The following is a 71,713-nucleotide window of genomic DNA, read 5'->3' as shown; positions in this document are numbered from 1 at the left end:
GGGGGGGGGGGGGGTCAGCCCCCTGTAAAGTCAGAGGTATAGGTGAGAGCATAAGACAGTAAAGTAGGCACTCTGGATTTGGGGTAGATGCTCGGGAACAGGGAGTCTCCTGAGCCTCGATCTCACCTTTGCGTAATGCTGAGCCTCCTTCCTCATGACCTTTGCCAAGGGTAGAGTTCCTCACGCTGGTTCCCAGCACATAGGGTTGCAAAGAGTCAGACACGACTGACTTCATTTTCTTTCATTTTATTTTAAAATTTATTTATTTCATTGGTTCTATTTTTAATCTCATCATATACATATTCTATTAAAGTGTAGTTGACTTACAACGTTTCAGGTGTACAGCACGTGATCTCAATTATACAAATATGCATACATTATTTTTGAGATTATTTTCCATTTTAGGTTATTACAAGATATTGACTATAGTTTCCTGTGCTATGCACTAAATCTTTGCTGCTTGTTGCATATCATTTTTTAAATTAGAAATCTAGCATTGTATTCATACTTCTATTTTTAAATTTATGGTGTATTCCACGTCAGTGCTATGCTACACTGAGAGTGAAAGCATGATGCCCAAATCCCACCATGTCCACGGTAAAAGTAAATGGAAAGCAACGGCAATGTTAATTGAGGGAGGAGATATTGAATCGCATTATGTTACTGGTGGGCATTCCTGGTGACTCAGAGGATAAAGAAACTGTCTGAAACACAGGAGACCTGAGATGAACCCTTGGTTGGGAAGATCTCCTGGAGAAGGAAATGGCAACCCACCCCAGCATCCTTGCCTGGAGAAGCCCCATGGACAGAGGAGCCTGGCGGGTCACAGCCCATGGGATCACAAAGAGTCAGACACGACTTAGGGCCTAAACTATTCTCAAGGCTCTGAACTTGAAGTGTATAACACTTTCCCATTCGTATAGAGATAAAAAGTGGCAGCACAGACAGAACCTTCTGTCTTGTCAGGGGCTTAAAGGGACATTATGACCAGGCCTGCATGGACAGCTTCAGGAACAAAGGATTCCAGGATTAAAGATTCCACAGTGGAGGGGACGTAAGTACAGCGATGGCTGGTCCATGCTGATGTGTGGCAGAAGCCATCACAGTACTGCAATTGTCCTAAAATTAAAAATAAATAAATTAAGGGGAAAAAAGCTTGCAACAGGACTTCCCTGGTGGTCCACTGGTTGGGAATCTGCCTTCCTATGTGGAGGACACAGGCCCAATCCCGGGAATGGGAAAATTCCACATGTCTTGGGGCAGTAAGCCCGTGGGCCACAAGCCCATGTGCCTAGAGCAGGTGCTCCACAACAAGAGAAGCCACGGCTATAAGACACCCTGCACCACAGCAAAGAGCAGCCCCCTTCCCACAATTAGAGAAAGCCTGTGCCCAGTGACAAAGACCCAGCACAGACATTAATTAGTTAATTAAAACACTGCAACAACCAGCCACACCTCCTCCTCTTTTAGTGTGTGTGTGTGTGTGTGTGTGTAAGTGTGAAAGTGTGAAAGTGTGAGTTCACACATGGGTATTTAATCAGTATTGTTCCCTCTTCTCCTTGGAATTTTCTTCCCCATCGGTTAGGGTTATTTTACATTCAATAAACGCTGTTTGACTATCCCTCTCACTCCCCAAAAAGCCCATCTAACTCAAGTAAGATGATTCTTTGGAGCACAAGCTCACCATCTCGTTGGTCTGCTGGCTTTCCAAATAAAGTCACTATTCCTTTCCTGAAGACCTCATCACTCTGTCCCTTGACAGACAATGTGAGGTTGGACTCAGAGAGCATTCATGAGACTTTGGCAGAGGTGTCATTCATTTTAGACAGAATCCATAGACGTCACTCTCACAGCTGATATCTGTGGCTTCAAAGAAGATATGCAGATGGCCAACAGGCATATGAAAAGATGCTCCGCATTGCTATTTAATAGAGAAAGGCAAATCGACACTGCAAGGAGGTACCACTGCATACTGATCAGAATGGCCATCATTAGACAGTTGATGAATAACATGCTGGAGAGGGTGTGGAGAAGAGGGAAACCCTCTTACACTGTTGGGGGAGTGTAAACTGGTGCAGCCACTGTGGAAAACAGCAGGGCAGTTCCTTAAAAAAGTAAAAACAGAGTTTCCATATGATCCAACAATTCCAGTCCTGAGCACATATCTGGAAAAAAACTATACCTTGAAAAGATTGATGCACCCCTATGTTCATAGCAGCAAAACTTACAATAGCCAAGACATGGGAACAGCCTAATTGTCCATCGAGAGATGAATGGATAAAGAAGATGTACATGCTTATACACACAGAGAATGGACACCACTCAGACATTTAAAGAATGAAATCATGCCATTTGCAGCAGCATGGATGGACCTAGAGATTAACATTAATGGAAGGAGACAGAAAGAGAAAGACAATTTTCCTGTGATATCATCCGTATGTGGAATCTAAAATGAGCATATCAATGAAACAGGAACAGACTCACAGACATAGAGAACAGGCTTGTGGTTGCCAAGGAGGGAAGGACTGGAGGCTTGGGATGAGCAGATGAAATCTCTTTATACATAGAATGGATAAAGAATGAGGCCCTACAGTATGGCACAGGGAATTCTAATCAGTATCTTGCCATAAATCATAATGGAAAAGAAGATATATGTCAAGCTGAATCAATTTGCTCTACAGCAGAAATAAACTATACTTCAATAATTTTTTAAATTTTTTAAAATTTGTGGTTTAAATATCTGCAATGAAACATTACATGGCAGTAAAAATGCACAAACTGAAATGACAAAGAATACAGATCAATTCTGAAAATGATATTAAGTAAACAAAAGGAAAATTTAAGAAGGGGGACTGTACTGTTACTCCATTACATACATAATGATCAAGAGGAGACCTGATTTATTACTTAGGGAGCATCACTAATTTTAACGACCCCCACCCCCAGCACAATGGTGTGGAATTACAGCCCTTACTGAGGTTCTTTCCTGTCTATGAACGACAGCTGAACTGGGTGTATGTCTTCCCTTGGCCTCCTGAAACAGCTGGGCCATTTTGTCCCAGTTTAGAGTTCATTCTTGTGGATACGCCCCTCACTCAAGCATTCTGGAGCTGGGAAGTCTCTACTTGACATATTTTGTGTTCATCTGAGAATCCCAGGGACGGGGGAACCTGGTGGGCTGTGGTCTATGAGGTCGCACAGAGACGGACACAACTGAAACGACTTAGCAGCAGCAGCAGCAGAGTATCTAGGAAGCAGTGTGGTCCACTTTTTCAGGCAGAACAAATCCCCCTCCCAGAAAAACACCACAGTCACCTTTGCACACGTTATCTTTGTGTACATGTGTGGTCCTTGGATTGGAAAGGGAGGAAGAGAGAGAGACAGAGAGAGTGTTGTGTGTGCAAAGTCTCCACTCACAGTCACGAAATAATTTCAGATGAAGAAGAGTCAGACAAAGACAAAAATCACATGATATAGCTTACTTGTGACATCTGCAAAAATGAACTTCTTTACAAAACAGACTTACACAGAATGAACTTACAGTTACCAGTTGGGATAGTGTCAGGGGGAGGTTATCTTGTAAGTTTGTTACTGACATATACACACGGCTATATTAAAAATGCATGACCACAAGGACCTACTGGATAAAACAGAGAATTCTACCTAATATTCTGTAACTACCTAGGAGGGAAAAGAATTTGAAAAGCAGCAGATGCATGTATATGTGTAACTGAGTCACTTTGCTGTACACCTGAAACTAACACAGTTAGCTCCTTAATCACATATATTACAATACAAATTTCTTCATATTTTCAAAGAGCCATAATACGCATGTCTGGTCCTCTCATAAGAATGCAGAATAAAAGTCTCTATTAATGAGTCTTTAATTGACAACCTGCACTGAGCCTGATACACAAGGTGGGGACATGTGGTTTGTCTTCTGTGAAGAGTTAAGGTTAATGAGATTTATCAGGAGCTTGGGAAAACCATCCTGCATGGTATATACTGAATCCCAGTTACTACTTCCTAGAGGCAGCAAAATCTGTTCAAATCCTCTTAGGTTTATAGTGTTTAGGGAAAACAAAATGTGACGATCAGGTCATGAGGCGTGCTCCGTGATGCGGCTAAAGTCAGACTTCCATCAAGGTGTGAGAAGAGGCTGGCCATCTTCCCATGTGACCTGAGCCAGGCTGACTGTACCAACAACACTGACCGCTTCCGCATCCTGTGACTCTGTCAGCTTTGCTCAGTTCTGCCTCCGGTCTCACAGAAGCAGAGCCATGTGCCCCACACTCCTCAGCCTCCTGAGTCTCGGTGAGTCCAGAAAGACACGGTTGGAGAGGGTTATGGTGGAAATTAGGAGGTCTTCACACCACTGACCAGGTTCCCTGGATGAGGGTGCAAAGAGCGTGGGGTCCATCGGGACAAGCCATCTCTGACGTGCTTTTCCTTCTAGGATTGTGTGTGAGTCTGAGGATCTGGGCAGCTGTGGGTGAGTCCTCCCTATCCCTTATTTCTCTGTTGAGCAGAGCAGTTGGGGCTGATGCAGATGACACTGGGGGCTGGGTGTCAGTACAGTGAGACCCGCATTCCCTGTGGATCCCAGGTCCTCCTATTGGCCTTGGTACTCATCTTCACCTTCCCCAGAAGTTAACCCAGCTCTGGACTCTGGACCTGAAGGCACAGTGTGAAGTCTGGGAGCTGGGAGCTAGGCCCAGTGAGCGCCATTTCTATCATGAGAGGGGAGCAAGAGGCTTGCAGCCCACAGACCCTCCCCTACAAGCCGGCTCATGGCATCTCCAGCTGGCCCTTAACAACAGGATCTGCAGGAAGCCCGCTGGACCTGAGCCCAGGGAATGGTCTGGTCATCAGGCAGGGCCACCTGGATCTTGTCACACATTTGGTGTAGGTTAGCTAACAAAGGAGCCAGGTTCCAGCTTTATTTCCTTCTTTTCAGTCAAGTGGCTTTTTCATTTGTTAGTTGTGTTACTGTGAGTCACTCAGTTGTTTCCGATCTTTGCGACCGCACGGACTGTAGCTCACCAGGCTCCTCTGTCCATGGGATTCTCCAGGCAAGAATACTGGACAGGATTGCCATTTCCTTCTCCAGGGGATCTTCCCTACCTGGGGACTGAACCCTGCTCTCCTGCGTTGCAGGAAGTTTCTTTACCGCTTGAGCTACAACAAATCCAACAGGGAAGCCCTCCCACTTCTTTTCCAGGCATCAGTTTTTTGGTGGTGTTTCTTTTGCCTGCATTGTACAGCATGCAGGATCTCAGTTTCATGATGAGGGATTCAACCCGGGCCCTTGGCAGAGAAAGTGCTGAGTCCTAATGATCGGACCACACAGGAATGCCCAGTGTTTTGTGTTTTGAGAGAGCTTTCAACATTTTGTCAATGCAAGGAGTTATTCTCCTGATAAAAATCACTGCTGAGAATCATATTCTTAGAATCTCCGTGATGTCTGTCCTGGGTTGACTGTGTCTCTGTCTGTCCCCCAGCCCCAGGTGTCCTTGAGTATCAGGGTGATGCACTTTAGGATTGGTGCCTTGGAAGAATTGAAAGGGAAGCACTCCAACAAGTCCAGTGGGGAGAGGGGACCTTTCCTATTTTCCTCTCAAAACCTGTGACTCCTTCTCTCCTAGGTGAATATGACAAGCCCTCTTTGTCAGCCTGGCCAAGCCCCATGGTTCCCTTAGGACAGACTGTGACTCTTCAGTGTCACTTCCGTTCTCCACGTAAGAGATTCAAACTGTTCAAAACAGATGGGACCAGTTTGACTGAGCTCCATGGAAATCATTTCAACACCTTCACCCTTGGCCCAGTGACCAGAGAACATGCCGGGTCCTACACATGTTCCAGATTCTCCAGTTCTCTTCCTGTGTTGTCCAGACACAGTGACCCCCTGCAGATTGTGGTCACAGGTAGGAGGGGTCCAGCCCAGCCCAGGACAGCTGTCTATGCAGGCAATCCCATCCTAGGTCCAAGTTCCTTACATGGTCAAAGATTTACTCAGGATTTCCAGCCAGGAATGAATCAGGAAAGAGAACCCACTGTGAGAGTTTAAACTCAGGGTGTTGAATAGATGGGGTGCTCTGGCAAAGGAAGGAGGAGCCTCCCTAGGCATTAGTTAGACAGGATGCTGCCGCTGCCTGTCAGCAGGGAGGATGGGGAGTGACCCTGATCCAGCACCTGCCACCCAGGAGTGAGCTGTAATCCCATATGAAGGAGCTGGAGCCCCAGGGAGGAGTCAAGGAATGTCTCCAGAGGCGTTAGTTGGGGGTCACAGATGGGGAAATGTTCCCTTTTTTCTCCACCTCCTTTCCAATCTCCTGCCAGTCATCACCCACATTCTAGATGAGTGTGAACGGAGGCAGGGAATTCATCGTCAGAACCACCCAGCTCCCCACCAACATATCAGGGATAGCATGAAGCTGAGAGCATGACAACCCACTCCAGTATTCTTGCCTGGAGAATCCTATGGACAGAGGAGCCTGGCAGGCTATGGTTCATGTGGTTGCAGAGTTGGACAGGACTGAAGTGTCTGAAGTGTCATGCATGCCTGAAGCTGAGAGCAGATCCAACAGCTAAAGAGCTTAGAATAAACACAGAGGAGGCTGGAGGTCTTGAGCAAAGAGAAACAGAAAAGCATGAGCCAGACCCCAAGAACAAGGCTAAAGAAAATGCAACAGAACAGACAGGAAGGGTAATTGGTGTTGCTGCTTCATGGGAGATTTTTTACACCTTCAGATGTCAGGGGAAGCGCCAAGGTGGGGTGACTCACTGAAGCTCACAAGCTCTTTGCTCCTAGGTGTCTTCACAAAACCCTCCATCTCAGCCCACCCCAGCCCCCTCATGCGTGCAGGAGAGAATATGACCCTCCGCTGTCAGTCACTGCTGGGGTTTGACAAGTTTATCTTGCACCAAGAAAATAGCACAGGGCATTTCCAGAGACGTGGACAGATGCTCACTAGTGGGCATGTCCCAGCTGACTTCTCCATTGGCCCCATGACTTTGGCGAGTGCGGGCACCTACAGATGCTATGGCTCTTTCAGCCACTCCCCCTATGTGTGGTCAGCTCCCAGCGACCCCGTGGACATCATCATCTCAGGTGAGTGTGGCCAGACCATTGCCTTCTGCTCTCTGTGTCACAGAAGGTGTTGTGTCCAGTCCAGCGTCAGTACCGGGAGAGAATGACAGGCGTGCAGAGACACTCACAAACTCGGGAGAGGGAACAAAGCAGAGAGAGGAGGTGTGGACGCAGAAGGGAAAAGAGAACAGAGTCCCTGCCATGTGTCTACAGGAAGACACAGCTGGTGACAGAGGGAAGGAGCAAGAACGTGAAAGAACGACCAACAGAGAAAAGTGTACCAGAGCAGGGACGCGGGCCTTCCCGCTCAGACAGCCACTGATGGGTGGTTAAGGGGTTGGTTTCCTGCTTTCATGTCAGAGCTCCTTCCTCTGTCAGCAGCACACTGTGGTACCGGCCCCCTGCAGTCCTGCTCCTGGGTGATCGAGATGGAGGTTGACACCCTGAAGTTGCTCAGCCTTGTGGTTTAATGCATCCTTCTGCACAAAGAGGGGGGAGTGGTCCCTCCTATCCTCCCACTAAGGAGTCACGTCCAGCCCCTGGGGTCGGACAGGGCAGCACTGAACACTCCCTCAAGAATGAGGTGGTCAAAGATCCTGTGAGATTCTGGCAATTTCCACTCCATAATGTCTGCTTCTGGATCAATACCATGTTTTCTGATGGTCCCAAAAGTAGTTAGTAGGTTACGGTTTTCTAGAGCAGCCCAATAAGGTTGATTTTTTAAATCTATTTTTTCTTATTGATTTTTGTTGAAGTTTGGTTGATTTAAGATGTTGTTGATTCCTGTTGTACAACAGAATGGTTCAGCTATTCATATACATATATTCCTTTTTTAAATTTGAATTTATGTATTTTGGCTAATTACTTTACAATATTGTATTGGGTTTTTTAAAAAAGGATATTACTAGTTTGCATTCCCACCAACAGTGTAACAGGGTTCCCTTTTCTCCACACCCTCTCCAGCATTTATTGCCTGTAGACTTTTGGATAGCAGCCATTCTGACTGCATGGAATGGTTCCTCATTGTGGTTTTGATTTCCATTTCTCTGATAATGAGTGATGTTGAGCATCTTTTCATGTGTTTGCCAGCCATCTGTATGTCTTCTTTGAGAAATGTCTGTTTAGTTCTTTGTCCATTTTTTTGATCGAGTCATTTATTTTTCTGGAATTGAGCTGCAGGATTTGCTTGTACATTTTTGAGATTAATTCTTTGTCAGTTGCTTCATTTGCTATTATTTTCTCCCATTCTGAAGGCTGTCTTTTCACCTTGCTTATAGTTTCCTTTGTTGTGCAGAAACTTTTAATTTTAATTAGGTCCCATTTGTTTATTTTTGCTTTTATTTCCAATATTCTGGGAGGTGGATCATAGAGAATCCTGCTGTGATTTATGTCAGAGAGTGTTTTGCCTATGTTCTCCTCTAAGAGTTTTATAGTTTCTGGTCTTAGGTTTAGATCTTTAATCCATTTTGAGTTTATTTTTGTGTATGGTGTTAGAAAGTGTTCTAGTTTCATTCTTTTACAAGTGGTTGACCAGTTTTCCCAGCACCACTTGTTAAAGAGATTGTCTTTACTCCATTGTATATTCTTGCCTCCTTTGTCAAAGATAAGGTGTGCATAAATGTGTGGATTTATCTCTGGGCTTTTTATTTTGTTCCATTGATCTATATGTCTGTCTTTGTGCCAGTACCTTACTGTCTTGATGACTGTGGCTTTGTAGTAGAGCCTGAAGTCAGGCAGGTTGATTCCTCCAGTTCCATTCTTCTTTCTCAAGATTGCTTTGGCTATTCGATGTTTTTTGTATTTCAATGCAAATTGTGAAAGTATTTCTTCTAGCTCTGTGAAAAATACCCTTGATAGCTTGATAGGAATTGCATTGAATCTATAGATTGCTTTGGGTAGTATACTCATTTTCACTATATTGATGCTTTCGATTCATGACCACGGTATATTTCTCCATCTATTTGTGTCCTCTTTGATTTTTTTCACCAGTCTTTTATAGTTTTCTATACATAGGTCTTTTGTTTCTTTAGGTAGATATATTCCTAAGTATTTTATTCTTTTCATTGCAATTGTGAATGGAATTGTTTCCTTAATTTCTCTTTCTATTCTCTCATTATTAGTCTATAGGAATGCAAGGGATTTCTGTGTTTTGATTTTATATCCTGCAACTTTACTATATTCCTTGATTGGCTCTAGTAATTTTCTAGTGGAGTTTTTAGGGTTTTCTATGTAGAGGATCGTGTCATCTGCAAACAGTGAGAGTTTTACTTCTTCTTTTCCAATTTGGATTCTTTTATTTCTCTTTCTTTTCTGATTGCTGTGGCCAAAAATTCCAAAACTATGTTGAATAGTAGTACTAAAGGTGGGAACCTTTTAAAAAGTCTTGTTCCTGACTTTAGGGAGAACAGTGTGGAGATTCCTTTAAAAACTGGAAATAGAACTGCCTTATGACCCAGCAATCCCACTGCTGGGCATACACACTGAGGAAACCAAAATTGAAAGAGACACGTGTACCCCAATGTTCATCGCAGCACTGTTTATAATAGCCAGAATATGGAAGCAACCTAGATGTACATCAGCAGATGAATGGATAAGAAAGCTGTGGTACATATACACAATGGAGTATTACTCAGACATTAAAAAGAATGTATTTGAATCAGTTCTAACGAGGTGGATGAAACTGGAGCCTATTATACAGAGTGAAGTAAGCCAGAAAGAAACACACAAATAGAGTATACCTATGCATATATAAGGAATTTAGAAAGATGGTAATGATAACCCTGTATGTGAGACAGCAAAAGAGACACAGATGTATAGAACAGTCTTTTGAACTCTGTGGGAGAGTGTGAGGGTGGGATGATTTGAGAGAATGGCATTGAAAGATGTATAATATCATATGTGAAACAAATCGTCGGTCCAGGTTCAACCCATGATACAGGATGCTCAGGGCTGGTGCACTAGGATGTCCAGAGGGATGGTATGGGGAGGGAGGTGGGAGAGGGGTTCAGGATGGGGAACACGTGTACACCCATGGCGGATTCATGTTGATGTATGGCAAAACAAATACAATATTGTAAAGTAATTAGCCTCCAATTAAAATAAATGAATTTATATTTTAAAATTTTTTTTCAAATCTGTTGTGGAGGCAGATTTTAAAAAATGATTTTAAATGACATTCCATTTAAAAAATTATTTTTAATTGGATTTTAAATGATACCCCATATTTAAAGTTATTTCTGAATTTTTCCCTGTGCTGGGTATCCCTTGCTGTGGGGCTTTCTCTCCTGGCGGTGGGCGGCCTTCTCACTGCAGTGCCTCTCTTGTTGCACACTTCCGGCTTTAGTCCTGTACTTAGGACTAGAGTTACTTTGTGCTCTAAGATGAAGGTCTCCTCCTTCCAGGTCTGTCCAAGAAACCCTCTCTCTCAGCCCAGGGGGGCCCCGTGGTGAGGTCAGGAGAGAACGTGACGTTGGTCTGCAGCTCCGAAAGTGCCTTTGACCAGTTCCATCTGCTCAGGGACGGGGAGAACCTTGAGTGCCCACTTGCTGGAGGGCAGAGCTCCCATGGAACACTCCAGGCAGAGTTCCCTCTGGGTCCTGGGACCCCTGACCACAGCGGGGTCTACAGGTGCTACGGATCCTTCACTCGCTCTCCCTACTCGTGGTCAGACTCCAGCGACCCACTGTTCCTGTCTGTCACAGGTAAGGCACCTCTTCCTGGCCCATGCTTTCTTGTTGCTGTTCCAGCTTGCTGTCGCTAAGCTGTGTCCAATTCCTAGCGACCCCCTGGACTGCACCACAAGCGACTCCTCTGTCATTCACTATCTCTGCTTCATGTATCACAGCCTTGTCCTGGTGAAGGGGCTTGCATAACTCAATGAAGCTATTAGCCATGTCGTGCAGGGCCACCAAGACTGACAGGTCATAGTGAGGAGTTGGACAACACATAGTCCCCTAGGGGAGGAAATGCCAACCCACTCCAATATTCTTGTCTCCAGAACCCCAAGAAGATTCCCATGCTTCACAATGCACTAAATCACATTGCGTTGGCCAAGAAGTCCATTTGGGTTTTTCCATAACATCTTACTGCATCACTGAGCTCTATCTCAAGGGATCCATGCTGGTGTCAGGGGAACCTTAGGGCTTCTGGGGAAATGGAGGCGATGAGAACCAGAGAGGAAGAGAGATGGTAGATGACATCTCAACCCTCTTCCATCTCCAGTATAGATGCTTCACCTCAGAATCCTGTCTATCCAGGCAATAAAGAGGGAAATCCAGGGGAGGGAAAGGCTGGGCTGATTTGGGAAGATCAGAGATTGCCTTGGCTCCTTGCTTTTAGTCTTTTCCCAGAAGCACCTCTGACATACAGGAGATTTCCCAATTAAGGAGCATGGACACTCATTCCCGAAGCAGAGAGAATGTCTCTAGCTAACAACTGTCTTTCACCACCAGGCGTATCCTTCCCACATCCTTCACCATCACATCTCCAGGATGGAGGGTCTACTCAACGCACTCACAGGGAGGAACCAGAAGTTCTCCCCTCCCCCATCAGTGCCCTGAGGGATGACAGAGTCAAGGACAGGCAGAGGTCAACCTTCCAGAAAGAATAGTCCTCATTCAGTCAGTATGAGGAAGGTTACTTATTAACCCTGTCTTTTTCTCCTAGAATCCACTACAAGTACTTGCTCATCACCCATGGATCCACACACCACAGAAGGTAAGCAAGACAGTCTCCTATCTCAGCAAATTTCTGAGAAGACAGAGGGTTGCTGTGTGAGTGTGGGCTCAACCACCTCCCAACTCTGTGACTTTGGGCTCCTCAACATCGCTGTTAAGTTAGCATTTGAGACCATGGTCTGCAGGAGACCCACAGGGGACATTGAGCTTCTCATGCTCGGGGACTGGGAATTCCTAAACTGGACAAAGTGGGTCAGACTGACCTGACCCCACGCTTAAAGGAGATGCTTCCTTTCCCTCCCCCAGGATCTTTGAGGATGGATGTGGGGGGGCAAGCGGAGGATTTTAGGGAGCACCTTCAGTATGTGTCATTCCTCTGCTAGTGTTTATGAACTAAACATTCCACAGTTCAGATATATAAGTGTCGTGTCTTCCTGAGGATTCCATTCCAGGTCTGTGTGGATGGAGGGGAAATGTATTGTGGATTAACGCAGTCTCCATTCATGCAAAAATGCCATGGCTTGTAATATGGGGCACCAGACAATGATTGATTCAATGCCCAAGAGACCTTGATTCAGACTTCAGCTGGTCTTGCACAGCCTCTCTACTTTATCCACTGCTATCATCTCTCCGGGATGCTTTGGTACCTCCTGGGAAGCGGAGACCATCACTGATCAGGTTGCCAGATGCTGACAGTTTGACACAAGGATACAATAAATCCAAGGTGTAGGGGCACAGCCTACTCAACAAATAACCAGATTTTCTTCCATTTGCTTGTTGGTAGAAGCACCGCTTCCTCGAGAACACTCCAGCACGTGGTACATTGTCTTTGGGCTTGTCATAGCCTTCACCTCTACCAGCATCATCCTCGCTGCTCTTGTCTGTCACTGCTTTTCTACCCAAAATCGTAAGTCTGAAAGTGGCAAGCTCAGTATCATCTGACCCAGGGGGAGTTGGGTTCACAGCAGAGAATGGCATTTTGACTTCCTGTAGGTTAAAAACTGATCTCCAGTGTTGAGATCCCTGATGGAACGTCTTCCAGAGACCCATGAAGCCCTGTTCTTTTTATGAAAATATGTGTTGATTTATTCTTGGCTGCATCAGGTCTTGGCTGCAGCCGGGGGATCCTCATTGTGGAGCTGGGGTGCAGTTCAAGGCTGCAGAGCTTGTGGCCTCAGCAGGTGCAGCACGTGGGGCTTAGTTGCTTCAAGGCAGGTGGGATCATAGTTCTCCCACCCGGGATACAGCCTGCGCCCCTGCACTGGATGGTAGGATCTTAATCCCCGGGCCACCAGGGACATTCCAAGCCCTGTTCTTCCTTTCAACCACAGCCATCTGTTCTATTCCCTACATGATCTTGGGAATCTGCTATTACACAGAAAAGGATGGTCCATAACAGAAGACGTGGGATGGGTCCATGGGTTTGCACAGGATCATAAGACAGTCCATGAATGGCTGGGCTTGTATATGGGTGTGTGTGTGTGTGTGTGTGTGTGTGTGTGTGTGTGTGTGTAGCAGACAGTCTCAACACCTGGGGCATACCCCTGCCTTTTTCTGGCTTTGATGTCCCCATCAAAGATACGGAGGTCTGGAATAACTGCCTCCACCCCAAAAAGCCTTGACTCTCTTCCATTCTCAGATGTTTCCTTCACAGAAGGAGAGCCCAAGGAAGACAGAATAGTGAACAGCGAGGTGAGTCCTCCCAGGACAAACCCTTGCCATAGCCTGAGCCTCTCCAATACCCAGTGGCCCAGCCTTCGAAGGTCATGCCCCAGTCCATCATTCACACCTCCTTCCTCTCAGGATCCTGCAGCAGAAGACTTGATATACGCCCACTTGAACCACGGGACCCTGTCTGAGAGACTTCACTCCCGCTCCCTCGAGCCCCATGCACCTCTTCACCGAGTCCAGTATCTATGAAGAATTCAATGTAAACCACGACCATGCTGAGCCCTGACCTGTCCCCAGGCTGTGAGCACATAGAGTGTTACAAATCGAGGACTTATGTCTCTTTTTTAAGGGGTTCCTCCGTGGACACTCCTCCTCCTCCAAAGCAGCCCAGCAACTCTGAGGTAACAGTGCAGTCCAAGAATTATAGGATCGTCTTCAAAACTCCCACAACCTCTTAGTAATCTCCTGGCTATTCTAGGACTACATTTTATCTATCTCACCATTTGGGGAGAAGGTACAATCAATCACACATCCTGGACAGGTTACTATGATCATCCTACTTTTTCTAAAATTCCAATAAAGCATAAAAAATTTGCCATTTGACTCTTCAAATTATTCAGTTAAAAAAAATAAATATAATGTCTATGTGGTAATGTTTTACAAGGATGAACATATTTACAAGACAGAAACAGACTTGTAGACTTAGAGAACAATCTTAGAGTTACAGAGGGGAAGGGTGGGGGGAGAGATAGATTGGAAGTTTAAGATTGGCATGTGCACACTGTTACAATTAACATAAAATGCTTTCCATGAAGATAATAAAATCATGTTTGGGAACGCATGTAAGAATTAAAGATTTTAAAATTTAAAAATAAAAAACTAAAATAAAATTTAAAAATAAAAATAAATAAATAAAATCAATGCTAGATGGGCTTTAAAAAGATGAAGTATATTCTGTTTGAGAGATCCATTGTGGTGGCACTAGCGATCTGAGGCCGCGTGTGTGCATGCTAAGTCGATTCAGTCATATCCGACTCTTTGCAAACCCATGGATGGTGAGTAGCTCACTAGGCTCCTCTGTCCACGGGATTCTCCAGGCAAGGATACTGCAGTGGGCTGCCATTGCCTTCTCGAGGGGATCTTCTTGACCCAGGGATTGAACCCACGTCTCTCATGTCTCTTGCATTGGAAGGTGGACTTGTTATCACTGAGCCACCGGGGAAGCCCCCTCAGCCTTTCCCAGCCATGTGCCCTGAGGGTGCTGGGGTTCCAGGGGTAGAAACAGGACGACAAATCTCCTTCAGGCTGGGTCTGCAGCGGCCGATAAAGTAGTTACCCAGCCACGCGGTACAATGACTCTACACGTATATGAAGTAGAGCATTCAGTTCTTCAGTCACACCCACCACATTTCATGTTCTTGGTAGCGTCATGTGGCCAGGTGCCATGGTGCTGGACAGAGCAGATGTTTAAAAAGTCCCGTCACCACAGAGAATTCTACTGGACATTCCACGCCAGATCACTGAAGGGCTACAGAGGGAACACTTGCCCCAGGGAGGCTTTGCATGTGTTGTGTTAATCCATCGATATTTGCATGTTTTGTCTTTTTTGCTTCTTTTCACCAAAGCAAAGGATTTGAGAATCTTGTGCCTTTTAAGTTATCAACTGTTGGCGCAATGTGGCTTGGCTTAGCCAAGAGGAGGGCTGAAGAGCATAACACCATGAGGACCCCGGTGTGAACTGAGCTGGCAAATGGGGTGAAAATCAAGCTCCACAGAGCCTTAGTTGCTCCCTGAGGTGGTGTGTGTGATCTCTCCCTGGCTTAGAACTAAATCATCCAAGAACTGTTTTACCAAGAGAAATGTCAGGATCACTAAAAGTGAAGACATGCTGGGGCTTCTGTGTTGTTACTATGAGGGAGCATATACCACACTGCTGTGCAATATATCTGAATGTGCAATCATTTCATAATATATGTAAGTCAGGTCATTACCTTGGATACCACAGGGCTGTATGTCAATTATAACTCTGTGAAACTGGATAGATAGATGATACATGTGCTTAGTCACTCAGCCATGTCCGACTCTTTGTGACTCTTTGGACTGAAACCTTGTAGGGTCCTCTGTCCATGGGATTCTCCAAGCAAGAATACTGGAGTGGTTTGCATTCCATTCTCCATGATGTTACGTAGATAGATACATAGATAGATCAATAGACTTCAGTGGTTGCAATACCACTTCCTGAGGCAGTTGATGATTTTAGCAGGCTATTTCCTGTCTTTTTTTTACTTTGCTTCATGGAAGTATATCATATGTATTAATATATGCGTCTGCCCTCGATCAGGAGCTCTGACGAGGACCATTCTTGTCTAACCCTGAGTCTCCGTTGGTTGAAGAGGAGAGCAACATGCAGCATCAAAGGATGCTTTGAAGAGACAGAAATGACTCACATGCTTCCCCTCAAGGGGACAGAGACACAATCTGCTTTTTACAGACACTGGCCTGTCACTGGGAGAAGTAAAGCCTGCCCTCTGGGCCCAAGAGGAAGAGTTGTGCTTTCTTGTGGGAGCAAAGAGTACTTTGCAAAACTCCCCAGCCCTCCTCACTCCCCCACCCCTTGGTTCAGCAGTTCTCTGAGGGCATCGCTGAAGGTCACACTCAACTCCTCGACTCACATCTCGTATTCAATCACACAGTAAAAGAGTTCAGTCCCCAGGGCCCCTCTGACCCCTGATGTCCTCTCCATCCACAGAGCCCACCCACAGCCACACCTGGATCCCACCCATAACCTCCCTGAGTTCTGAGCTCCAGACCCACACTCCCATCTCCAGTTCACCCTCCACTTTTCATCGTTCTAACTCACATTTCAGAGTCTGCTTTCTGTCCCCAATCCTTCCGTGGTGCCTACATCTTCAGGGCAAACTCCAAACTCTTCTATCTGAATTCAGTCCTGTTCATGGTCCTCCAGAGTTGACCCCTCCCCCCCAACCTCAGCTCTCACCTTTTCTTCCCTCCAAATGATACTCGTGCAATTACACCACACACACACACACACACACACACACACACACACACACACACACACAGAAAGTGGGCCATTTAACACTTGTGTGCTCTCTCATATCAGCTCTTCTGAGAACACTCAGACTCAACAAGTTCCTTTTGTACTCCCAATCAAAAGTGGACACAAAGGCAGACACCACCATTTCCATCACTTGTTAGTGGGTTTTGCCTTATTAAGGGGCAATTTTCATAAGAAAAATCGACATAAATCATTTAGAATGCTGGTTGACAGGCCCATATCAGAATAATTGAAGGTCAAAATTATTTATTTTTAATTAAAAAAATTAAATGTATACTCTCATTTCCCTTTTCTCTACAGCATCTAATACAATATGACCTTCATGAAGTTTTCTTATCATACAGTCTCTTGCTTCTATATTCCATTTTTTCTTAAAAATAAAATCATCACCCTTGAACAGTGGACAGCACTGTACATGACCACCATCCACTCCCCCTGCCCCCTCAGTAAGACCCTGTGTCCAGGGTTCTGTGGAATGTTCTTTTCTCTCTAGAATGTACCCGCTCCCACCCATGGCTCTCCACCTCCTCAAGCAGCTGTTCCCTCAAGTAGAGTGTAGACGTTGTTGTTGTTGTTCAGTCACTAAGTCATGTGTGACTTTTGCAACCCCATGGACTGCAGCATGCCAGGCTTCTCTGTCCTTCACTATCTCCCAGAGTTTGCCCAAAGTCAAGTCCATTGAGTCTTGATGTCACCCAACCGTCTCATCCTCTGTCACCCTCTTCTCTTGCCCTCAATCTTTCCCAGCATCAGGGTCTTTCCCAATAGTCAGTTCTTTGCATCATGTGGTCAAACTATTGCGGCTTCAGCTTCAGCATCAGTCCTACCAATGAATATTCTCAGGGTTGATTTCCTTTAGGATTGATCTGGTTGATCTCCTTGCTGTCCATGACGTTCTCAAAAGTCTTCCCCAGCATTACAGTCTAAAAATGTGTTCTTCAGTACTCAGCCTTCTTTATGCCCAACTCTCACGTCCATATATCCCCACTAGAAAAACCATAGCTTTGACTATAAGGACCTTTGTTGACACAGCACTTTCTAATACAGAGTCTAGGTTTGTCACAGTTTTTCCTTCAAGGAGAAGGGCCTTTTAATTTCATGGCTGCTGTCCCTGTCCTCGGTAATTTTGGAGCCCAAGAAAAGAAAATCTGTCACTGTTTACATGTTGTCCCTAATATTTTTTTTTCTTTTTTTGCCATGAAATGCTTGGACCAGAGTTCAGGAGCTTCAATTTTTAAAATGTTTACAGTGTAGACATGAAACCTAGTTATTTTCTTGTTTCTTCTTTTAAAAAAATAATTTATTATTAGCATTTGATGCCCACATTCTGCAGAATCTTAGTTCTTCAAGCACCTACAGAGGATGGGTTTACCTGGGTCATGGTGTATTTCTGCTGTGTGGCATCAATGCCTGGTACAGAGTAGGTGCTCTGCAATAACTTATGAACTGACCGAAGACGAGAAGTAAATTCCATTTATGGGGGGGGGGGGGACTGGGAAAATAAAGTTCTGAGTTCTATTGGAGCCAAACTGTCCCGGACTGACTCAGGATGAGAACCTGGGCCCCACCCTCTAGAGCAGGCAGTCAGACTGGGCAGAAAGAGAAAGAGCTGACACCTCAGGTCTGGGCTGAGATGCCTCCTGAGCCCTGCCTGGAGACACCCAGGCTGGGTCCACAGAGGGGCCGCTCCCTGCTGTGAGTCCACGGCCGTGGGAACCCGGAGGGGTGGCGGCAGCCCCCCAGGGACCACATCCTGTTTGTCCTCTAGGGCCCCGTGGTCTCCTCATCTGTACAGGGCGGGGGCGGGGGCGGCTGGGCGCTCAGAGCTGCACACATGCCTTCCATCCTCTCTGAGCTTCTCCTCCTCAGCCAGATGTGCAGGGGAGGGAGGGGACCACAGGAGGGCACAGGATGCCCACCCCACCACCAGTTCATGGGAACCTCAGTGCTCGGGCACCTGGAGGGGCCAGGAATTCTGATGGGGTGAGAATCAGCCCAAGCTTTCAGTGGCATATATCTCGCTTTCAGGTCAGAGTCTGGGCCAGAGAACCCCAAACCCTGCTGGTGAGTCATCCCAGGGCTCCTGGGTCCCCATGTCTCACTTCAGTCCCAGGAAATGGGTGAGGGAGGAGCTGGGGGCACTGGGATTCTAGAGTGATGCTGGTGAAACCTGGAAGGGCTCCTGAGATGAGCTGGGGAATGAGGGGTGGGGAAGTCCTAGGACTCAGCCTCTGACTTCCTTCCAGGGACCTTCCACAAACCCACCATCTGGGCTGAGACTCTTTTGGGCAGCTCAGGGTGCCATGTGAGTACACCGCATGCAGAGATGGAATGTGAGAGTGAGCACACAGACCATCAGGGAGGATGCTGCAGCTGGCCTCCACTATTTGAAGAAAGGAATGACAATGCATTCCAGTATTCTTGCCTGGAAAATCCCATGAACATTGGAGCCTGCCAGCCTACAATCCATAGGGTTGCAAAGAGTCGGACATGACTGAGTGACTTCATTTTCTTTCACTTTCTTTTAAAATTTATTTCTTTTACTGGTTCCATTTTTTAATCTCATAATATTTATATTTTATTGAAGTGTAGTTGATTTACAATGTCTCAAGTGCACAGCAAGGTGATTTTCAGTTATACAAATATGCATACATTATTTTTCAGATTATTTTCCATTTTAGGTTATTACAAGATATTGACTATCACTCCCCATGGTATACAGTAAATCTTTGTTGCTTGTTGCGTATGTATTTTAAAAATATTGGCAATCTAGCATTGTATTCGCACTTCTATTTTTAAATTTATGGTATATTCCACCTCAGTGTCATGCTACACTGAGAGTGAAAGCATGATGTCGAACTCCCACCACGTGTGTTAAAAGTAAATGGAAAACAGTGGCAATGTTAATCCTGGGAAGAAATATTGAATTGCATTATGTTACTGGTGGGCATTCCTGGTGACTCAGAGGATAAAGAATCTGCCTGCAACGAAGGAATATCTCCTGGAGAAGGAAATGGCAACCCACCCCAGCATGCTTGCCTGGAGAACCCCCATGGTCAGAGGAGCCTGGCGGGTCGCAGCCCGTGGGATCACAAAGAGTCAGACACGACTGAGGGCCTAAACTATTCTCAAGGCTCTGAACTTGAAAGGTATAACACTTTCCCATTCCTACAGAGATAAAAAGTGGCAGAACAGACAGAACCTTTTGTCTTGTCAGGTACTTAAAGGGACTTTATGATCAGACTTGCATGAACAGCTTCGAGAACAAAGGATTCCAGGATTTAAAGATTTCCCAGTGGAGGGGATGTAAGTATAGCTATGGCTGATCCACGCTGATGTATAGCAGAAACTAACAATATTATTCAGTTCAGTTCAGTCACACAGTCATGTCCAACACTTTTTGACCCCATGAATTGCAGCAGGCCAGGCCCCCATGTCCATCACCAAGGAATATTACTCAGCCATTAAAAAGAATACAGTTGAATCAGTTCTAATGAGATGGATGAAACTGGAGCCTATTATACAGAGTGAAGTAAGTCAGAAAGAAAAACACCAATACACTGTACTAACACACAAATATGGAATTTAGAATGATGGTAATGATGACCCTATATGTGAGACAGCAAAAGAGACACAGATGTAAAGAACAGTCTTTTGGACTCTGTGGGAGAGGGCGAGGGTGGGATGATCTGAGAGGGTATTGAAACGTGTGTATTATCATACATGCAGCAGATCACCAGTCCTGGTTCGATGCATGAGACAGGGTGCTCAGGGCTGGTGCCCTGGGATGACTCTGGGGGATGGGATCGGGAGGGAGGTGAGAGGAGGGTTCTGGATGGGGAATACATGTGGGCCCATGGCTGATTCATGTCGATTTTTGGCAAAAACCACCACAATATTGTAAAGTAATTAGCCTCCAATGCAGAGTTCCTAAGAATAGCAAAGAGAGATAAGAAAGCCTTCCTCAGCAATCAGTGCAAAGAAATAGAGGAAAACAACAGAATGGGGAAGACTAGAGATCTCTCCAAGAAAATTAGAGATACCAAGGGAATATTTCATGCAAAGAGGGGCTCGATAAAGGACAGAAATGGTATGGACCTAACAGAAGCAGAAGATATTAAGAAGAGGTGGCAAGAATACACAGAAGAACTGTACAAATAAAGACCTTCACGACCCAGAAAATCATGCTGGTGTGATCACTCATACTCACCTAGAGCCAGACATGCTGGAATGTGAAGTCAAGTCGGCCTTAGAAAGCATCACTATGAACAAAGCTAGTGGAGGTGATGGAATTCCAGTTGAGCTCTTTCAAATCCTAAAAGATGACACTGTGAAAGTGGTGCACTCAATATGCCAGCAAATCTGGAAAACTCAGCAGTGGCCACAGGACTGAAAAAGGTCAGTTTTCATTACACTCCCAAAGAAAGACAATGCCAAAGAATCCTCAAACTACCACACAATTGCACTCATCTCACACGCTAGTAAATTAGTGCTCAAAATTCTCCAAGCCAGGCTTCAGCAATGCGTGAACTGTGAACTTCCTGATGTTCAAGCTGGTTTTAGAAAAGGCAGAGGAACCAGAGATCAAATTGCCAACATCTGCTAGATCATAGAAAAAGCAAGAGACTTCCAGAAAAACATATATTTCTGCTTTATTGACTATGTCAATGCCTTTGACTGTGTGGATCACAATAAACTGTGGAAAATTCTGAAAGAGATGGGAATGTCAGACCTACCTCTTGAGAAACCTGTGTGCAGGTCAGGAAGCAATAGTTAGAACAGGACATGGAACAACAGACTGGTTCCAAATGGGAAAAGGAGTACGTCAAGGCTGTATATTGTCACCCTGCTTATTTAACTTATATGCAGAGTACATCATGAGAAACACTGGGCTGGAGGAAGCACAAGCTGGAATCAAGATTGCTGGGAGAAATATCAATAACCTGAGATATGCAGATGACACCACCCTTATGGTAGAAAGTGAAGAGGAACTAAAAGCCTCTTGATGAAAGTGAAAGAGGAGAGTGAAAAAGTTGGCTTAAAGTTCAACATTCAGAAAACGAAGATCATGGCATCCGGTCCCATCACTTCATGGGAAATAGATGGGGAAACAGTGGAAACAGTGTCAGACTTCATTTTGGGGGACTCCAAAATCACTGCAGATGGTGACAGCAGCCATGTAATTAAAAGACGCGTACTCCTTGGAAGAAAAGTTATGACCAACATAGATAGTATATTCAAAAGCAGAGACATTATTTGCCGACTATGGTCGTCTAGTCAAGGCTGTGGTTTTTCCTGTGGTCATGTATGGATGTGAGAGTTGGACTGTGAAGAAAGCTGAGCGCTGAAGAATTGATGCTTTTGAACTGTGGTGTTGGAGAAGACTCTTGAGAGACCCTTGGACTGCAAGGAGATTCAACCAGTCCATTCTAAAGGAGATCAGTCCTGGGTGTTCACTGGAAGGACTGATGCTGAAGCTGAAACTCCAATACTTTGGCCACATCATGCGAAGAGCTGACTCACTGGAAAAGACCGTGATGCTGGGAGGGATTGGGGGCAGGAGGAGAAGGGGATGACAGAGGATGAGATGGTTGGATGGCATCGCTGACTCGATGGAAGTGACTTTGAGTGAACTCCAGGAGTTGGTGATGGACAGGGAGGCCTGGTGTGCTGTGATTCATGGGTTCACAAAGAGTCGGAAACTACTAAGCCACTAAACTGGACTGAACTGAACCAAAATGCACAAACTGAAACGAGAAAGAATACAGATCTATTCTGAAACATGATATTAGGAAAATAAAAGGAAATTTTAAGAAGGGTGACTGTGCTGTTACTCCATTACATACAAAATAATCAAGAGGAGACCAGATTTATTACTTACGGAGCATCACTAATGTTAATAACACACCCCCAGCAAAATGGTGTGGAATCACTACCGTTACTGAGGTTCTTTCCTGTCTATGAACAACAGTTGAACTGGATGTATGTCTGCCCTTGGAGTCCTGAAACAGCTGGGCTATTTTGTCCCATTTTGGAGTTGATTGTTCTGGACACCCCTCTCACTCAAGCATTCTGGACTTTGGAAGTCTCTACCTTACACAGTTTTATGTAGTAAGCAAGGTTGTCCACCTTTTCTAGCAAAATAATTTCCTTTCCTCACAAAACCCCCTACAATTATCTTACACACATTATCTTGGTGTACGTCTGTGATCCTTGGATTGGAAAAGGAGAAAGAGAGAGAGACAGAGAGAGTGTGTGTGTGCAAAGTTTCCACTCATAGTCAGGAAATAGTTTCAGATAAAGAAGAGTCAGGGGAAGACAAACATCACATGATATTGCTTATCCGTGACATCTTAAAAAATGAACTTAGTTACAAAACAGACACACAGAGAATGACCTTACAGTTACCGGGGGGGGGGCGGGGGATGGTGGCTGGGGGGAGGGATAGATTGGCAGCTTGGGTTCGACGTATACACACGGCTATATTTAAAATGGATGACCAACAAGGACCTACTGTACAGCATAGGGAACTCTGCTTAATATTCTGTAACTACGTAAGTGCGAAAAGACTTTGAAAAGCAATAGATGCATATATAACTGAATCACCTTGTGGTATACCTGAAACCAACACAGTTAGTTTCTTAATCACATATACACCACTATAGAATTTTTTTTAATTTTCTAAAAGCTTTAATATGCATGTCTCCTCTTATAAAAATGAAGAATCAATGTCTCTATTAATGAGTCTTTAATTGGCAACCTGCACTGAGCCTGACATACAAGGTGGGAACATGTAGTTTGTCTTCTGTGAAGAGTTAAGGTTAATGAGATTTATCATGAGCCTGGGAAAAGCATCCTGCATGCTATAACTGAATCACCTGTTCTACTTCCTAAAGGCAGCAAGACCTGCTCAAATCCTCCTATGTTTATAGTGTTTAGGGAAACAAAAAGTGATGCTCGGGTCATGAGGCATGTTCCATGATGCAGCTCAGGTCAGACTTCCATCGCTGGCCTGAGAAGAGGCTGGCCATCTTCCCATGTGACATGAACCAGGCTGACTGTACCAACAGCACCACCCGCCTTCCACATCCTGTGACTCAGTCAGCTTTGCTCAGCTCTGCCTCCTGTCTCACAGAAGCAGAGCCACGTGTCCCACACTCCTCAGCCACCTGAGTCTAGGTGAGTCTGGAAAGACACGATTGGAGAGGGTTATGGTGGAAATCGGGGGGTCCTCACACCACTGCCCAGGCTCCCTGGATGAGGGTGCAAGGAGCATGGGGTCCATCTGAACAAGCCATCTCTGACGGGGTTTTCCTCCTAGGATTCTGTGTGAGTCTGAGGATCTGGGCAGCTGTGGGTGAGTCCTCCCCATCCCTTATTTCTCTGTTGAGCAGAGCAGTTGGGGCTGAGGCAGAGGATGCTGGGGAACTGGGGTGAGACCCCTGTCAGTACGGTGAGAGCCGCATGCCCTGTGGATCCCAGGTCCTCCTATTTGCCTTGATACTCATCTTCACTCTCCCCAGAGGTTAGCCCAGCTCTGGACTCTGGATCTGAAGGGACATTCCAAATCCTCGAGAAGGGTGCCAGGACCATCGAGTGCCATTTCTATCATGAGAGGGGAGCAGGAGGCTGCACCCCACAGACCCCTCTCCAACAAGGTGGCTTGTGGCATCTCCAACTGTGCCTTAACAACAGGATCTGCAGGAGTGCCCGCTAGACCTGACCCCAGGGAAGGGGCTGGCCATCAGGCAGGGCCTCCTGGGCCTTGTCACAGATTAGATGCAGTTTAGCTCACAAAGGAGCCAGGGTCAAGGTTTACTTCCTTCTTTGCAGGCAAGTGGCTTTTTCACTGCTTAATTGTGTTAGTGTTAGTCACTCGGTCATCTCCGACTCTCTGGAACCCAAGGACTGTAGCTCACCAGGCTCCTCTGTCCTTGGGATTCTCCAGGCAAGAATACTATAGGTGGTTGCCATTGCCTTGCCCAGGTGATCTTGCCAGCTCAGGGATTGTACCCTGTTCTCCATTGCAGGAAGATTCTTTACCATTTTGAGCTACAAGAAATGCAACACGGAAGTCCTTTCACTTCTTTTCCAGGCATCAGTTTTTCTGTGATGTTTTCTTTTGGCTGCATCGTGCAACTTGCGGGATCTTAGTTCCCTCATCAAGGATCAACCCGGGCCCTTGGCAGAGAAAGTGCTGAGTCCTAACCACTGGACCAACAGGGAATCCCCAGTGTTTTGTGTTTTGAGAGAAAGTTTTTCAACATTTTCTCAACCCAAGGAGTGATAAGAATCACTTCTGAGAATCATATGCTTAGAATCTCCATGATGTCCATCCTGGGTTAACTGTGTCTCTGTCTGTCCCCAAGTCCCAAGTGCCCTTGAGCATCAGGGTGATGCACTTTAGGGGAGGAGAGTTGGAAGAATTGAAGGGGAAGTGTCCATGGGGGCAGTGGGGAGAGGAGACTGTTCTTATTTTCCTCTCAAAGCCTCTGCCTCCTTCTCTGCTAGGTGAATATGACAAGCCCTCTTTGTCAGCCTGGCCAAGACCCATGGTTAACTTAGGACAGACTTTGACTCTTTGGTGTCACTCTGGCCCTCCATTTGAATATTCAGACTGTTCAAAGGAGTTGGGACCAGTTTGCCCAAGCTCCAGGGACATGATTTCAATAACTTCACCCTTGGCCCAGTGACCAGAGAACATGCCCGGTCCTACGTGTTTTCTGGATTCTACAGGTCTGTCCCTGTGCAGTCCAATGTCAGTGAACCCCTGCAGATAGTGGTCACAGGTAGGAGAGGTCCAGCCCTGCTGGGGACACCCGTGCCTGCAGGCAATCCTATCCTAGGTCCACGTGGCAGTGCACCCATAGATGTCCTCAGGATTCCCAGCCAGGACTGAACCATGGAAAGAGAACAGACTCTGAGAGTTTAAACTCAGGATGTTAAATAGAGGGAGGTGTTCCCCCAGCACAGGAAGGAGGAGCCTCCTTAGGCATTAGTTAGACAGGATGAAGCCACTGCCTGCCAGCTGGGAGGCCAAGGCGAGACCCCGATCCAGCACCTGCCACCCATTACGGAGCTGTAATCCCATATGAAGGAGCTGGGGTCTCAGTTAAGACCAAGTCAACCCAAGAATTTCTCCAGAGGCATGAGATGGGAGTCACAGATGGGAAATGTTCCCTTTCTTCTCCATCTCCTTCCCAATCTCATGCCCGTCATCACCCACGTTTTAGGAGATATGTGTGAAGGGAGCCAGAGTATGAATCCTCAGAACCAACCAGCCCCTGAAATGCATATTAAGGATGGGATGGAGCTGAGAGCATGGCAAACCACTCCAGTGTTCTCACCTAGGAGAATCCCACAGACAGAAGAGCATGGCAAGCTACAGTCCATGGGGCCCCACAGAGTCAGACACAACCGAAGTGATTGAGTATGTATGCATGAAGCTTAGAGCAGACCCAACAGCTAAACAGCTTAGAATAAACACAGAGGAGGCTGGAGGTCTTGAGCAAAGAGAAACAGAAAAGCATGAGCAAGAGCCCGAGAATAAGGCTAAAGAAAATGCAACAGAACAGACAGGAAGGGTAATTGGCTTTGATGGTTCACAGACATTTTTCACACCTTCAGATGTCAAGAATAGCACCGAGGCGAGGTGACTCACTGAAGCTCACAACCTCTTTGCTCCTAGCTGTGTTCACAAAACCCGCTATCTCAGCACACCCAGGCCCACACGTGCGGTCGGGAGAGAATGTGACCCTCCACTATCACTCACTGCTGCTGCCTGACAAATTTATCCTGCACAAAAAAAGCAGCACAGGGCATTTCCAGAGACGTAGAGAGACGCTCACTGGTGGGCATGCCCCAGCTGACTTCTCCATTGGCCCCATGACTTTGGCGAGTGTGGGCACCTACAGATGCTATGGCTCTCTAAGACACTCCCCCTATGAGTGGTCAGCCCCCAGCAACCCCATGGACATCGTGATCACAGGTGAGTGTGGCCAGACCAGTCCCTTCTGCTCTCTGTGTCACAGAAGGTCTGGTGTCCAGTCTAGCATCAGTACCGGGAGAGAATGACAGGCGTGCAGAGACACTCACAAATTCGGGAGAGGGAACAAACCAGAGAGAGGAGGTGTGAATGCAGAGGGAGAAGAGAACAGAATCCCTGCTGTGTGCTAAGGGGAAGACACAGCCGGTGACAGACCGAAGGAGCAAGAATGTGAAAGAACGACCCACGGAGAAAACTGTACCAGAGCAGGGATGCGGGCAGTTCCCTGCTCAGGCAGCCAACGATGGCTGGTTAAGGGGTTGGTTTCCCGCTTTCATGTCAGAGCTCCCTTCCTCTGTCAGCAGCACACTGCGGTACCAGATGCTCTGCAGTCCAGCCCCTGGGTGATCAAGATGGAGGCTGACACCCTGAAGTTGCTCAGCCTCAGGGTTTAACAGGTCCTCCTGCACAAAGAGGGGGGAGTGGTCCCTCCAACCATCACCGCTAAAGAGTCCCTTCCAGCCCCTGGGGGTGGACAGGGCAGCGCTGAACACGCCCTCAAGAATGAGCTGGTCAAAGATCCTGTAAGATTCTGGCAATTTCCACTCCATAATGTCTGCTTCTGAGTCAATACCATGTTTTCTGATGGTCCCAGCAGTAGCTACTAGGTTCCGTTTTTCATGACAGCCACACATCTCACTGATTTTTAGAGTATATATTTTTCTTATTTATGTTGTTGAAGTCTAGTTGATTTTTGATGTTGCTAATTGCTGCTGTACATTAGAGTGTTTCAGTTGTTCCTATATATATATAAGCAGGGTGAAAAGACAGCCTTCAGAATTGGAGAAAATAATAGCAAATGAAGCAACTGACAAACAACTAATCTCAAAAATATACAAGCAACTCATGCAGCTCAATTCCAGAAAAATAAATGACCCAATCAAAAAATGGGCCAAAGAACTAAATAGACATTTCTCCAAAGAAGACATACAGATGGCTAACAAACACATGAAAAGATGCTCAACATCACTCATTATCAGAGAAACGCAAATCAAGACCACAATGAGGTACCATTTCACACCAGTCAGAATGGCTGCGATCCAAAAGTCTACAAGCAATACATGCTGGAGAGGGTGTGGAGAAAAGGGAACTCTCTTACACTGTTGGTGGGAATGCAAACTAGTACAGCCACTATGGAGAACAGTGTGGAGATTCCTTAAAAAATTGGGAATAGAACTGCCTTATGACCCAGCAATCCCGCTGCTGGGCATACACACCGAGGAAACCAGAATTGAAAGAGACACATGTACCCCAATGTTCATCGCAGCACTGTTTATAATCGCCAGGACATGGAAGCAACCTAGATGTCCATCAGCAGATGAATGGATAAGAAAGCTGTGATACATACACACAATGGAGTATTACTCAGCCATTAAAAAGAATACATTTGAATCAGTTCTAATGAGGTGGATGAAACTGCAGCCGATTATACAGAGTGAAGTAAGCCAGAAAGAAAAACACCAATATGGTATACTGACACATATATACAGAATTTAGAAAGATGGTAACAATAACCCTGTATGCAAGTCAGGAAAAAAGACACAGATGTATAGAGCAAACTTTTGGACTTTGTGGGAGAGGGAGAGGGTGGGATGATTTGGGAGAATGGCATTGAAACATGTATAATATCATGTAAGAAACGAATCGCCAGTCTAGGTTCGATGCAGGATACAGGATGCTTGCGGCTGGTGCACTGGGATGACCCAGAGAGACGGTACGGGGAGGGAGGTGGAAGGGGTGTGGATTGGGAACTCATGTACACACGTGGCACATTCATGTTGATGTATGGCAAAATCAATACAGTATTATAAAGTAAAATTTTAAAAAAATTTTTAGTTTTTCCAACCCGCCCCTTAGTCTTCCTCCGCGGATAACATCAGACCCTGGGCCCGGCGTCCCGGATGCCGAGCGGACGGCCGGCCGGGCGGTTTGATTGGAATTCTTCAAAATGTCTGATATAGTCCCCACAGCTCCTAAGCAACCTGCAGATGAAACAGAGAATCAAATAAAGTCACCTGATCCAAGGCCTGGTGCCCCTCCTGAGTACAGTTCCAGTTTTGTACCAGGGCCTCCTGGACCAGCTATCCCTCTACCTGCAGGCTACCCAGGAGGCTTGCCTATGGGATACTATGGTCCACATCAGCCCAGTACCTTCCCCCTGTACATGCAGACTGGAAGTATCTGCCCCATCCAATACCAGCCTGGAAAATATCCTGCACCACAACTTTCTGCTCCAGTAGTATGGATGCCAGTGCCAACTCCCATACCACACTGTCCTCCGGGTCTGGAATGCCTAGCCCAGTTGGACAACATACACGTTCTTCAACATTTTGAACCCCTGGAAATGATAACAGGTTTTGAAACTAATAATAGATACGATATTAAAAACAACACGGGCCAGATGGTTTACTTTGTGACTGAAGACACAGATGACTACACCAGGAATGCTTACCGGACATTGAGGCCCTTCGTGCTCCGGGTCATGGACTGTATGGGCCGAGAAGTCATGACAATGCAAAGACCTTTCAGATGTACCTGCTGCTGCTTCTGTTGCCCCTCTGCCAGGCAAGAGCTGGAGGTGCAGTGTCCTCCCGGCGTCACCATTGGCTTTGTAGCCGAACACTGGAACCTGTGCAGGGCAGTGTACAGCCTCCAAAATGAGAAGAAAGAAGATATGATGGGAGTACTTGGGCCATGTTCCACCTATGGCTGTGGTTCAGATTCTGTTTTTGAGATCCTGTCCCTGGATGGTGTTTCCATTATTGGCAGTATCACTCGGAAGTGGAATGGTGTGTTATCAGCAATGAGCGATGCTGACCACTTTGAAATTCACTTCCCATTAGACCTGGATGTGACCATGAAAGCCATGATTTTTGGCGCTTGCTTCCTCATTGACTTCATGTATTTTGAAAGCTCTCCACCACAACATTCAAACATTCATCATGATTGATGGAACCACGCATCAGCAATGATGATTAATTAAAGAAAAATTTAGAAAAGTTGCCTGGGCTCATAGTCAGCCCTCAACTATTCACAAATATATTTATCTGCTCTTGCAGATTAATGTTGTTGGACGTTAGCGTTGACAGGTAGGCTGAGAGTGTAAGTGGAAGAACACATCTAAACGTGTTTCAGTTGCGTATCTGTCTACTTGGTCAATGTGGAGTTTATCATGAAAAAACTATGACTCATTAACCAAGTCAATATATATATATGTGGTGAACTTGGAAACACTTTAAACATAAGAGAAAATGAATCCCAAAGCTCTTACACTAATTGATAGTAAAATTATGGTCTTTTAAGAGCAATCTTTGTTGAGATAGAGTCATGTAGGCTCTATCTCCAACCCTTTCCTCTCCATCATGTCCAGTTGCTGAAGACAAATTTGATTTCAGGTGAAAAGAATGATACACTTCATTATTAAAAACAAAAAGGAAGGCAGATAGAAATATTATGTTTTATTGCACCAAGAAAATTTTGCATGTGCAAATGTATGAGAAACTTGTTTTTCAAACTTATGAAAATTTCCATGGAAATTTTTATTTTATTACAAAATAAAGCATATTTTTCATATCATAAGGTTCTATTTCCCATGCTTCATTTACTAGCATGCACAGTCAGGAGCTGACTCCCTGTGAAGATAGGGTCAGCCTATCAGAAAAGAGGTGACCAGGGCCATGACCAGTCTGGATATCTGAGCAATTTAGAGACATCAGTGCCCTTAAGAGAAGCTTTCATTTGATACATTTAACCTCTCTTGGCTATAGATGCCTTACATATGAAATAGGTTTGGTCAGATCTCTACGACTGCCTGTTAAACCTTTGTATCTCATTTGATATGACACAGAAGAGATGATTTTTTTTTTCTCTTAAAAGAAGATCACTGATTTAAACCAGGCTGTTCAAACTGCAAAAGTTGGAGTTTCACTTTTAAATTTTGAAATGTGATATTCTGTGTAGCATTTTGTAAATGCAAAAACTGCAAAAGCAGATACTGTGTAATATTACTTTGCTGTTTTTTATTTAAATGATAAATGTGTATCTAGGAAAAGAAAGTGATAAAAGAGCAAACATGCTACTTCTCTGGGATCTATAGCTAATCAGTAAAGGTTATTTGGATGAACATAGTAAGCATAAAAATTGTACTTGTTTATATTAGCTAAAAGCATAGTGTATTAGTGAACACACTCTAATAAATCAACTTGCCTCTACTGCACTTTAGTTTCCTATTTGGACATGAACTGTGTTCTTTCAACACAACCAGTATATAGAATGGGATGTATTCTGCTGCTGCTTATTAAAAGAAGCAAGACTGAGTGTGCTTAAATATGAAATGAAAGCCTTTGCCCATTGAATTTCCTATTGAAGTTTGTATTGAAGTGAAAGAAAGGTGCCTCGTTTTTAAATTATATTCATGTTTTCATGATAAGTGTTGTTTTACCCAGTTTCTTGTAATGTTCATTTTTATATGCTACTGCTAGTTTTCTAAAAAAAAAAAATGTAAAATCTGCTGCTTTCTAAGATAACAATTTTATTTGGAAAGATATTTGTAGTCTTAAATAGACAGATATATTATTTCATGTAATGATATATGAAATTTGATATAACAAGTGAGACAATAGTATTCAGAAAGTTTACTATATAAACATTTCATTTTTATTTGCTACATCCCTACATTCTAAGACCTGATGCTTAATACTAGGGAAAAATTAGTTTTAGCATGACATTTAAAATTTCTATTAAAAGGTTTTACAATAGGAACATGTCTCTTACAATTTTCTTCTTTAAAATAATATTATTTCTTATGTTTTAATACTACAGTTTATATTATAATTTTTATATTTCTTATATAAAAATATACAATATTTCATTGTGTAAAACTGATCAGACTGATTAATAAAACAAGCTCTTTTCTGAAAAAAATAAAAAATAAAAAAATAAAAAAATTTTTAAACAATCACTGAAATAAATCTAGTTACTATCACCAAAAAATAAATAAATAAATAAAGGATAATAAGTGACACTCCGTTATTAAAGTTATTTCTGAAGTTTTCCCTGTGCCGCGTTTCCCTTGCTGTGGGGCTTTCTCTCCTGGCCGTGGGTGGGCTTCTCACTGCAGTGCCTCTCTTGTTGCCCACTTCAGGCTTAGTCCCCTGTTTAGGACTAGAGTTACTTTGTGCTCTAAGTCAAGGTCTCCTCCTTCCAGGTCTGTCCAAGAAATCCTCTCTCTCAGCCCAGGGGGACCCCGTGCTGAGGTCAGGAGAGAACGTGACCTTCCTCTGCAGCTCCGAGCATGTCTTTCAGCAGTTCCATCTGCTCAGGGAGGGGCAGAACTTTCGGCGCCCGCACGATGGAAGGCAGGGCCCCCATGGAGCACTCCAGGCATGTTGGGGTCCTTTAATGGACCAGAACCCGGTGGTCCAGAGTCGACAATAAGAAAGTGAAAGAGAGAGCCAGAGGGAGGGGGAGAGAGAGAGAGAGAAAGACACAGGGACCCAAGCTCTGATGGAGCAAAGATGCTTTAGTGATCTTTCTGTGAGTATATAAAGACTGATGTACAAGAAATTTCTTTCGACAATGATAAAGATCAGAAAACCAAACGTATAGCAACCGTTACCAAGGGAACAAGGGATTAGCAATGGTCACAAGGTCTGGAGACAATCCGTATCTCAAGAAAGAGGATCGAGACTGGGCAGTTTTGTCATGGGGAGAACGTTGACTGAAGGAGACCCAGGCCTGTCTCACACAGTGACCTCAGTCCTGAGAGCTGTGTGCAGTTCTACTCGCCTCTGGCAGAAGCTGATAAGGAACAGAGGATTTATGAGAAACAGCACATAGGAGTCCTCCTGTTAAACATTCCCTGACAATTCCCTCTTACTTACTTATAATATTTGTAAAAAGAGTTCTGACCATCAGAGTTTGTTTAGTTTTAACGATCTTTGCCTGAAGGCAATGGTAGGTGACAAATACAATTGTCAAGAGAATCACCAAAATTACAGTTCCAGACCCGATGCTGTGGGGAATGCTTTGAAACCATCCGCGTGGGTCTAGCCCAGATAACTGATCAGCTAGTTGTTCAGCTAAAGTTTCCAAATTAGTGGAAGAGGGCAGACTATGAGAAAAAGTTTCAAAGATTTCTTTTTGTAATAATTGTACATTCAGAGAGGCATTGTCATGTATGTTTTGTAAATGAAATTTGATTTGTTCCCAGTTGTAGGCACTATTATTGAAATGAACAGGAGTAACACAAAACTGAGTAGAATTCCAATCACATTTTAGCATCACCTGTTTTTGTACATCTATTAATTGATCTCCAACCCATTTGATGGCTGTTTTTAGTTCCTGTATTTTATCTGGAATATCCTCATCTATCTGAGCCTGAGTGGCCCACATAGTATGAGCATCTTTAGTCCAATTCTGAATAAAACTATGTGTTTGAATTGAGGTTTGTAAAGCAACACCAGTGACAGCAGCAGTGGTGCAAATAGCTATTAATCCCCAAATGCCAAGAATCAGCCATCCAATGAATCATTTAGATCACTGGAGCAGTTTAGTAAGTAACCAGGAAGCAAGTCCAGCCATGAGGCCTTCTTCCCAGGGCCGCTGGAGATTTATTGGTAACCACAGACTATGTCAAGATCAAAGAATCAAAAGGGAGTCATTTCTCCAGGAAATAGAGGGGTTAAGACAAGTATATAATGTATAATTTAGGCAAGTTACAGAACATAAAGTCTTATTGAATTGTAAATTTCCTATAGCCACAACAAAAGGAAGTGGAACACGGGCTTGTATAAAATACGATTGATTACAGTGAAAGAAATAATTGCTATGGCTACGACTGGTCCCTATGAATTGTCCGGTCCAAGTCCCGGGTTCCTCGGTCCTTGCAGCAAGTTTCCAGGTGTCCCATTGTTCAGGCCCAATCTGTTTATCGAGGATGATTCGAGGATGAGGGGGGCCATTCCACCATCAAGCCACCCAAGAAGTCCTCTGTCATGGTAGTGCTCCACTGTGGTGTTAGTGACCTCCTGTGCTACTTGAGTGACATAAGCACACACAGTGCTGTTAACATCATCTGAGCAGTTAGATAGCCACATACCAGGGGGTCCCCAATCGACAATTGTATGATTAGCCATAAACATTAATTTTCCTGATTTGGCCTGACATTTGTCCCAACGAACAAGAATATATTTCAAGTTCTTATTAGTAAACTCTCTGCATAGTGTTCTTTGTTCTTTCCTCAACTCTTTCCCTAAAGTTTCAGTAGTATAAACACAGTTCACGGACAAAGAAAGGGCAGTAAATAACCCAAGCAGCGTCCAAAAGTCCTCTTTCAGAGGCAGGACAAAAGCCCATGTTGGTCGACTAACATTAATATATAATTTTGTTGGGCCCATGCATAAAGGAAAGATTTCATAGCCTAGAGAAATGTTAATTAGTTTTCCTTCTTTCTCAGGATGAGAGGGCCCCTCCAAGTTCCAAGGAGGGGGCATATGGGTTGAGTTGTTAGTGGATACGATTGGTCCTATATCTGTCCATTTTATAACCTACAATAAAAAAGGGGGGATTAGATATATAAGCCCAATAAGTGTGATCAATCAAGTCAGCCTGAGCAGGGGCAGCAAAAGAAAGCAAAGCAAGCATAGTGAAAAAAAAATATTTTCAGGATTCCGAGGCATTCCCTGTTGAGAAATCAGATTTTCAGCTTGATTAGCAAGGATTTTTATCTGTCTCCAAGTAGGGAGATCATAAGGTCGGTGACATCGAGTGCGGCATTTTTTGGAAATTTTTGAAGCCGCCATGGCTTGTACTGGAATTTCTTCCTCCTGGGGTTTTTGTTGTTTCATCTCTACTTTGAATGCTGGGGGCCCCCTTAGGTTGAAGAGGAAGCCATGTGAGTTAGTTAGATCTATCTAGAGAAATAGGAGTATACCCCTTCCCCTGTAAGATTAGTTTCTTAGATTTCCATTGATTAGTTAACCCCTCTTGATATCAAATAGGCAAAGGAAGGGAGGTGTCTTTAATGTTTCAAAATGTTTTTCTGCTCTTGTCAAAATATCTCCTTGTGGTAAGTTTTAAAATTTTAAAACAAATAAACAATTTGTTTATTTGCTATATTAACAACAGTTTGTTGCTATATTAACAACAGTCATAGAAAGAAAGGAAAGTGATAATGATGAAAACATTCCTAGGAAATATTTCAGTTAAAAAAAAATCATCTAGAGATCTGTTTGGGGACTGCTACTTGGCTGTGGTTTTGAATTAATGGGTTGATTTCTTCCTCATTCAGTATATACATTTTTCCTGATATAAAAAGAAATGGGATCTGACTGTGTTTTAAGTGGTTTGTGTTATTTGGGGTGAAGGATTAGGAGCAAACACTCAAACATTTTTTCCTAAGTGAAATTATTGAAAAGTTGATGCAGAACAACGCGACAAATGAAACGCTGCTCATATCCAAATATTTAACCTTGTCCCCGGAAAAGAAACGCAGCCTGGCGGCTGTTGAATCTCTCTGTTCAGTGTGTTAAGGAAGATGATTATACTTTCAAGACAGACCTGAAAAGAAGGTGAATAGTTTGCACTTTTGATACCTTAGGAACAAATAACTTATTTGGCAAATGGTGTCTTTTTTATGTTGTTTTAATTTTGTATTGTGAAACAGGCATTGAATTTGACGTTATTTTGTTTTAAGAATCTTACAGACTGGAAACAGAAATAAAGCTATATTAACAGTAGCTATAGGCTTATATTGCATTAGAATCTAGTAAAGTTTGCTCTAGATAAAAGGAAGATAAAAGTGTTCCTGTGTATATCCCCTTATTTAATTTTTTACTTGTAGCTTCAGTGTGTAATGTGTTTGTTTAATTATGTTTTGTGCTTGTGGATAATAAGGAATGTCTGTAATCTTTTTAATAGAGAATGAATGTAAAAATTGTTTGAACTGCTTAGAAATATAGGCTGGCCCATTGTCTGTTTTTATAGAATTAGGTGTTCTCATTATTGCAAAGTAAGTTGATAGGTGCGTTATAACATGTCGTGTAGTTTCACCTCGGAGACGTGTGGCCCATACAAAAGAAGAAGAATTTGTATTGATTGAGAAATGTAAGAAGGAAGAGGAAGAAAGTTCAGGGTAATGAGTTAAATCTATTTGACATAAAGTTCTCTTTCATTTGTCATAAACCATTTTTATATTTTTGTATTCATCATTTTTTTTGCCATTTCTTATACCTTTTTATTAAAAGTATATATTTTACTTTTCTTTAGCAACTGTGAAGTGTCTTGTATATTAGTATTTTATAGGTTGCTGAATATACTTATTATATCATAAGATATATTTATTATATATATAAATATATATTTATATTCATCTTAATAGTTTAAAATCTTTTTAGTTTTTCTGTAAGAGGAAGTTAATGTTCAGTAATTAATGTTTTAAAATCTTATTTTATTTGGAAATGATCTAGCTATTTAATAACCTTTTATTATTTAGTTTAGAAACTACGTAATAACTCTAGAAATTTAATAACCTTTTATTTTTTAGTTTCTAAACTAAATAAAACTCTAGAAACTTAAGTTACCCCAATCCTAAGAGATTATTTTCAGTTCAGCTCAGTTCAGTCACTCAGACGTGTCCGATTCTTTGCAACCCCATGAATCCCAGCACGCCAGGCCTCCCTGTCCATCACCAACTCCCGGAGTTCACTCAGACTCACGTCCACCCAGTCAGTGATGCCATCCAGCCATCTCATCCTCGGTCGTCCCCTTCTCCTCCTGCCCCCAATCTCTCCCAGCATCAGAGTGTTTTCCACTGAGTCAACTCTTCGCATGAGGTGGCCAAAGTACTGGAGCTTCAGCTTTAGCATCATTCCTTCCAAAGAAATCCCAGGGCTCATCTCCTTCAGAATGGACTGGTTGGATCTCCTTGCAGTCCAAGGGACTCTCAAGAGTCTTCTCCAACACCACAGCTCAAAAGCATCAATTCTTCAGCGCTCAGCCTTCTTCACAGTCCAACTCTCACATCCATACATGACCACTGGAAAAACCATAGCCTTGACTAGGTGGACCTTTGTTGGCAAAGTAATGTCTCTGCTTTTCAATATGCTATCTAGGTTGGTCATAACTTTTCTTCCAAGGAGTAAACATCTTTTAGTTTCATGACTGCAATCACCATCTGCAGTGATTTTGGAGCCCCAAAAAATAAATTCTGACACTGTTTCCACTGTTTCTCCATCTATTTCCCATGAAGTGATGGGACCAGATGCCATGATCTTCATTTTCTGAATGTTGAGCTTTAAGCCAACTTTTTCACTCTCTTCTTTCACTTTCATCAAGAGACTTTTTAGTTCCTCTTCACTTTCTGCCATAAGGGCGATGTCATCTGCATATCTGAGGTTATTGATATTTCTCCTGGCAATCTGGATTCCAGCTTGTGCTTCCTCCAACCCAGTGTTTCTCACGATGTACTCCTCATATAAGTTAAATAAGCAGGGTGACAATATACAGCCTTGATTTGGAACCAGTCTGTTGTTCCCTGTCCAGTTCGAACTGTTGCTTCCTGATCAGCAAATAGGTTTCTCAAGAGGCAGATCAGGTGGTCTGGTATTCCCATCTCTTTCAGAATTTTCCACAGTTTATTTTGATCCACACAGTCAAAGGCTTTGGCATAGTCAATAAAGCAGAAATAGATGTTTTTCTGGAACTCTCTTGCTTTTTCCATGATCCAGAGGATGTTGGCCCTTTGATCTCTGGTTCTTCTGCCTTTTCTAAAACCAGCTTGAACATCAGGGAGTTCACGGATCACATATTGCTGAAGCCTGGCTTGGAGAATTTTGAGCATTAGTTTACTAGTATGTGAGATGAGTGCAATTGTACAGTAGTTTGAGCATTTTTTGGCATTGCCTTTCTTTGGGATTGGAATGAAAACTGACCTTTTCCAGTCCCGTGGCCACTGCTGAGTTTTCCAAATTTGCTGGCATATTGAGTGCAGCGCTTTCACAGCATCATCTTTCAGGATTTGAAATAGCTCTACTGGAATTCCATCACCTACACTAGCTTTGTTCATAGTGATGCTTCCTAAAGCCCACTTGACCTCACATTCCAGGATGTCTGGCTCTAGGTAAGTGTGAGTGATCATACCATTGTGATTATCTTGGTCTTGAAGATCTTTTTTGTACAGTTCTTCTGTGTATTCTTGCCATCTCTTCTTAATATCTTCTGGTTCTATTAGGTCCATACCATTTCTGTCCTTTATCGAGCCCATCTTTGCATGAAATGCTCCCTTGGTATCTCTAATTTTCTTGAAGAGATCTCTAGTCTTTCCCATTCTGTTCTTTTCCTCTATTTCTTTGCATTGATCGCTGAGGAAGGCTTTCTTATCTCTTCTTGCTATTCTTTGGAACTCTGCATTCAGATGCTTATATCTTTCCTTTTGTCCTTTGCTTTTCGCTTCTCTTCTTTTCACAGCTATTTGTAAGGCCTCCCCAGACAGCCATTTCGCCTTTTTGCATTTCTTTTCCATGGGAATGGTCTTGATCCCTGTCTCCTGTACAATGTCACAAAATTATGCCAAATTTCTAAATCAAAACTGCATTTATAAGGGAACCAAGGATTACATTTAACCAGTGTTTGAAAGTAAGCCTCTATTCATTGGTGCAAAACCAAAGTCCCTGAGCTTTAAACAAATGGTGAAGTAAAATAGAGAAATGATGGGGCTTTCTAGCCGTTTGACCCCTGTCTTAGTACTTACCGACCTCAATAGGCCCTGACCTCAATAAGCCTGGAGTCACTCTGTCCGAAATGCCACGAATACCAGTGTCTGTGTTCTGGGCACCACTTGTTGGGGTCCTTTAATGAACCAAAACCTGGTGGTCTGGAGTTGACAATAAGAAACTGAAAGAGAGAACTGGAGGGAGGGAGGGAGAGAGAGAGAGAGAGAGAATGAAAGAAAGACAGACAGACAAGGGGACCCAAGCTCTGATGGAGCAAAGGTGCTTTAATGATCTTTCTGTGAGTATATAAAGGCTGATGTACAAGAAATTTCTTTTGACAGTGGCAAAAATCAGAAAACCAAACTACAGCAACCGTTACCAAGGGAACAAGGGATTAATAATGGTCACAAGATCAGGAGACAATCCGTATCTCAAGAAAGAGGATTGAGACTGGGCAGTTTTGTCATAAGGGGAATGTTTACTGAAGGAGACCCAGGCCTGTCTCACACAATGACCTCAGTCCTGAGAGCTGCGTGAAGTTCTACTCACCTCTGGCAGAAGCTGATAAGGAACAGAGGATTTATGAGAAACAGCACATAGGCGTCCTCCCATTAAACATTCCCTGACGCAGGCAGAGTTCCCTCTGGGTCCTGGGACCCCAGCCCACAGCGGGGTCTACAGGTGCTACGGCTCCTTCACTCGCTCTCCCTACTCCTGGTCACACTCCAGAGACCCACTGTTTCTGTCTGTCACAGGTGAGGAACCTCTTCCTGGCCCATGCTTTCTTGTTGCTGTCCAGTTGCTAAGCTGTGTCCAATTCTTAGCGACCTGTGGACTGCAGCATGACAGATTCCTCTGTCCTTCACCATCTCCCCTTCATGGATCACAGCCTTGTCCTGGTGAAGGTGCTTGCATAACTCAATGAAGCTGTAAGCCATGTTGTGCAGGGCTACCCGAGACTGATGGGTTATAATGAAGAGTTTTGACAAAAGGTAGTCCCGTAGGAGGAAATGGCAACCCACTCCACTGTTCTTGCCTGGAGAACCCATGAAGAGTCCCATGGTTCACAATGCACTAAATCACATTACATTGGCCAAGAAGTCCATTTGGCTTTTTCCATAACATCTTACTCTATCACTGGCCTCTAGCTCAGGGGCCCTGTACAAGTTTCAAGGGAACCACAGGGCTTCTGAAGAAATGGAGGCAATAAGCATCAAAGAGGAAGAAAAATGATAGATAGCATTTCAACCCTCTTCCACCTCCTGTATGGATGGTCCACATCAGAGTCCTGTCTATCCAGGCAATAAAGAAAAGGGTCAGGGTAGACTCAGGAGGAGGAGAGGCTGGGCTGATTTGGGAAGATCAGAGATTGCATTGGCCCCTTGCTCTTAGTGTTTTCCCAGAAGCACCTCTGACATACAGGTGATTTCCCAATTAAGGAGCACAGACACTCGTTCCTGGAGCAGAATGTCTCTTGTTTGCAGCTGTCTTTCTCAGGCATATCCTTCCCACCTCCTTCCAACATCCCTTCTCCAGGATGGAGATTCCACTCAGGGCATTCACAAGAGGGGCCTAAAGCTCTACCTTCCCCCATCAGTGCTCTGAGGGATGAGAGAGTCAAGGACAGGCAGGAGATCAAGCTTCCAGAAACAACAGTCCTCCTTCAGTGGGGCAAGGAAGGTTACTTGCTCACCCCATCTGGTTTTTTTCCCCTAGGATCCACTACAAGTACTTGCCCATCACCCATGTATCCCCACACCACAGAAGGTAAGCAAGATGGTCTCCTATCTCAGCAAGTTTCTGAGAAGACAGAGGGTTCCTGTGTGAGTGATGGCTGCCACCTCCCAGCTCTGTGACTTTAGGCTCCTCAACATCCCTGTTATGTTAGCATTTGAGACCATGGTCTGCAGGAGACCCACAGGGGGCATTGAGCTTCTCATGCTTGGGGAGTGGGAACTTCTAAACTGGACAAAGAGAGTGAGAGTGACCTGATCTCATGCTTAAGGGAGATGCTTACCCTCCCTCAACGAGGATCTTAAGGGGATGGATGTTGCAGGGGAAGGGGAGAATTTTAGGGAGCATCTTCAGTTCAGTTCAGTTCAGTCACTCAGTTGTGTCCGACTCTTTGCGACCCCATGAATCGCAGCACGCCAGGCCTCCCTGTCCATCACCAACTCCCGGAGTTCACTCAGACTCATGTCCATCAAGTCCATGATGCCATCCAGCCATCTCATCCTCTGTCGTCCCCTTCTCCTCCTGCCCCCAATCTCTCCCAGCATCAGAGTCTTTTCCACTGAGTCAGCTCTTCGCATGAGGTGGCCAAAGTACTGGAGCTTCAGCTTTAGCATCATTCCTTCCAAAGAAATCCCAGGGCAGATCTCCTTCAGAATGGACTGGTTGGATATCCTTGCAGTCCAAGGGATCCTCAAGAGCCTTCTCCAACACCACAGTTCAAAACGCATCAATTCTTCGGTGCTCAGCCTTCACAGTCCAACTCTCACATCCATACATGACCACAGGAAAAACCATAGCCTTGACTAGGTAGACCTTAGTCGGCAAAGTAATGTCTCTGCTCTTGAATATACTATCTAGGCTGGTCATAACTTTTCTTCCAAGGAGTAAGCGTCTTTTAATTTCATGGCTGCAGTCACCATCTGCAGTGATTCTGGAGCACCTTAAATATGAGTTATTCCTCTGTTAGTGTTTTATGAAGAAAACATTCCAGAGTTCAGATATACAAGTGTTGTGTCTTCTTGAGGATTCCACTCCAGGTCTATGTGGATGGAGGGGAAATGTATTGTGGATTAATGCGGTCTGCATTCACGCAAAAGTACCATGCCTTGTCATATGGGGCAGCAGAGAAAAACGCCATCAGTGCCCAGGGGACCTTGTTTCAGACCTCAGCTGGTCTTGCACTGACTCCTTGCTTTATCCACTGCTAGTATCTCTCCTGGATGCTTTGGTACCTCCTAGGAAGTGGAGACCATAACTGATCAGGTTGAGAGATGCTAACACAGTTTGACACAAGGATACAATAAATCCAGTCTGTTGGGGCACAGCGTGCGCAGTGAATATCCAGACCTTCACCGTTTGCTTGTTGGCAGAAACAAGGCTTCCTCAAGGCCACTCCAGCACGTGGTACATTGTCCTTGGGCTCTCCATAGCCTTCACCTCTACCAGCATCATCCTCGCTGCTCTTGTCTGTCACTGGTGTTCCACCCAAACTCGTAAGTCTGAAGGTGGTGAGCTCAGCATCATCTGACCCAAGGGAAGGTGGGCTCATAGCAGAGAATGGCGTTTTCACTTCCTGTAGGTTAAAAACTGATGTCCAGTGTTGTAATCCCTGAGGGAACATCTTCCAGAGATCCATGGAACCCTGTTCTTTTTTGAAAATATCTGTTCATTCATTCTTGGCTGAATCAGCTCTTGGCTGCACCATGGGGGATCCTCTTTGCAGTGCTGGGGTGTGGTTCAAGGCTCCAGAGCCTGAAGCTCAACAGTTGCAGCTTGTGAGACTTAGTTGCTTCAAGGCATATGGGATCATAGATCTCCCACCGGGGACAGAACCTGTGCCCCCTGCACTGGAAGGTGGGCTTGTAATCCCTGGGCCACCAGGGACATGACAAGCCCTGTTCTTCCCTTCAACTGCAACCATCTGTTCTTCTCCCCTACTTGATCTTAGGAATCTGCTGATATGCAGAAAAGGATGGGCCGTAACAGAAGATGTAGGATGGGTCCATGGGTTTGCATAGGTTCCTGGGACAGTCCTGAATGGCTGGGCTTGTATATGGGTCTTTTTTTTCCTTTTGGCTGTTGTTTTGCTTTGTTTTATGATTTGTGGTGTAGACAGGCTCAGCAACTTGGGGCACACCCCTGCCTTATTCTGGCTTTGATGTTAACTATCAAAGATACAGAGGTCTGGAATAATTGCCTCCACCCCAAAAAGCCTTGACTCTCTTCCATTCGCAGATGTTGCCATCATGGAAGGAGAACCCCAGGAAGACCAAGCAGTGAAGACCAAGCTGGTGAGTCCTCCCAGCCCAACCACTTGGCATAGTCTGAGCCCCTCCAATGCCCAGTGGCCGAGCCTTGGAAAGTCACGTCTCAGTCCATCATTCTCACCTCTCTCCTCTCAGGACTCTGCAGCAGTAGACGTGATATATGCCCACTTGAACCATGGGACCCTCTCCAAGAGACAAATCACTCCCACTCCTATGAGCCCCATGCACGCCTACACCGAGCCCCATATCTACGAGGAATTCACCGTGAACCAAGACTGTGCTGAGCCCTGACCTGGCCCCATGCTCTGAACACAGAGTGTTACAAATCGAGGACCTTGATTTCTTTCTAAAGGAGTTCCTGCATGGAAACTCCTTCTCCTCCTCCAAAGTAGCCCAGCAGCTCTGAGACAAACAGTGGAGTCCAAGAATTATAGGATCATCTTGAAAAATCCTACCACCTCTTAGTAATCTCCTGGCTATTCTAGGACTCTATTTTATCTATCTCATGGTTTGGGGAGAAGTTATAATCAATCACAAATACTGTGTAGGTGACTATGATCATCCTACTTTTTCTAAAATTCCAATAAAGCATAAAAAATTTGCCAGTTGATTCATCAAATTATTCAGTTTAAAAAAAATAAAAATAAAAAATAAAACGTCTATTCAGTAACATTTTACAAGGATGAGGTTATTTACAAGACAGGAACAGACTTGTAGACTTAGAGAACAATCTTAGAGTTACAGAGGGGAAGGGTGGCAGGAGAGATAGATTGGAAGCTTAAGATTGCCACATGCACACTGCTATATTTAAAATAAAATGCTTTCCATGAAAAATAATAAAGCCAATGCTAGTTGGCAAAATAAAAAGATGAAGTATATTCTGTTTGAGACAGCCAATATGGTGCCACTAGCCATATGAGGCTGGGTGTGCTCGTGCTACGTTGATGCAGTCACGTCTGACTCTTTGTGACCTCATGGACACTGTGTAAATTGCTAGGCTCCTCTGTGCATGGGATTCTCCAGGTAAGAATCCTGAAGTGGGTTGCCATTCCCTTCTGAGGGGATCTTCTTGACCCAGGGATCGAACCCACGTCTCTCATGCCTCTTGCATTGGCAGGTGGGTTCTTTACCACTGAGCCACCGGGGAAGCCCCCTCAGCCTTTCCCCAGCCATGTGTGTGAGGGGGCTTGGGTTCCAGGGGTAGACACAGGACAACAAGATCCCCCTAGTCTGGATCCGCACTGGCCAATAAAGTACTCACCCAATGACTCTGCACGTGATACAGACAATGACTCTACACGTATGTGAAGTAAAGCATTCAGTTCTTCAGTCACACCCACCACATTTCACGTGCTCAGTAGCATCATGTGGCCAGGTGCCATGGTGCTAGACAGAGCCAATGTTTGAAAAGTCCCATCATCACAGAAAACTCTACTGGACATTTCACTCTGGATCACTGAAGGGCTGCAGAAGGAACACTTGCCCTGGGGAGGCTTTGCATGTGTTGTGTTAATCCATCAATAATTGAGCATTTTGTCTCTTTTGCTTCTTTTCACCAAAGCAAAGGGTTTGAGAATCTCGTGCCTTTTAAATTATCAAATGGTGGTACAATGTGGCTTGGCACAACCAAGCAGATGGCTGAAGAGGATAACACCATGAGGACCCCAGTGTGAACTAAGCTGGCAAATGGGGTGAAGGTCAAGCTATATGGAGCCTTAGCTGCTCACTGAGCTCTGTGTGTGTGTGTACTTTCTCCTGCCTTAGGACTAAATAACCCAAGAACGGTTTTAGTAAGAGAAATGTCAGGATCACTAGAAATGAAGACATGCTGCACCTCCAATTCTTGTTGCTGTTGTGAGTGAGCATATACCACACTGCTGTGTGATATATCTGCACGTGCAATCATTTCATAACATATGTTCAGTTAGTTCAGTTCAGTCACTCAGTCTTGTCTGACTCTTTGCAACACCATGAACCTCAGCATGCCTGGCCTCCCTATCCATCACCAACTCCTGGAGTCCACCCAAACCCATGTCCATTGAGTCAGTGATGCCATCCCACCATCTCATCCTCTATCGTCCCCTTCTCCTCCTGCATCAGGGTCTTTTCAAATGAGTCAGCTCTTCACATCAGGTAGCCTAAGTATAGGAGTTTCAGCTTCAACACCAGTCCTACCAATGAACAGCCAGGACTGATCTCCTTTAGTATGGACTGGTTGGATCTCCTTGCAGTCCAAGGGACTCTCAAGAGTCCTCTCCAACACCACAGTTCAAAAGCATCAATTCTTTGGTGCTCAGCTTTCTTTATAGTCCAACTCTCACATCCATACATGACCACTGGAAAAACCATATCCTTGACTAGACGGACCTTTGTTAGCAAAGTAATGTCTCTGCTTTTCAATATGCTATCTAGGTTGGTCATAAGTTTCCCTCAAAGGAGTAAGTCTTTTAATTTCAAGGATGCAGTCACTATCTGCAGTGATTTTGGAGCCCAGAAACCTAAAGTCAGCCACCATTTCCACTGTTTCTCCATCTATTTGCCATGAAGTGATGGGACCACTAAGCAGGCAGCTGTGAGCCAGCGCACTAAGCGTGGGTGGCTGCGAGCCAGTGCACTAAGGGAGGCCGAGAGGAATTACCCCACGTCCGAGGTCAGGGGCAGCGGCCAAGAGTGCCAGGCTGCGACGGCGCAGGAACAGCTGAGAGGAGCTACCCAATTCAAGGTCCGGGCGGTGGCTGGGAGGAGCTACTCCACGTCCGAGGTCAGTGGCAGCCAGGAGGAGACACCCCACGTCTGAGGTCAGGGGCAGCGTCCGAGAGGAGCTACCCCACGCCCAAGGCCAGGGGCGGCAGCCGGGAGGAGCAACCCCAGGAGCGGTGGCTGCGCGGGCGCAGGAGGGCCTAGAGAAGCTATCCCACGTTGAAGGTCAGGAAGGGCAGCGGCAAAATTGCCGGGAGAAATATCAATAATCTCAGATATGCAGATGACACCACCCTAATAGCAGAAAGTGAAGAGGAACTCAAAAGCCTCTTGGTGAAAGTGAAAGAAGAGAGTGAAAAAGTGGGCTCAAAGCTCAACATTCAGAAAACGAAGATCATGGCTTCTGGTCCCATCACTCCATGGGAAATAGATGGAGAAACAGTAGAAACAGTGTCAGAATTTATTTTGGGGGGCTCCAAAATCACTGCAGATGGTGATTGCAGCCATGAAATCAAAAGACGCTTACTCCTTGGAAGAAAAGTTATGACCAACCTAGATAGCATATTCAAAAGCAGAGACATTACTTTGCCGACTAAGGTCCATCTAGTCAAGGATATGGTTTTTCCAGTAGTCATGTATGGATGTGAGAGTTGGACTGTGAAGAAGGCTGAGCACCGAAGAATTGATGCTTTGAACTGTGGTGTTGGAGAAGATTCTTGAGAGTCCCTTGAACTGCAAGGAGATGCAACCAGTCCATTCTGAAGGCGATCAGCCCTGGGATTTCTTTGGAAGGAATGATGCTAAAGCTGAAGCTCCAGTACTTTGGCCACCAAATCTGAAGAGCTGACTCATTGGAAAAGACTCTGATGCTGGGAAGGATTGAGGGCAGGAGGAGAAGGGGACGACCGAGGATGAGATGGCTGGATGGCATCACTGACTCGATGGATGCGAGTCTGAGTGATCTCTGGGAGTTGGTGATGGACGGGGAGGCCTGGCGTGCTGCGATTCATGGGGTCGCAAAGAGTCAGACATGGCTGAGCGACTGAAGTGAACTGAACTGAAAGGTAAGGAGCAGTGGCTGTGCTTTGCTGGAGGAGCCATGAAGAGATACCCCACACCCAAGGTAAGAGAAACCCAAGTATGATGGTAGGAGTTGCAAGAGGCATCAGAGGGCAGACACACTGAAACCATACTCAGAAATCTAGTCAATCTAATCACACTAGGACCACAGCCTTGTCTAACTCAATGAAACTAAGCCATGCCCGCAGGGCAGCCCAAGTCAGGCGGGTCATAGTGGAGAGGTCTGACAGAATGTGGTCCACTGGAGAAGGGAATGGCAAACCACTTCAGTATTCTTGCCTTGAGAACCCCATGAACAGTATGAAAAGGCAAAATGACAGGATACTGAAAGAGGCACTCCCCAGGTCAGTAGGTGCCCAATACGCTACTGGAGATCAATGGAGAAATAACTCCAGAAAGAATGAAGGGATGGAGCCAAAGCAAAACCAATACCCAGCTGTGAATGTGACTGGTGATAGAAGCAAGGTCCAATGCTGTAAAGAGCAATATTGCATAGGAACCTGGAATGTCAGGTCCATGAAGGCAAATTGGAAGTGGTCAAACAGGAGATGGCAAGAGTAAACGTTGACATTCTGGGAATCAGCGAACTAAAATGCACTGGAATGGGTGAATTTAACTCAGATGACCACTGTATCTACTACTGTGTGCAGGAATCCCTCAGAAGAAATGGAGTAGCCATCATGGTCAACAAAAGAGTCCGAAATGCAGTACTTGGATGCAATCTCAAAAATGACAGAATGATCTCTGTTCGTCTCCAAGGCAAACCATTCAATATCACAGTTATCCAAGTCTATGCCCCAACCAGTAATGCTGAAGAAGCTGAAGTTGAATGGTTCTATGAAGACCTACAAGACCTTTCAGAACTAACACCCAAAAAAGATGTCCTTTTCATTATAGGGGACTGGAATGCAAAAGTAGGAAGTCAAGAAACACCTGGAGTAACAGGCAAATGTGGCCTTGGAATGCAGAATGAAGCAGGGCAAAGACTAATAGAGTTTTGCCAAGAAAATGCACTGGTCATAGCAAACACCCTCTTCCAACAACACAAGAGAAGACTCTACACACGGACATCACCAGATGGTCAACACCGAAATCCGATTGATTATATTCTCTGCAGTCAAAGATGGAGAAGCTCTATACAGTCAACAAAAACAAGACCAGGAGCTGACTGTGGCTCAGATCATGAACTCCTTATTACCAAATTCAGACTCAAATTAAAGAAAGTAGGGAAAACCACTAGACCATTCAGATATGACCTAAATCAAATCCCTTATGATTATACAGTGGAAGTGAGAAATAGATTAAAGGGCCTAGATCTGATAGATAGAGTGCCTGATGAACTATGGAATGAGGTTCGTGACATTGTACAGGAGACAGGGATCAAGACCATCCCCATGGAACAGAAATGCAAAAAAGCAAAATGGCTGTCTTGGGAGGCCTTACAAATAGCTATGAAAAGAAGAGAGGCGAAAAGCCAAGGAGAAAAGGAAAGATATAAGCATCTGAATGCAGAGTTCCAAAGAATAGCAAGGAGAGATAAGAAAGCCTTCTTCAGCGATCAATGCAAAGAAATAGAGGAAAAGAACAGAATGGGAAAGACTAGAGATCTCTTCCAGAAAATTAGCGATACCAAGGGAACATTTCATGCAAAGATGGGCTCGATAAAGGACAGAAATGGTATGGACCTAACAGAAGCAGAAGATATTAAGAAGAGGTGGCAAGAATACCCAGAAGAACTGTACAAAAAAGATCTTCACAACCCAGATATTCACGATGGTGTGATCACTCACCTAGAGCCAGACATCCTGGAATGTGAAGTCAAGTCGGCCTTGGAAAGCATCACTAAGAACAAAGCTAGTGGAGGTGATGGAATTCCAGTTGAGCTGTTTCAAATCCTGAAAGATGATGCTGTGAAAGTGGTGCCCTTAATATGCCAGCAACTTTGGAAGACTCAGCAGTGGCCACAGGACTGGAAAAGGTCAGTTTTCATACCAATCCCAAAGAAAGGCAATGCCAAAGAATGCTCAAACTACCACACAATTGCACTCATCTCACACAGTAGTAAAGTAATGCTCAAAATTCTTCAAGCCAGGCTTCAGCAATACGTGAACTGTGAACTTCCAGATGTTCAAGCTGGTTTTAGAAAAGGCAGAGGAAACAGAGATCAAATTGCCAACATCCTCTGGATCATGGAAAAAGCAAGAGAGTTCCAGAAAAACATCTATTTCTGCTTTATTGACTATGCCAAAGCCTTTGACTGTGTGGATCACAAAAAACTGTGGAAAATTCTGAGAGAGATGGGAATACCAGACCACCTATGCTGCCTCTTGAGAAATCTGTATGCAGGTCAGGAAGCAACAGTTAGAACTGGACATGGAACAACAGACTGGTTCCAAATAGGAAAATGAGTATGTCAAGGCTGTGTATTGTCATCCTGCTTATTTAACTTCTATGCAGAGTACATCACGAGAAATGCTGGACTGGATGAAACACAAGCTGGAATCAAGATTGCCGGGAGAAATATCAATAACCTCAGATATGCAGATGACACCAACCTTTATGGCAGAAAGTGAAGAGGAACTAAAAAGCCTCTTGGTGAAAGTGAAAGAGGAGAGTGAAACAGTTGGCTTAAAGCTCAACATTCAGAAAACGAAGATCATGGCATCCAGTCCCATCACTTCATGGGAAGTAGATGGGAAACAGTGGAAACAGTGTCAGACTTTTATTTTTGGGCTCCAAAATCACTGCAGATGGTGACTGCAGCCATGAAATTAAAAGACGCTTACTCCTTGGAAGAAAAGTTATGACCAACCTAGATAGCATATTCAAAAGCAGAGACATTACTTTGCCGACTAAGGTCCGTCTAGTCAAGGCTATGGTTTTTCCAGTAGTCATGTATGGATGTGAGAGTTGGACTGTGAAGAAGGCTGAGCGCCGAAGAATTGATGTGTTTGAAGTGTGGTGTTGGAGAAGACTCTTGAGAGTCCCTTGGACTGCAAGGAGATCCAACCAGTCCATTCTGAAGGAGATTAACCCTGGGATTTCTTTGGAAGGAATGATGCTAAAGCTGAAGCTCCAGTACTTTGGACACCTCATGTGAAGAGTTGACTCATTGGAAAAGACTCTGATGCTGGGAGGGATTGGGGGCAGGAGGAGAAGGGGACGACCAAGGATGAGATGGCTGGATGGCATCACTGACTCGATGGATGTGAGTCTGAGTGAACTCCGGGAGTTGGTGATGGACAGGGAGGCCTGGCGTGCTGCGATTCATGGAGTTACAAAGAGTTGGACATGACTGAGCGAATGAACTGAACTGAACTGAACTGATTGGACCAGATGCCATGATCTTCGTTTTCTGAATGTTGAGCTGTAAGCCAACTGTTTCACTCTCCTCTTTCACTTTCATCAAGAGGCTCTTTAGTTCTTCTTCACTTTCCGCCAAAAGGGTGGTGTCATCTGCATAAGTGAGGTTATTGATATTTCTCCCAGCCATCTTGATTCCAGCTTGTGCTTCCTCCAGCCCAGAGTTTCTCATGATGTACTCTGCATAGAAGTTAAATAAGCAGGGTGACAATATACAGCCTTGACGTACTCCTTTTCCTATTTGGAACCACTCTGTTTTTCCATGTCTAGTTCTAACTGTTGCTTCCTGACCTGCATACAGGTTTCTCAAGAGGCAGGTCAGGTGGTCTGGTATTCCCATCTCTCTCAGAATTTTCCACAGTTTATTGTGCTCCACCCAGTCAAAGGCTTTGGCATAGTCAATAAAGCAGATATAGATATTTTTCTGGAACTCACTTGCTTTTTTGATTATCCAGCGGATATTGGCAATTTGATCTCTGGTTCCTCTGCCTTTTCTAAAACCAGCTTGAACATCTGAAAGTTCACAGTTCACGTATTGCTGAAGCCTGTCTTGGAGAATTTTAAGTATTACTTTACTAGCAGGTGACATGAGTGCAATTGTGTGGTAGTTTGAGCATTCTTTGGCATTGCCTTTCTTTGCGATTGGTATGAAAACTGACTTTTTCCAGTCTTGTGGCTACTGCTGAGTTTTCCAAAGTTGCTGGCATATCGAGTGCAGCACTTTCACAGCATCATCTTTCAGGATTTGAAATAGCTTAACTGGAATTCCATCACCTCCACTAGCTTTGTTCGTAGTGATGCTTTACCACACACACACGGAAAATGGGCCATTTAACATTTGTGTGCTCTCTCATTCCAGGTCTTCTGAAAACACTCAGGCTTAACAAGTTACTTTTCTACTCCCAATCGAAAGTAGACACATAGGAAGATTATCATTTCCATCACTTGTTAATGGGTTTTTACCTTATTAAGGGGCAATTTTAATATGGAAAATCCACATAAATCATTTAGAATGCTAGTTGACACACTCATATTGGAATAATTGAAGATCAAGAATTATCTTTTTAATTAAAAAAATTAAATTTAAACTCTAATTTCCTTTTTCTCTATAGCTGCTAATAAAATATGACCATCATAAATGTTTTTATCATAGATTCTCTTGCTTGTATATTCCATTTTTCTAAAAAATAAACTCATCACCCTTGAACAGTGGACAGCAACTGACATGACCACCACCAACTTCCCCCCCTCAGTAAGTGCCTGTGTCCCCAGGGTTCTGTGGAATGTTCTTTTCTCTCTAGAATGTGCTCACTCCTCCCCCATGGCGCTCCACCTCCTCAAGCAGCTGTTCCCTCAAGTAGAGTGTAGACATTGTTGTTGTTGTTCAGTCACTAAGTCATGTGTGACTTTTGCAACCCCATGGACTGCAGCATGCCAGGCTTCTCTGTCCTTCACTATCTCCCAGAGTTTGCCCAAACTCAAGTCCATTGAGTCCATGATGTCATCCAACCGTCTCATCCTCTGTCACCCTCTTCTCTTGCCCTCAATCTTTCCCAGCATCAGGGTCTTTCCCAATAGTCAGTTCTTAGCATCATGTGGTCAAACTATTGCGGCTTCAGCTTCAGCATCAGTCCTACCAATGAATATTCTCAGGGTTGATTTCCTTTAGGATTGATAGGTTTGATCTCCTTGCTGTCCAAAGGACTCTCAAGAGTCTTGCCCAGCACCACAGTCTAAAAACATGTTCTTCAGTGCTCAGCCTTCTTTATGTCCAACTCTCACATCTGTATATGCCTACTAGAAAACCACAGCTTTGACTATACGGACCTCTGTTGGCACAGTGCTTTCTAATACACTGTATAGGTTTGTCACAGCTTTTCATCCAAGGAGAAAGGTCTTTTAATTTTATGGCTGCAGTTACTATCCACAGTAATTTTGGAGCCCAAGAAAAGAAAATCTGTCACTGTTTTCATTTTTTCCCAATTTTTTTTTTTTTTTTTTTTTGCTTTGAAGTGCTTGGACCAGAGTTCAGGAGCTTCATTTTTTTTTTTTAATGTGTACGGTGTAGACATGGAGCCCAGTTATCCTCACATTTCTTCTTTTAAAAAAATAATTGATTATCAGCATTTGATGCTCACATTCTGCAGAATCTTAGTTCTTCAAGCACCTACAGAGGATGGGTTTACCTGGGTCATGGGTGTATTTCTTCTGTATAGCATCAATGTCTGGTACAGAGTAGGTGCTCTGCAATAATTTATGAACTGACCCAAGACGAGAAGTAAATTCCATTTCTGGATGAGACTGGGAAAATAAAATTCTGAGTCCTATTTGGAACCAGACTGTCCAGGGCTGACTCAGGACGAGAACCCAGGTCCCACCCTCTAGAGCAGGCGGTCAGACCAGGCAGAAAGAGAAAGAGGTGAGACCTCAGGTCGGGACTAGATGCCTCCTGAGCCCTGCCTGGAGACATCAGAGCCAGGTCCACAGAGGGGCCGCCCCCTTGCAGTGGGCCCACGGCTGTGGGAACCCCAAAAGGCTGTGACACCCTCCAGGGACCACATCCTGTTTGACCTCTAGGGCCCCGTGGTCTCCTCATCTGTTCAGAGCGGGGGTGGGGCGCCTGGGCGCTCAGAGCTGCAGCCATGCCTTCCATCCCCTCTGTGCTTCTCTGCCTTGGCCAGATGTGCAGGGCAGGGAGGGGACCGCAAAAGGGCACAGGATGCCCACCCCGCCCCCAGTTAACAGGAACCTCAGGGCTTGGGCAGCTGTAGGGGCCAGGGATCCTGACGGGGAGACAAACAACCCATGGTTTCAGTGGCAAATCTCTCACTTCCAGGGCTGATTCTGGGCCAGAGGACCCCAAACCCTGCAGGTGAATCCTCGCAGGGCTCCAAGGACCCATGTCTCACTTGAGCCCTGGGAACTTGTTGGGGGGTGAGGTGGGGGCACTGGGATTCTAGAGTCATGCTGGTGAAACCTGGAAGGGTTCCTGAGCTGAGCTGTGCAGTGAGTGGTGGGGAGGTCCTGGGACTCAGCCTCTGACTTCCTTCCAGGGACCTTCCACAAACTCATCATCTGGGCTGAGACTCTTTTGGACAGCTCAGGGTGCCCATGTTAATACACTGTATGCAGAGTTGGAATGTGAGAGTGAGCACACAGACCATCAGGGAGTATGCTGCAGCTGGCCTGCACTATTTGGAGAAGGAAATGGCAATGCATTCCAGTATTCTTGTGTGGAAATCCCATGAACATTGGAGCCTGCCAGCCTATACTGCATAGGGTTGCAAAGAGTCGGACACGACTGAGTGACTTCATTTTCTTTCATTTCATTTTAAAATTTATTTATTTCACTGGTTCCATTTTTAATCTCATAATATACATATTTTATTGAGTGTAGTTGACTTACAATGTTTCAGGTGCACAGGAAGGTGATTTTCAGTTATACAAACACGGGTACATTATTTTTCAAATTATTCTGCATTTTAGGTTATTACAAGATATTGACTATAGTTCCCTGTGCTATACAGTAAATCTTTGCTGCTTGTTGCATACCTGTTTTTTTAATTAGAAATCTAGCATTGTATTCATACCTCTATTTTTAAATTTATGGTGTATTTCACGTCAGTGTTATGCTGCACTGAGACTGAAAGTACGATGCCAGAATCCCACCATGTCCATGATAAAAGTAAATGGAAACAATGGCAATGTTAATTGTGGGAGGAAATATTGAACTGCATTATGTTGCTGGTGGGCTTTCCTGGTGATTCAGACGATAAAGAATCTGCCTGCAATGTAGGAGACCTGAGACGAACCCTTGGTTGGGAAGATCTCCTGGAGAAGGAAATGGCAACACACCCCAGCATTCTTGCCTGGAGAACCCCCATGGACAGAGGAGTCTGGCGGGTTGCAGCCCATGGGATCACAAAGACTCAAACACGACTGTGGGACTAATACTATTATCAAGGCTCTGGACCTGAAAGGTATAGTACTTGCCATTCATAAAGTGATAAAAAGTGGCAGACAGACAGAACCTTCTGTCTTGTCAGGGGCTTAGAGGGACATTATGAGCAGACCTGCATGGACAGCTTCAGGAACAAAGGATTCCTGGATTAAAAGATTTCCACAGTGGAGGGGACATAAGTATAGCTATGGCTGATCCATGTTGATGTATGGCAGAAGCCATCACAGTATTGTAATTGTCCTCAAATTAAAAATAAATAAATTAAGTGGAAAAAAAGGGTGATCCAGTGGTTGGGAATCTGCCTGCCCATGTGGGGGACACGGGCCCGATCCCGAGATAGGGAAGATTCCACATGTCTCAGTGCAGTTAAGCCCGTGGGCCACAAGCCCATGTGCCTAGAGCGGGTGCTCCACAACAAGAGAAGCCAAGGGGATGAGAGACCCTGCACCACAGCAAAGAGCAGCCCCCTTCCCACAGCTAGAGAAAGCCTGTGCACAGAGACGAAGAGCCAGCACAGACATTAATTTGTTAATTAAAACACTGCAACAACCAGCCACACTTCCTCCCCTTTTAGTGTGTGTGTGTGTGTGTGTGTGTGTGTAAGTGTGAAAGTGTGAGTTCACAGGTGGGTATTTAATCGATATTGTTCTCCCTTCTGCTTGGAATTTTCTTCCCCAAGGGCTAGGGCTATTTTACGTTCAGTAAACACTGTTTGACCATCCCTCTAACTCCGCAAAAAGCCCATCTAACTCAGGTAAGATGATTCTGTGGGGCACAAGTTCGCCATCTCATTGGTCTGCTGGCTTTCCAAATAAAGTCACTATTCCTTTCCTGAAGACCTCAGCACTCTGTCCCTTGACAAGCAAAGTGAGGTTGGACTCAAAGCACATTCATGAGACATTAGCAGACGTGTTGTTGATTTTAGATGAAATCCATAGACGTCACTCTCACAATTGATATCTGTGGTTTAAAAGAAAATACGCAGATGGCCAGCAGGCATATGAATCTGCTCAGCATTGCTAATTAGGAGAGAAAGGCAAATTGACACTGCAAGGAGGTACCACCTCATACCGATCAGAATGGCCATCATTAGGCAGTAGATGAATAATAGATGCTGGAGAGGGTGTGGAGAAGAGGGAAACCCTCTTACACTGTTGGGGGAATGGAAATCAGTGCAGCCACTGTGGAAAACAGTATGGCAGTTCCTCCAAAAGAGTAATAACAGAGTTTCCATATGATCCAACAATTCCAGTCCTGAGCACATATCTGGAAAAAAACTATACCTTGAAAAGATTCATGCACCCCTATGTTCATAGCAGCAAGACATCAGAACAGCCTAATTGTCCATCGACAGATGAATGGATAAAGAAGATGTATATGCTTATACACACAGAGAATGGAACACCACTCAGACACTTATACACACCGAGAATGGAATATCACCCAGACGTTTAAAAAATGAAATCATGCCATTTGCAGCAGCATGGATGGACCTGGAGTTTAACATATTAATGGAAGCAGACCGAAAGAGAAAGACGATTTTCCTGTGATATCACCCATATGTGGATCTAAAAGGAACATATCAATGAAACAGGAACAGACTCACAGACATAGAGAACAGGCTTGTGGTTGCCAAGGAGGGAAGGACTGGGAGCTTGGGATGAGCAGATGCAATCTATTTATACATAGAATGGATAAAGAATGAGGTCCTACAGTACGGCACAGGGAATTCTATTTAGTATCTTGCCATAAATCATAATGGAAAAGAATATATATGTTGAGCTGAATCAATTTGTTGTATGGCAGAAATGAACTATACTTCAATAATTTTTCTTAATTTTTTAAAATTTGTGGTTTTAATATCTGCAATGCAACACTATATGGCAGTAAAGATGCACAAACCGAAATGACAAGAATACAGGTCAATTCTGAGACATGAGAGTAAGTAAAAGATTTTAAGAAAGGTGACTGTACTGTTACTTCATTATATACATATGATCAAGAGGAGCCCAGATTTATTACTTAGGGAGCATCACTAATGTTAACAACCCCCACCCCCAGCACAATGGTGTGGAATCACTGCCCTTACTGAGGTTCTTTCCTGTCTATGAACAGCAGCGGAACTGGGTGTATGTCTGCCCTTGGCCTTCTGAAAGAGCTAGGCCATTTTGTCCCAGTTTGGAATTGACTGTCGTGGACATGCCCCTCACTCAAACATTCTGGAGCTTGGAAGTCTCTACTTCACTTACTTTGAGTTCGTGTGAGTATCTAGGAAGCAAGGTTGTCCACCTGTTGAGGCACAACAAATCCCCCTCCCAAAAAACACTGCAGTCACCTTTACACACATTATCTTTGTGTACATGCGTGGTTCTTGGATTGGAAAGGGAGGAAGAGAGAGAGACAGAGAGAGTGTTGTGTGTGCAAAGTCTCCACTCACAGTCACGAAATGATTTCAGAAGAGTCAGAGAAAGACAAATATCACATGATGTCGCTTATTTGTGACATCTAAGAAAATGAACTTATTTACAAAACAGACTCAAAGAGAATGAATTTATGGTTACCAGGAGCGATAGTGTCAGGGGAAGGTTATATTGTAAGTTTGGGATTGAAGTATACACATGGTTACATTAAAAATGGATGACCAACAAGGACCTACTGTATGAAACAGAGAGTTCTACTTAATATTCTGTAACTACCTAAGTGGGAAAAGAATTTGCAAAGCAGCAGATACATGTATCTGTATAACTGAATCACTTTGCTGTACACCTGAAACTAACACAGTTAGCTCCTTAATCACATATATTACAAGGCAGAATTTTTCCATATTTTCAAAGAGCCATAATATGCATGTCTGTTCCTTTCATAAGCATGCAGAATAAAAGTCTCTGTTCAGTTCAGTTAAGTTCAGTTGATCAGTCGTGTCCGACTCTTTGCGACCCCATGAATTGCAGCACGCCAGGCCTCCCTGTCCATCACCAGCTCCCGGAGTTCACTCAGACTCACGTCCATCGAGTCCGTGATGCCATCCAGCCATCTCATCCTCGGTCGTCCCCTTCTCCTCCTGCCCCTAATCCCTCCCAGCATCAGAGTCTTTTCCAATGAGTCAACTCTTCGCATGAGGTGGCCAAAGGACTGGAGTTTCAGCTTTAGCATCATTCCTTCCAAAGAAATCCCAGGGCCAATGTCCTTCAGAATGGACTGGTTGGATCTCCTTGCAGTCCAAGGGACCCTCAAGAGTCTTCTCCAACACCACAGTTCAAAAGAATCAATTCTTCAGTGCCCAGCTTTCTTCACAGTCCAACTCTCACATCCATACATGACCACTGGAAAAACCGTAGCCTTGACTAGACGGACCTTTGTTGGCAAGGTAATGTCTCTGCTTTCGAATATGCTATCTAGGTTGGTCATAACTTTCTTTCAAAAGATTAAGTGTCTTTTAATTTCATGGCTGCAGTCAGCATCTATAGTGACTTTGGAGCCCAGAAAAATAAAGTCTGACACTGTTTCCACTATGAATGAGTCTTTAATTGGCAACCTGCACTGAGCCTGACATACGAGGTGGGAACATGTGGTTTCTCTTCTGTGAAGAGTTAAGGTTAATGAGATTTATCATGAGCTTGGGAAAAGCTTCCTGCATGCTATACACTGAAGCACAGTTACTACTTCCTAAAGGCAGCAAGATCTGTTTGAATACTCTTACGTTGATAGCATTTAGAGAAACAAAAAGTGACGATCGGGTCATGAGGCGTGCCCAGTGCTGTGGCTCAGGTCAGACTTTCACCCCTGGCATGAGAAGAGGCTGGCCATCCTCCCATGTGACATGAACCAGGCTGACTGTACCAACAGCACCACCCGCCTTCCGCATCCTGTGACTCAGTCAGCTTTGCTCAGTTCTGCCTTCTGTCTCACAGAAGCAGAGCCATGTGCCCCACACTCCTCAGCTTCCTGAGTCTCGGTGAGTCCAGAAGACATGGTCATAGAATTTATGGTGGACATTAGGAGGTCTTCACACCACTGACCAGGTTCCCTGGATGAGGGTGCAAGGAGCATGGGGTCCATCAGGACAAGCCATCTCTGACATGCTTTTCCTTCTAGGATTGTGTGTGAGTCTGAGGACCTGGGCAGCTGTGGGTGAGTCCTCCCCATCCCTTATTTCTCTGTTGAGCAGAGCAGTTGTGGCTGATGCAGATGGCACTGGGGGCTGGGGTGAGCCCCCTGTCAGTACAGTGAGAGCCGCGTGTCCTGTGGATCCCAGGTCCTCCTATTGGCCTTGATACTCATCTTCACTCTCTCCAGAGGTTAGCCCAGCTCTGGACTCTGGACCTGAAGGCACAGTGTGAAGTCTGGGAGCTGGGAGCTGAGCACACTGAGTGCCATTTCTATCAAGAGAGGGGAGCAAGAGGCTGCAGCCCACAGACCCTCCCCTACAAGGTGGCTCGTGGCATCTCCAACTGGCCCTTAACAACAGGAACTGCAGGAAGCCCGCTGGACCTGACCCCAGGGAAGGGTCTGGCTATCAGGCAGGGGCACCTGGACCTTCTCACACATTTGATGTAGTTTGGCTAACAAAGGAGCCAGGGTCAAGGTTCACTTCCTTCTTTGCAGGCAAGTGGCTTTCTCACTGCTTAGTTGTCTTAGTGTTAGTTGCTCGTGTCCGACTCCTTTCGACCCCACGGACGGTAGCTCACCAGGCTCCCCTTGTCCATGGGATTCTCCAGACAAGAATATGGAGGGGGTTGCCATTTCCTTGTCCAGGGGATCTTGCCAACTCAGGGACTGAACCCTGCTCTCCTGCCTTGCAGGGAGATTCTTTACCATTTTGAGCTACAACAAATGCAACAGGGAAGTCCTTTCGCTTCTTGTCCATGCATCAGTTTTTCTGTGGTGTTTTATTTTGCCTTCATTGTGCAACTTGCAGGATCTCAGTTCCCTGATCAGGGTTTCAACTTGGGCCCTTGGCAGAGAAAGTGCCAAGTCCTAACCACTGGACCACCCAGGAATCCCCAGGTTTTTTGTATTTTGAGGCAAAGTTATTCACATTTTGTCAACCCAAAGAGTGATTCATGTCCTGAGAATCTCCGTGATGTCCATCCTAGGTTGATTGTGTCTCTATCTGTCCTCAGGCCCAAGGAGTCCTTGAGCATTAGGGTGATACAGTTTAGGGGAGGAAAATTCGAAGAATTATAGGGGAAGCTGACCCATGAGGGCAGTGGGGAGAGCTGACCGTTCCTATTTTCTGCTCAAAGCCTGTGCCTCTTCTCTCCTAGGTAAATATGAGAAGCTGTCTTTGTCCGCCTGGCCAAGCCCCGTGGTTCCCTTAGGACAGACTGTGACTCTTCAGTGTCACTCCCGTTCTCCACTTAAGAGATTCACACTGTTCAAAACAGATGGGAAACGGCATTTGCCTGAGCTCCAGGGACATTATTTCAACAACTTCACCCTTGGCCCAGTGACCAGAGAACATGCCGGGTCCTACACGTGTTCTGAAGCTGACTGGTCCGCACTCAGTGACCCCCTGCAGATTGTGGTCACAGGTAGGAGGGGTCCAGCCCAGCCTGGGACACCCGTGCCTGCAGGCAATGCTACACTAGGTACAAGTGCCCGTGCAGCCCAAGACTTCCTCAGGATCCCCAGCCAGGACCAGACCAGGGACAGAGAACCCACTCTGAGAGTTTAAACTCAGGGTGTTGAATAGAGGGATGGGGTGCCCCAGTGCAGGAAGGAGGAGCCTCCCTAGGCATTAGTTAGACAGGATGCTGCCACTGCCTGCCAGCAGGGAGGATGGGGAAAGACCCTGATCCAGCACCTGCCACCCAGTAGGGAGCTGTAATCCCGTATGAAGGAGCTGGAGCCCCAGGGAGGAGTCCCAGGAAAGTCTCCAGAGGCATGAGGTGGGGTCACAGGTGGGGAAGTGTTCCCTCTTTTCTCCATCTCTATCCCAGCGTCCTGCAGTCACCGCCCACATTCTAGATGAGTGTGAACGGAGCCAGGGTATGCATCCTCAGGCCCATCCCAGCCCCCACCACACATATTAGGGATGGGATGAAGCTGAGAGCATGGCAACCAGCTCCAGTATTCTCAACTGGAGAATCCCATGGACAGAGGAGCCTGGCTGGCTACAGTCCATGGAGCTGCACAGAGTCGGACTCAACTGAAGGGACGGAGTATGCATGCATGAGGCTGAGAGCAGACCCAACAGCTGAAGAGCTTAGAATAAACAGAGGGGGCTGAGGTCTGGAGAAAGAGAAGCATGAGCCAGAAAGAAAAGCATGAGCCAGAGAACAGGCTAAAGAGAACCCAACAGGACACACAGGTAGGGTAATTGGCTCCGCTCATAAATGGGGAGGAGATTTACACCTTCAGATGTCAGGGGAAGCACTGAGGTGACTCACTGAAGCTCACAACCTCTTTGCTCCTAGGTGTGTCCACAAAACCTGCCATCTCAGCCCACCCAGGGCCCCTCGTGCAGGTGGGACAGAATGTGACCCTCCGCTGTCACTCACTGGTGTGGTTTGACAAGTTTATCCTGCATCAAGAAAACAGCACAGAGCTATTTCAGAGATGTGGACAGATGCTCACTGGCGGGTATGCCGCAGCTGACTTCATCATTGGCCCCATGACTTTGGCGAGTGTGGGCACCTACAGATGCTATGGGTCTCTCAGACACTTCCCATATGAGTGGTCAGCCCCCAGCGACCCTGTGGACATCATCATCACAGGTGAGTGTGGCCAGCCAGTCCCTTCTGCTCTCTGTGTCACAGAAGGCCTGGTGTCCAGTCCAGCATCAGTACCAGGAGAGAATGACAGGCGTGCAGAGACACTCACGAACTCGGGAGAGGGAGCAAACCAGAGAGAGGAAGTGTGGACGCAGAAGGGAAAAGAGAACAGAGTCCCTGCCGTGTGCTAAGGGGAAGACACAGCCGGTGACAGAGGGAAGGAGCGAGAACGTGAAAGAACGACCAACTGAGAAAAATGTACCAGAGCGGGGATGCGGGCAGTTCCCGCTCTGGCAGCCAGAGATGGTGGTTACAGGGTTGGTTTCCCGCTTTCATGTCAGAGCTCCCTTCCTCTGTCAGCAGCACATTGTGGTACCAGACGCCCTGCAGTCCCGCCCCTGGGTGACCGAGATGGAGGTCGACACCCTGACATTGCTCAGCCTCTCAGTTTAACCTGTCCTTCTGGACAAAGAGAGCGGGAGTGGTCCCTCCAACCCTCCCTGCTAAGGAGTTCCTTCCAGCCCCTGTGGGTGGGCAGGGCAGCACTGACACTCCCTCAAGAAAGAGGTGGTCAAAGATCCTGTGAGATTCTGGCAATTTTCACTCCCTAATCTCTTCTTCTGGGTCAATGCCATGTTTTCTTTTGGTCCCGAGCAGTAGTTAGTAGTCTGTTTATTTAGTAGTAGTTTGTCTATTTCAAGATAATGGCACATCTGGTTGATTTTTAAAATTTATTTTATCTTATTACGTTTGTTGAAGTCTAGTTGAATTGAGATGTTGTGAATTTCTGTTGTATAACAGAGTGATTCAGTTTTTCATATACATATATTCTTTCTTTAAAAAAGAACATTAAATGACAATCCATTCTTAAAATTATTTACTATTTTAAAAGGATTTTAAACAACACCCCATATTTAAAGTTATTCTGAATTTTTTCCTGTGCTGAGTATCCATTACTGTGGGTCTTTCTCTCCTGGCGGTGGGCGGCCTTCTCATTGCAGTGCCTCTCTTGTTGCACACTTCCGGCTTTAGTCCTATACTTAGGACTAGAGTTACTTTGTGCTCTAAGATCAAGGTCTCCTCCTTCCAGGTCTCTCCAGGAAACCCTCTCTCTCAGCCCAGGGGGGCCCCGTGGTGAGGTTAGGAGAGAACGTGACGTTGGTCTGCAGCTCCGAGAGCGACTTTGACCAGTTCCATCTGCTCAGGGAGGGGGAGGACCTTGGGCGCCTCCTCACTGGGGGGCGGGGCCCCCACGGAGCACTCCAGGCAGAGTTCCCTCTGGGTCCTGGGACCCCAGCTCACAGCGGGGTCTACAGGTGCTACGGCTCCTTCACGCGCTCTCCCTACTCGTGGTCAGACTCCAGCGACCCACTGTTCCTGTCTGTCACAGGTGAGGAACCTCTTCCTGGCCCATGCTTTGTTGTTCCTGTTCAGTCGCTATGTTGTGTCCAACTCTCTGCCACCCTGTGGACTGCAGGACGACAGACTCCTCTGTCCTTCACGATCTCCTCCTCATGGATCACAGCCTTGTAGTGGTGAAGGGGCCTTCGTACATCAGGGAAGCTATGAGCCAGTCGTGCAGGGCCACCCAAGCCTGAAGGGTCATAGTGAAGAGTCCTGACTAAAGGTGGTCCCCTGGAGGAGGAAATGGCAACTCATTCCAGTATTCTTGCCTGGATAACCCATGAAGCGTCCCATGTTTACAATACACTAAATCTCATTGCGGTGTCAAGAAGGCTGTTTGGCTTTTCCCATAATATCTTACTGTATCAATGAGCTCCTTCTCAAGGTCTCCATGCTGGCGTCAGAGGACCTTAGGGCTTCTGGAGAAATGGAGGCAATGAGAACCAGAGAGGAAGAGAGATGGTAGATGGCATCTCAGCCCTCTTCCACCTCCTGTATGGATGCTCCACAGCAGAGTCCTATCTATCCAGGCAAATAAAGAAAAGGGTCAGGGTAGACCCAGGAGGAGGAGAGGCTGGGCTCATTCGGGAGGATCCGAGATGCATCGGCCCCTTGCTCTTAGTGTTTTCCCAGTAGCACCTCTGACATACAGGTGATTTCCCAATTAAGGAGCATAGACACTCATTCCAGGAGCAGAGAGGATGTCTCTTGCTTACAGCTGTCTTTCATCACCAGGCATATCCTTCCCACCTCTTTCCATCATTTCTTCTCCAGGATGGAGGGTCTACTCAATGCATTCACAGGAAGGAGCCAGAAGCTCTCCCCTCCCCCATCAGTGCTCTGAGGGATGACAGAGTCAAGGACAGGCAGGAGGTCAACCTTCCAGAAACAACAGTCCTCCTTTGGTGGGGTGAGGAAGGTTACTGTTCACCCCTTCTGTCTTTTCTCCCCTAGGATCCACTACAAGTACTTGCCCATCAACCATGGATCCACACACCACAGAAGGTAAGCAAGACAGTCTCCTATCTCAGCAAATTTCTGAGAAGACAGAGGGCTCTGGTTTGAGCATTGGTTCTACCACCTCCCAGCTCTGTGACTTTGGGCTCTTCAATGTTCCTGTCACGTCAGAATTTGAGATCATGGTCTGTACTAGAACCAGAGGGGGCATTGAATTTCTCATTCTCTGGGACTGGGAATTTCTACATTGAACAAAGCAAGACAGAGTGACTTGACCCCATGCTTAAGGGAGCTGCTCACCTTCCCTCCACCAGCATCTTTGGGGAAGGATGGGGGCAAGGGGAGGATTTTAGGGAGCACCTTCAGTATGTACTATTCCTCTGCTAGTGTTTTATGAACTAAACATTCCACAGTTCAGAAGTGTCGTGTCTTCCTGGAGATCCCATTCCAGGCATCTGTGGATGGAGCGGGAAATATATGGAGGATTAAAGCAGATCCATTCATGCAAAAGCACCATGCCTTGTAATACAGGCAGCAGAGAAAAACGGCATGGGAGCCCAGGGGACCTGGTTTCAGACCACTGCTGGTTGCATGGCTTACTTCATCCCCTGCTAGCATCTCTCCTGGATGCTTTGGTGCCTCCTGGGAAGTGCAGACCATAACTGATCAGGTTGAGAGCTGCTGACACAATTTGACACAAGGATATAATAACTCCTGCGTGTAGGGGCAGGCTGTATACAACGAATAACCAGACCTTCTTCCGTTGGCTTGTTGGCAGAAGCACGGCTTCCTCAAGGCCACTCCAGCCAGCTGCACCTTCTCCTTAGGCTCTCCATAGCCTTCATCTATACCAGCATCTTCCTTGCTGTTCTTGTCTGTCACTGGTTACCCATAAAGTAAGTATGAAGAGCCAAACTGTCACTGGTGTTCTACCCACAATCGTAAGTCTGAAGGAGGAAAGCACAGCATCATCTGACCCAGGGGGAGGTGGGCTCATAGCAGAGAATGGCGTTTTCACTTCCTGTAGGTTAAAAACTGAATTCCATTGTTGTAATCCCTGAGGGAATATCTTCCAGAGAACAATGGAACCATGTTCTTTTTATGAAAATATGTGTTAATTTATTTATTTATTTTTTACTTTACAATATTGTATTTGTTTTGCCATACATCAACATGAATCCGCCACAGGTATACACGTGTTCCCCATCCTGAACTCCCCTCCCTCCTCCCTCCCTGTACCAGCTGCATCCGGTCTCAGCTGCAGCATGGGGGGTCCTCATTGCAGTGCTCGGGTGCAGTTCAAGGCTCCAGAGCTCACGGGCTCAGCAGTTGAGGATAGTTGCAGCATTGAGGATAGTTGCTTCAAGGCATGTGGAATCTCAGTTCTCCCACCAGGGTTAGAACCCACGCTCCCTGAACTGGAAGGTTGACTTTAAATCCCTGGGCCACCAGGGACATTCCAAGCCCTGTTCTTCCATTCAACCACATCTGTTCTTCTCCCCTTGATGATCTTGGGAATCTGCTGATACGCATTAGAGGATGGTCTATAACAGAAGATGTAGGATGGGCTCTGTGGGTTTGTACAGATTCCTGAGAGACTCCATCAGTGGCAGGGCTTATATATGGGATTTTTTTTTTTAATTTAGTGGAGTAGACAGACTCAGCAACCTGGGGCACACCATTGCCTTTTGGCTTTGATGTCCCCACCAAAGATATGGAGTTCTAGAAGAATCCCCCCACCCCAAGAGCCTTGAGTCTCTTCCATTCGCAGATGTTGCCATCACGGAAGGAGAGCCCAAGGAAGACAGAACAGTGAATGGCGAGGTGGATCCTCCCAGCCCAAACCCTTGCCATAGCCTGAGCCCCTCCAATGCCCAATGCTCCAGCCTTCCAAGATCGCATTTCATTCTATCATTCACATCTTCCACTCAGGACCCATCAGCAGAGGATGTGATATTCGTCCACTTGAACCACAGGACCCTCTCTGAGAGACTGTTCACTCCCACTCCCCTGAGCCCCATGCACCTCTTCACCGAGACCAGTATCTATGAGGAATTCGATGTAAACCAAGACCATGCTGACACTGACCTGGCCCCATCCTTTGAGCACACAGAGTGTTATAAATTGAAGACCTAGATCTCTTTCTAAAGGGGTTTCTCCGTGGGCACTCCTTCTCCCCCTCCAAAGCAGCCCAGCAGCTCTGAAGTTGAGTGGAGTCCAAGAATTATAGGATCGTCTTCAAGAATCCCACCACCTCTTAGTAATCCCCTGGCTATTCAAACACTCTGTTTTAACTATCTAACCTTTTGGGAGAAGGTATTCTAATCAATTGCACATACAGGGTAGGTTACCATGATCATCCTACTTTTTTGAAAATTCCAGTAAAGCATAAAAATTTGCAAGTTGAGACTTCAAATTATGCAGTTTGAAATAAAAGAAAGCCATTTTTTTATTAAAAAAAAAAAACCTCTGTTCAGTAATAGTTTACAAGGGTGAACTTGTTTACAAGACAGAAACAGACTTGTAGACTTGGAAAACTGCCAGGGTCCAGCCCCGGTGGATCCAAGGTAATTCGAAGAGGAGATGGAGTAGGCCTCCTAGGAAAAAACTTACTTAATTACAGATATAGGGAGAGATTAGAAATGGATAGTGTCGTAGGAAATACTAGTGGAGAAAAAGAGGCTGAATAACTTGGTTTACATGGAATACCAATCACCACCTACGTAGGCCACAAGCGTCTTTCCGTTTTCCCAAAGGAAAGGAGGCACTGAGGCCTCCCTGGTCTGATCTTAGAAGCTCAGGCAAAGTTAGCAGGCTTGGTGAGTACCCACGTACCAGATGGGAATTCAGCCAGAAGGGGAAAGAACGACACGGGGGAATCAGTCTTTCCAGAAACTGATCCAATTTCTTTATTTTTCAGGTTTGCTTATATACTTTTTGTTATACATAGGGATGAATACAGAGTCACGTGGGGGTCAGCAGACCTGACCCTTGTCACAATCAGGTGCCTCATATAAAATTATACAAAAGTCTTATGGGTTTTACACCCATCTTCTGGCCATGAGGCCTGCTGACATTTTATGACCCTTTCTGATAACAGTCAGTCAACCAGAAAACTTATTTTTTCCAGGGGTGATTTTTTTCTTAAGCCAAGTGCCACCCTCCAAATAAAGTTGCATTCCTATAGGGTGAGGGTGTAATGGGTTATAATCAAGAAAGGAATTTACTTAGCCTAAAGTTTAACATGATTAATCTTAAAGATTCATACTTATTTCTCCTATATGCTAGTTATATTCATTATAAGGGCAAGGAATGTGGAGATTTAGCAGCAAACATCAGCCCAACAAATGAAAACCCTTCACCAATGTTCCCCTTAAGATCTATTTAGTCTTAAGATAGTGATAAAGTTACATTTTTACATAACAAGGACACAGTGATTTATAACAAAATACAGTGATCTATAACAAAGGAGAAAATTCATTAACTCAAAAAGTCTAGTACTGCTAACATCAAAAACTACTATATTTGCTTTTCTATATTCCAAATATATTGATTAATATATTCCCAGGTGCCTAAGGATATGGAGGCCTGGTGGCAATCATTGACTCAACAATGACAAAAGCTCTATGCTAATTAAGACTTTCAAAATACTCCAAACTCTCTGTGCTGTTTATGGTTGAGAGGTTGTCACACAAGCTAGTCTGTCAGCGGAGAGGTTTGACCTGAGACACCCTTGTCACACCCAGGGCAGGGAATTAGCAGGAATTATTGGCACAACAAATGAAAAACCCTTCACCAATATAATTCTTAATCAACTCACTATACTATACTAATAATTTTGTAACTTCTCAAAAGAGTCTGCATTTAGAAAGTTTTAAAGGATCTCGTGCCTCTCACGGTTGGGAGGCTGTAAACAATCACATGGGGCCGGACGAACCCGCTCAGGCAGGCTAGAGAACCTTCAGAGGAGTTTGTAAGTTGAAACACTCTTGCCACACCCAGGAATTTTTATTAACTGGAGCTGCAAGGTAACTCCTTCTCCGAGAGAAATGGTGATGGGGGAGAGCCCCCGTAAAGTCAGAGGTGTAGGTGACAGCATAAGTAAAGTAGGCAGACTCTGGTTTGGGGGGTAGATGCTCAGGAACAGGGGGTTTACCTGAGGCTCAATCCCACCTTTGCGTATGCCAAAGTCTCCTTCCTCATGACCTTTGCCATGGGCGGAGTTCCTCACGCTGGCTCCGGGAAGAAAACAAACTTAGAGTTACAGAGGGGAAGGATGGGGGGAGAGAAAGACTGGAAGTTTAAGATTGACATGTGCACACTGCTATATTTAAAACAAAAGGCTTTCCATGAAACAGTAATAAAAGCAATGCAAGTTGGCCAAATAGAAAGATGTATTCTGTTTGAGATATCTAGCGTGGTGCCACTTGCCACATGAGGCTGCATGTGTGCGTGCTAAGGCGATTCAGTCATGTTCAACTCTTTGTGACCCCATGGATGATGTGTAGCTCGCTAGGCTCCTCTGTGCATGGGACTCTCCACTCAAGGTCCTGAAGTGGGTTGCCATTCCCTTCTCGAGGGGATCTTCTAGACCCAGGGACCGAACCCTCATCTCTCATGTCTTTTGCATTGGCAGGTGGGTTCTTTACCATCAGGGAAGGCCTCTCAGCATTTTCCCAGCCGTGTGCCCTGAGGGTGCTGGGGTTCAAGGGGTAGAAACAGGACAACAAGATCCCCCTCAGTCTGGATCTGCACTGGCAGATAAAGTAGTCACCCAGCCACGAGGTACAGACAATGACTCTACACGTATATGAAGCAGAGCATTCACTTCTTCAGTCACACCCACCGCATTTCAAGTGCTCAGTAGCGTCATGTGGCCAGGTGCCATGGTGCTGGACAGAGCAGATGTTAAAAAGTGCCATCACCACAGAGAATTCTAGTGGACATTCCACTCCAGATCACTGAGGGCTGCAGGGGAACACTTGCCCCACTGAGGCTTTGCATGTGTTGTGTTAATCCATCGATATTTGCAAGTTTTGTCTTTTTTGCTTCTTTTCACCAAAGCAAAGATTTGAGAAGCTGTGCTTTTTAAGTTATCAGCTTTGGCACAATGCGGTTTGGCTCAACCAAGCGGAGGGCTGAACAGGATAACACCATGAGGACCCTAGTGTGAACTGAGCTGGCAAATGGGCTGAAAATCAAGCTCCTCAGAGCCTTAGTTGCTCATTGAGCTCTCTGGGTGATGTCTCTCCTGGCTTAGAACTAAACCGCCCAAGAACTCTTTTACCAAGAAATGTCAGGATCGCTTAAAGTGAAGACATTCTGGGGCTCCCGTGTTGCTACTGTCACTGTTTCCATTTTTCCCCTAATTATCCTTTTTTTTTTTTTTTTTTTTTTGGCCTCTAGGTGCAGGGAGCAGATGTCATAATCTTCATTTTTCTGAATGTTCACAGTGTAGACATGAACCCCAGTTATTCTCATATATCTTCTTCTAAAAAAATATTTGAATGTTAGCATTTGATGCCCTCATTCTGCAGAATCTCAGCTCTTCAAGCACCTACAGAAGATGGGTTTACCTGGGTCATGGGTGTATTTCTGCTGTGTGGCACCAATGCCTGGTACAGACTAGGTGCTCTGCAATAATTTATGAACTGACCCAAGATGAAAAGTAAATTCCATTTCTGGAAGGGACTGGGAAAATAAAGTTTTGAGCCCTCTTTGGAGCCAGATTCTCCAAGGCTGATTCAGGATGAGAACCTGGGTCCCACCCTCTAGAGCAGGCGATCAGACTGGGCAGAGAGAAAAAGAGCTGAGACCTCAGGTCTGGGCTGAGATGCCTCCTGAGCCCTGCCTGGAGATATCGGCGCCAGGTCAACAGAGGGGCCGCCCCCTGCTGTGGTTCCATGGCCATGGGAACCCTGAGGGGCAGTGCAGCCCCCAGGGGCCACATCCTGTTTGTCCTCTAGGGCCCCATGGTCTCCTCATCTGTACAGAGCAGGGGTGGGGGCGGCTGGGCGCTCAGAGCTGCAGACATGCTTCCATCCTCTCTGAGCTTCTCCTCCGCGGCCAGATGTGCAGGGCAGGGAGGGGACTGCAGGAGGGCAAAGGATGCCCACCCTGCCCCCAGCTCATGGGAACCTCAGGGCTCAGGCAGCTGTACGGGCCAGGGATCCTGATGGGGAGAGAATCAGCCTAAGCTTTTGGTGACAAATCTCTCACTTCCAGGGCTGAGTCTGGGCCAGAGGACCCCAAACCCTGCAGGTGAATCCTCGCAGGGCTCCAGGGACCCATGTCTCACTTGAGCCCTGGGAACTTCTGGGTGGCGAGGTGTGGGCACTGGGATTCTAGAGTGATACTGGTGAAACGTGGAAGGGTTCCTGAGCTGAGCTGGGGAGTGAGGGGTGGGGAGGTCCTGGGACTCAGCCTCTGACTTCCTTCCAGGGACCTTCCACAAACTCACCATCTGGGCTGAGACTCTGGGGCAGCTCAGGGTGCCCATGTGAATACACCGTATGCAGAGTTGGAATGTGAAAGTGAGCACACAGACCATCAGGGAGTATGCTGCAGTTGGCCTGCACTATTTGGAGAAGGAAATGGCAATGCATTCCAGTATTCTTGCGTGGAAAACCCCATGAACATTGGAGCCTGCCAGCCTACAGTGCATAGGGTTGCAAAGAGTCAGACATGACTGAGTGACTTCATTTTCTTTCATTTCATTTTAAAATTTATTTATTTCACTGGTTCCATTTTTAATCTCATAATATACATATTTTATTGAGTGTAGTTGACTTACAATGTTTCAGGTGCACAGGAAGGTGATTTTCAGTTATACAAACACGGGTACATTATTTTTCAAATTATTCTGCATTTTAGGTTATTACAAGATATTGACTATAGTTCCCTGTGCAATACAGTAAATCCTTGTTGCTTGTTGCATACCTGTTTTTTTAATTAGAAATCTAGTATTGTATTCATACTTCTATTTTTAAATTTATGGTGTATTCCACGTCAGTGTTATGCTACACTGAGAGTGAAAGCATGATGCCAAAATCCCACCATGTCCATGATAAAAGTAAATGGAAAACAATGGCAATGGTAATTGTGGGAGGAAATATTGAATTGCATTATGTTACTGGTGGGCTTTCCTGGTGATTCAGATGATAAAGAATCTGCCTGCAATGCTAGAGACCTGAGACAAACCCTCGGTTGGGTAGATCTCCCGGAGAAGGAAATGGCAACCCACCCCAGCATTCTTGCCTGGAGAACCACCATGGACAGAGGAATCTGATGGGTTGCAGCCCATGGGATCACAAAGACTCAGACATGACTGTGGGACTAAAGCTATTATCAAGGCTCTGAACTTGAAAGGTATAGTACTTACCGTTTGTAAAGTGATAAAAAGTGGCAGAATAGACAGGTTGTTGGGGGCTTAGAGCGACATTATGACCAGACCAGCATGGACAGCTTCAAGAACAAAGGATTCCAGGATTTAAAGATTTCCACAGTGTAGGGGAAATAAGTATAGCTATGGCTGACCCATGTTGATGTATGGCAGAAGCTATCACAGTATTGTAATTGTCCTTAAACAAAAATAAATACGGGGAAAAAAAGTTTGCAACAGGACTTTGGTGGTCCACTGGTTGGGAATCTGCTTGCCCATGTTGGGGACATGGGCTCGATCCCGAGACCCGGAGAATTCCACGTGCCTCAGTGCAGTCAAACCCGTGGGCCACAAGCCCATGTGCCTAGAGCGGGTGCTCCACAACAAAAGAAGCCACGGCGATGAGAGACCCTGCTCCACAGCAAAGAGCAGCCCCCTTCCCACACCTAGAGAAAGCCTGTGCACAGAGACGAGGACCCAACACAAAGCAGCAATTAGTTAACTAAAAATTGCAACAACCAGCCACACTTCCTCCCCTTTTAGTGTATGTGTGTGTGTAAGCGTGAAAGTGTGAGTTCACATGTGGGTATTTAATCTATATTGTTCTCCCTTCTGCTTGGAATTTTCTTCCCCATAGGCTAGGGTTATTTTACATTCAATAAACACTGTTGGACCATCCCTCTCACTCCCCAAAAAGCCCCTCTAACTCAGGTAAGATGATTCTATGGGGCACAAGTTCGCCATCTCGTTGGTCTGCTGGCTTTCCAAATAAAGTCACTATTCCTTTCCTGAAGACCTCATCACTCTGTCCCTTGACAAGCAACGTGAGGTTGGAATCAGAGCACATTCTTGAGACATTAGCAGAGGTGTTGTTCATTCTAAACAAAATCCATAAACGTCACTCTCACAATTGATATCTGTGGTTTAAAAGAAGATACGCAGATGGCCAACAGGCATATGAAAAGATGCTCAGCATTGCTAATTAGCAGAGAAAGGCAAATCGACACTGCAAGGAGGTACCACCTCATACCGATCAGAATGGCCATCATTAGACACTTGATGAATAACAGATGCTGGAGAGGGTGTGGAGAAGAGGGAAACCCTCTTACACTGTTGGGGGAGTGTAAACTGGTGCAGCCCCTGTGGAAAACAGTATGGCAGTGCCTCAAAAAAGTGAAAACAGAGTTTCCATATGATCCAACAATTCCAGTCCTGAGCATATATCTGGAAAAAAACTATACCTTGAAAAGATTGATGCACCCCTATGTTCATAGCAGCAAAACTTACAATAGCCAAAACATGGGAACAGCCTAATTGTCCATCGACAGATGAATGGATAAAGAAGATGTATCTGCTTATACACACAGAGAATGGAACACCACTCAGACATTTAGAGAATGAAATCATGCCGTTTGCAGCAGCATGGATGGACCTGGAGATTAACATATTAAGTGAAGTAGACAGAAAGAGAAAGACAATTTTCCTGTGATATCACCCGTATGTGGAATCTAAAAGGAACATATCAATGAAACAGGAACAGACTGACAGACATAGAGAACAGGCTTGTGTTTGCCAAGGAGGGAAGCACTGGGAGCTTGGGATGAGCAGATGCAATCTATTTATACAGAGAATGGATAAAGAATGAGGTCCTACAGTATGGCACAGGGAATTCTATTCAGTATCTTGCCATAAATCATAATGGAAAAGAATATATATGTTGAGCTGAATCAATTTGTTGTATGGCAGAAATTAACTATGCTTCAATACAGTTTTTTAATTTTTGAAAATTTGTGGTTTATATCTCTGCAATGCAACACTACATGGCAGTAAAAATGCACAAACTGAAATGACAAAGAACACAGATCAATTCTGAAACAT

General features: G+C 45.2%; 2 protein-coding genes and 2 pseudogenes across 9 annotated transcripts; all 4 read left to right on the top strand.

The window, feature by feature from the left end:
- The first annotated feature begins 4,248 nt into the window (after positions 1-4,248).
- Positions 4,249-14,033, top strand: LOC101102754 (putative killer cell immunoglobulin-like receptor like protein KIR3DP1; annotated as a pseudogene).
- Positions 14,034-23,497: 9,464 nt separating this feature from the next.
- LOC105601888 (putative killer cell immunoglobulin-like receptor like protein KIR3DP1) lies at positions 23,498-42,874 on the top strand (annotated as a pseudogene).
- LOC114118065 (phospholipid scramblase 4-like) lies at positions 28,405-31,507 on the top strand. The gene has a single exon (XM_027978811.3). The coding sequence runs from the start codon at positions 28,510-28,512 to the stop codon at positions 29,509-29,511; it is 1,002 nt and encodes a 333-aa protein (XP_027834612.2). The 5' UTR covers positions 28,405-28,509; the 3' UTR covers positions 29,512-31,507.
- A 14,373-nt stretch (positions 42,875-57,247) lies between the features above and the next one.
- Positions 57,248-70,072, top strand: LOC101103380 (putative killer cell immunoglobulin-like receptor like protein KIR3DP1). Of its 8 annotated transcripts, XM_042232511.1 has the most exons (8): positions 57,248-57,332; positions 57,473-57,508; positions 58,645-58,911; positions 59,797-60,096; positions 61,184-61,483; positions 62,452-62,502; positions 63,233-63,350; positions 64,226-64,901. In XM_042232511.1, the coding sequence occupies exons 1-8, from the start codon at positions 57,299-57,301 to the stop codon at positions 64,308-64,310; spliced, it is 1,191 nt and encodes a 396-aa protein (XP_042088445.1). In that variant the 5' UTR covers positions 57,248-57,298; the 3' UTR covers positions 64,311-64,901. The 8 variants fall into 8 exon arrangements, with proteins under 8 accessions (XP_042088445.1, XP_042088447.1, XP_042088446.1 ...); XM_042232513.2 differs by lacking the exon at positions 64,226-64,901 and adding an exon at positions 68,896-70,072 and having other exon boundaries at positions 57,248-57,508; XM_042232512.2 differs by lacking the exon at positions 64,226-64,901 and adding an exon at positions 68,680-68,878 and having other exon boundaries at positions 57,248-57,508.
- Positions 70,073-71,713: the final 1,641 nt, after the last annotated feature.

This window comes from Ovis aries, chromosome 14 (assembly GCF_016772045.2).
Source record: "Ovis aries strain OAR_USU_Benz2616 breed Rambouillet chromosome 14, ARS-UI_Ramb_v3.0, whole genome shotgun sequence".
Taxonomy (NCBI): Eukaryota; Metazoa; Chordata; class Mammalia; order Artiodactyla; family Bovidae; genus Ovis; species Ovis aries.
Note: the sequence above shows the minus strand (reverse complement) of the source record. Positions and strands in the feature narration are given on the sequence as shown.

Coding starts and splice junctions, on each gene's coding strand:
- LOC101103380 (XM_042232510.1), top strand. CDS start 57,409: ATGAGGGTGCAAGGAGCATGGGGTCCATCAGGACAAGCCATCTCTGAC. Junction 57,509..58,644: donor GAGGACCTGGGCAGCTGTGG/GTGAGTCCTCCC, acceptor CTTCTCTCCTAG/GTAAATATGAGAAGCTGTCT. Junction 58,912..59,796: donor CCTGCAGATTGTGGTCACAG/GTAGGAGGGGTC, acceptor CTTTGCTCCTAG/GTGTGTCCACAAAACCTGCC.
- LOC114118065 (XM_027978811.3), top strand. CDS start 28,510: ATGTCTGATATAGTCCCCACAGCTCCTAAGCAACCTGCAGATGAAACA.